This window comes from Apium graveolens, chromosome 8, assembly GCF_009905375.1.
Source record: "Apium graveolens cultivar Ventura chromosome 8, ASM990537v1, whole genome shotgun sequence".
In the NCBI taxonomy this organism is placed as follows: domain Eukaryota; kingdom Viridiplantae; phylum Streptophyta; class Magnoliopsida; order Apiales; family Apiaceae; genus Apium; species Apium graveolens.
In genome coordinates this window covers 144,691,605-144,763,693 of record NC_133654.1, presented here as the reverse complement: position 1 = coordinate 144,763,693, position 72,089 = coordinate 144,691,605, and positions in this window count along the sequence as shown.

The following is a 72,089-nucleotide window of genomic DNA, read 5'->3' as shown; positions in this document are numbered from 1 at the left end:
TAGTCATCCTTGAAGCAATCAATGATTCTTTGATCTGATTGATTTGAGAAGAAATTGCTTTTTGAGCTGTATGTAAGGATCTGACAACTAGAGTAGATGCTTTCAGATGAGTCAGCATATCAGGATTTTGAATTCTCTTTTCAGCTATTTTAGGATGTTCAATTGCATTTATTCTGGAAATAGGACATGTATCATCTTTTCATTTAGCATTCCAGAGATCATCAAAATAATCCTGCTTCTTTTTGACATATAACTCTTTTATCTTCGGTTGCCTTACATGTGTAGGCATATCTTCAGGAAAGAAAAGATCATCTTCAGGATCTATAAGAACATTAGAAATATTAGCTTCTTCACCATCATTAGATTCTCTCTTTGCAACTGGATTTAGTACTATCTGCTGAACTTCCTCACCAGCTTTAGCATTTAAGATAAAATCAGAGATTGGTGTAGTATGTGATCCAGCAGCTTCAAAAATTTCAATACCAGCAGCAATAAACTCCACATCTTCAAGTATAGTAAATAATGAACAGGAGCTTCTAAATTTACTTCCAGGATTTCAGTTCCTGTAGAGTGTTGTGGTGACCCTGAAATGGATGAAACTTTATGAATGGGATGTTGTGCTACTAACTGTGGCGCCCTCCAAACCCGGGTCAGAAGTTTGGGGTTGATAGGGAAGAAAATAAGGCTTGGGTATATAATTAATGTTGCATTAATATGGCCAACAGCTAGGCCCATTTGAGAAGGCCCAAAACCCTGAATATTAATTAATTTTGTAATTAATTAATAAGGGATAAGTTAGTTGATAAGATGAGTCCTAGTGGAGAAATAAATCCTTGTAGATTGGTCTCCAAGGAACCTGGTGGGATAAGGAATCAGCTTCCTACCTCTTAGGACTCCAAAGTCCATTCTAATTCTGAGACTTGCCCACCAAGTCTTCTAACCCAAGTCCAATTCAAGGATTCCCAACATCTATATAAGGGGCCTTACCCCACAGATCAGAACTACGTTTTTTGACTTGATCCTTGGCACATAGCAAGGTGCATAGGCATCTTATAAGGCAGATCGAGTCATAAAACACAAGAGCAGTCAAATTGAGCCTCGAAGCTCACGTTCCTTAGTGATAAATACAACAATTATTATACTTTAGTTTTTGATCCATTACATTTGGCGTCGTCTGTGGGAAAGCACAAAAATAACCATAGAGAGAACACGGAGAGGAAGCAGCGCCTTTGAAGGAGGAACACCTGCAGGGACAACCCAAACGATTTCGTCAACTGTGGAGGTGCCTCCGCATTCAACCTATGCCGCCACCCAATGAGGAGCCCAGGTAGGGGCAACTGAACATCAACCTCAAGGGACGATTTCCTCGGCTCCTCAAGGGATGAATCCCCAACTTCAACAGCTGCATATACATATGGATTCTCGACACGTTGGGTATGAGTATTCAACTATTGTTTTGACGGCTTCAACCCCAGGGTCAGCGGCGACGTCACCAAAATATAATCAACTACAATATAACCTACTAAATATACTTTATTATAACACACGACCCCAAACCAGGAGCCGATGCAGGTTCAAGTATTATTTAGGTTACAAAATAACACTAAATTATTCAAGATCCGACATCATAACTTATTACAGCAACTCATCAGACCTCAGGGTCTGATACAAACTACCTCAGAGGAGCTGGGACCGGAGGGGGATGACACTCTACGCTGACCTGGTCTTCTAGACATCTGCAATAAATAAGTACAAAACAAGCTGCAAGGGTGAGCAATCCATTGCTCAACAGTACCTCTATATGAATAACCAGTAAAACAGGATATATAAAAATAGTATAGGAAGAGATATCAAAACTAGTTTACGTACAACTGGTGAAATGGGTATAAATTGGATATCAAAACTAGCATACTCTAAAAAATAATATCATCTGTAGTGTGCTGTGTCAAAATACCAGAGTCCAATTTTAGCATGCTATTTCCTTTCCAAAATCACTGTCCATTTCTGGACCCATAAATCATTTGTCCCGTTATAGGGACCATAAACCATTTGTTCCGTTACGGGAACCATTAAACCAAAGTCAGATATAAAAGTGGATGAATTTTAGGGACAGTTGATCAGTCTATCCCACCATAATTTTTGTTCCGGAACTCAGACACTAGCTAGGTCTCTGTTATGTTGGACTAAGCGGCCTACCAATGCGTGCATCCGACTTAGCCTCTTACGCAACCACTTGCTGGGCCGTTACCAAATAACGGGCCTCTTACGCCACTGACCATCCAATATCTGATTCATTTTTATCCAGTTTTCAAAATCAATTACACCTATCTCTTTTCAAATGATTACAGCACACATTCTAAAAATCCTTTTTAATTTTAATCATAATCTAGAGATAGGCATTTTCAGAAATCACTTTTTCCCCAAAACATTCGTTAATAAAATATAATTAAATACGGGGAATACGTAACTTAAAACGTTCTGTTCCAGTACATAATTTAAATCAACACTATTCATATATATTGAACTGCAAAAGATTAGTTCAGGGGTACTTGCCTTGCGAAGCTTTGTACTAACACTGGCTTGACTCTACTTGACTTCAACTACGGGGTTCTTCGACTCGAACCTACGAAATCAAAACAACCTAGGTTAAACGACCGATTATGCTTGACTTTTCCTCACTAAACTAATTACCCAACGATACAATTCCTGACTCGTATGCAATCAAATAAAAACAATATACATGCAATAATAGTGCACATAGCAACCGGGGTTCAATTTGTATTAAACAAGATATATACACTCGATTCGTAATTCAAGGTAATTTTTAGAAAAATTTGGACAGCGAGTCCTCTGTTTATAGACCTACCCGTCGAAACATCAATCGACGTCAATTCCCAACAAATCAATTCAAACTGCCACATAAAAAAATTTATAGTCCCGAAAATAATTTACACAATTTGTTTATTTATTTAAAATATTTAGGACTCAGAACAGGGTCATCACCGTCCACCGTGCGCTCGTAAAAGAATTCATCGCGCACGGCGGCAAAACTTATTGGTGCCCAAAAATATACGGGTGTCCGAATAAATTTCACCGATTAAAATTTATCGCACGCTTAATTTATAATTTAATATCATGAATTTTAATCAAGAATTTCCTGTAGAAAAAAGGAAATTAAAATTAAAAATAATAACAGTCCAAACCAACTGCACACACGGGCCCAACAAAAGCCCAACACAAAAATCCAACAGCCAGGCCGAAATTACAGGCCCAACTGCAAACAGATCCAGCCCAAACCAACAACCGGAGAAAATAGGAGCAAAAACACAGCGCCACACGCGGTCGTCGCCGCAGCACACACACACACATCACAGCTCAGATACACACACACTACACACACATGCACACACAGGCACACACATATACACATACATATATACATATACATATATATATATACCGAACACAGCCACACCACCGCCACCACGCCGGAAACCGGCGGAAACCGACGGCTAAACAAGAAAGGAAAATGGCAGCCAGAACAGGGAAACAAGCAAAAGCAATTACCAGGGACATGAGGCGATAGGGCGAGAAGAAAATCAAGAGAAAGAAGAGAAATCGAGAGACTCGATTGAGAGGAAGAGAGAGCAGGAGAGAACCGAGAGAGAGAGAGAAGGCACATGGGTAATAACATAGAGAAAGGAAAAGAAACAAGGCACAGACACGTATTACAGTGAAAACAGGAGTTTAACACGTGTCACTGGCCTAATTTTTACCAACATTTGGTTCGTCCCTGCTTACAGTAACGTACCAACTACGCTCTTAAATGTATCGACAAAATTTACAACTTTATACCAAAATTCTTAATATATTCGGAATAAATAAAAAAAATAATTTTTTTGAGATTTTTAAACTATTTTTAAAATGCAACTAATATCTGTTTTTCACGTTTAAGCGAAACTAGGAGCTGGTAGAATTAATCCTGAAACTGACCAAAATAATTTTAAAATTCTCAGAATATTATGAACTTAATAAAATATGAGTTTTATGATTTTTGAAGATTTCTGGAATTAAATATGGATTTTACAATTAAATTAAATCAGAAAATCATTCAAGAATAAATAATTAACAGAATATTGATTTGTAAATTTTATAAAATCTCAAAAATAATCATTGAAATTATAAAATCATAAAAACAATTTTAGAGACAACCCAAATAATTTTTGAAAATAAGATTGTCATAAAATCACTTTTAAAAAGTGAAATAAAAATAAAATGGTGCAACAGTTAATTATAAAAAAACACAGCACGCAATCCAGCAATCATATGTAAACAATAATAAGTCAGACACAAGGACTATAATTAATACAAAATTCTTTATTTAATTATTTATGCAATAATTACATATTTAAATATTACAAAAATGTACGAGTCATTATAATTGTGACCACTAACCCCCCCTTATGGGATGCCCCTTTACCCCGAGGTTAGAGGAAGTGGTCATGCTGGACGAAGTGAAGCACGGGGGCGAACACCCCCCTACATACAAGGTTTGGCTCCTATCCCGGAGGATCAGGAATTTTTTGGTCCTTACACTGAGAGAGACTCCGAATCTTCAGATGATGAAGTGGCCCCAAGAAGGAGACGTGTTGGAAAAGAGCCGATGGCTGATGGTAACCAACATCCTAGGAGTACCCGAGGGGTGAATCCCCAATAAGTGAAGGAGAGAATCAAGGCCCACGAGGCTGAGATTCAAAGTCTGAAGTGCGACTTGGAGGCGCACCAGACTCTCAGACTCTCATTACCACCTAGGGGAGAAATCCTCCCCCAATCATAGACCTGGATGGTCCGTCACAAAGAAGGGCTGTGGTCCCAAGGGCTGATCCAAGCAATCTTCTTCCCCTTGGAGATCCTGATGATCCTACTCCACCATTCACTGAAGAAATAATGAATGCCCATATCTCAAGGAAGTTCAAGATGCCCACTATCAAAGCTTATGATGGCACGGGAGATCCCGTTAATCATGTCAGGACATTCTCTAATGCACTGTTATTGCAGCCCGTGAATGACGCTATTAAGTGTCAGGCCTTTCCTCAAACCCTATCGGGTATGGCTCAAAGATGGTATAGTCGTTTGCCCACGAACACTATTGGGTCCTTCAGATAATTAAGTCAGGCTTTTATTAAGCAGTTCATCAGCGAGAGAGTGCATGAGAAAAGTTCAGCATCCCTCATGAGCATTATGCAGGGAGCGAAGGAATCCTTGAGAGACTATCTGAATCGTTTCACAAAGGAAGCTTTAAAAGTCCCGAACCTTGATGATAAGGTAGCCATGATAGCACTGCAACTGGGAACTAGGGATGAGTTTTTCAAGATATCTTTGGCCAAGTGCCCCCCTAAAAGCATGTTGCAGCTCCAAGATAAGGTCGGGAAGTACATCAAAGTGGAGGAGAGCATGAGGAAGACAGTAGTAAATAACGAGCCCACTGGAGGCTAGAAGCGAAAAACTGATCTGGAATATATTGTTAAGGACAAGTATTCCAGAACTGAGCAAAATCCTGATTCAAACCCAAAGAAGGGAGGACCTGGACAAAAGTTCACTGAATACGCTAAGCTGAATGCTCCAAGAAGCCAAATCTTGATGGAAATCAAGAAAGATCAATATATTCGTTGGCCTAAACCCTTGAAGGTTGATCCTGTCAAGCTAGATAAGAGCAAATATTATAAAATCACAAAGATGTTGGTCATGACACCGATGACTGTAGGCAACTGAAAGATGAAATAGAATTCCTCATTCGGAAAAGAAGATTGAACAAGTACGCTGGGGAAGGAAGAGATAGGAATAACAATGGGAGAAAAAACTTTGAAGATCGTAGGAGGGACCAAGACGATCAGGGGTGGAATCCCCAGCTTAGGGGACCGGTTATAAATGCAGTCTTTGGAGGACTGCGACCCCGAGGGCCTGTGATAAACACAATTTTTGGAGGACCAACTGCAGTCGGGTTATCCGGGAACTCCAGAAAAGCATATACCAAATAGTTTATGCATATTGTTTGGGAAGCCCCGAATAGGGCCAAGATAGGAGTAATAATGGAATTTGATGATTCTGAGTTGGAGGGTGTGAAATTTCCTCATGATGACCAGCTGGTCATAACACCAATAATAGGGAACAGCCCGGTGAAGAGGGTCCTCATAGATAATGGTGCTTCAGTGGATATATTGCTCCATGATACCTTTTTAAGGATGGGTTATAATGATTCTCAATTAACCCCGACCGATATACGGATTTACGGGAGTGGGTGCCCCGTGGAAGGGCTAATTAAGTTACAAACAACCATAGGTCAGGAACCAAGGCAAGCAACACAGATGTTGGACTTTATGGTGGTGAAGGCTAGTTCAACTTACAACGCTATCATGGGAAGAACAGGGATACATGCCTTCAAGGCAGTCCCTTCTTCTTACCATTCAGTTATGAAGTTTCCCACCTGCAATGGGATTGGAGATGAGAGAGGAGATCAAAAAATGGCTAGAAGTTGTTATATAGCCTCTCTGAGGGCAGATGGAGTTGAGGGAAATTTCTTCCTATTGAAGATCTGGATATCCGAGAAAATGATGGGAAAAGAGAGAAGCTAGCACAAGACTTGGTTTCGATTCCTTTAGCTCCCGAGGATCCTGAGAAAGTGACTTTCGTTGGAGCCACACTAGAGGAGCCCCTTAGAGGGAAGTTGGTGAAATTTCTTCAAGAAAATATTGATGTGTTTGCATGGTTGGTAGCTGATATGCCAGGCATAGACCCGGAACTGATTACTCATAAGCTGAATGTGGATCCGAGTCGGAAGATGGTGAAGCAAAAGAAAAGAAGTTTTGCTCCAGAGAGGTAAGAAGCTATAAAACAGGAAGTAGAGAAGCTCTTAGAGGCTAGTTTCATTGAGGAGATACAATTTCCAGAATGGTTAGAAAACCCTGTAATGGTGAAGAAGGACAATGGAAAATGGAGTATGTGTGTGGACTTCACTGATCTGAACGACGCATGCCCTAAGGACTGTTTCTCGTTTCCAAGGATAGATACTTTAATAGATGCCACTGCTGGACATGAGATGTTGAGCTTCATGGATGGATTTAGTGGATACAATCAAATCAAGATGCACAAGGATGACATCCCAAAGGTATCATTCATCACTGACTTTGGTGTTTATTGTTATCTTGTTATGGCATTTGGTCTCAAGAATGCAGGAGCCACATATCAAAGGTTGGTAAATAAAATTTTTAAGGATCTTATTGGAAAGACCATGGAAGTTTATGTTGATGATATGTTAGTCAAGAGTCTAGTGAAGTCTGACCATATAACCCATTTGAGGGAAGCTTTTGAGGTCCTGTGATACCACAAGATGATGTTAAATCCTGCAAAGTGTGCTTTCGGAGTAGGATCTGGAAAATTTTTGGGATTGATGGTCTCCAAGAGAGGAATCGAGGCCAATCCCGAAAAAATAAACTCAATCCTAGACATGGAGCCAACAAAATATATCAAAGATGTTCAAAAGCTCACTAGAAGGGTTGCTGCATTAGGACGATTCATCTCCAAATCTGGGGACAAGTGCTTGTCGTTCTTCAAGTCCTTAAAGAAGGTTAAGGATTTTGTATGGAGTGAGGAAAGCCAGAAAGCATTCGAGGAAATTAAAAAAAATATATGGCCCAGGCCCAGTTATTGGCTAAGCCAGCTCTAAATGAAGTTTTATACTTATACTTGGCTATTTCAGAGAATGCCTTGAGCGTTGTATTGGTTCAGGAGGAACTTAAAATCCAGAAACCCGTATACTATGTTAGCAAGATTCTGCATGGAGCTGAGTTGAATTATTCAACTATTGAGAAGTTTGCTTTAGCCTTGGTAATGGCTTCAAGAAATTTGTGGCCCTACTTTCAGGCTCATAAGATTGAAGTACTAATAAATCAGCCCTTGAGAAATATTATTCATAGTCCCAAGGCTAGTGGGAGGCTGATCAAGTGGGCAATAGAGTTGGGAGAATTTGACATCAAGTATAAGCCACGAACGGAAATAAAACCCAAGGCATTGGCTGACTTCGTGGTGGAATGTACCATACCCAACCAAGAAGTCGGGGGCAGGAAGGTACCATACCTCAAGACAAGGAAGTTGATAAGGGGGACAAAGAAAAGGATGATAAGGAGAAGGAATATTGGGTTCTCTATTTTGATGGAGCATCAAAAACAAATTCAAGTGGAGCAGGGTTGGTTTTATAAAGCCCTGATGGGTTCTTGATTGAATATTCTATGAAGTTAGACTTCCTAACCACGAATAATGATGCGGAATATGAAGCTCTGATAGCTAGCCTCGGCTTAGCAGGGACACTTAGAGTCAAGAAATTAAAGTTGTGTGGAGACTCGAAGTTCGTCATATCCCAGGTAAAGGGAGAGTTTGAGGCAAGGGATGATATGATGGCTAAGTATGTCCGCCTAGTAAGGGCTGTGATGACCCAATTCAATGAATGCCATGTTGAGCACAATCCAAGGGAGGAAAATGCTAAGGCAGATGCATTATCAAAGTTTGCTTCATCTGAGATAGAGGAAAGTTTAGGAAGTGTATACTTTCATGTTCTGAAGACCAGGAGCATTGATGTTATGCTTGTAGATCCTATAGGTCTTGGGACGTCTTGGATATATCCCATTAAGACCCATATTCAAAACGGTTGGTTGCCAAATGATGCTACTGAAGCACAGAAGTTGGTTGTTCGAGCACTGAGATACTCCTTGATAGATAGGATTTTGTATAAAAGATCTTATATAGTTCCTTACTTAAGATATCTTTATATAGTTCCTTACTTAAGATGTCTCAGGCCCAATGAGGTACAATTAGCTCTTGAAGAAGTGCATGAAGGTATCTGTGGGCAACACTTGGGTGGCAGAGCACTAGCTCATAAGATAACCCGTTTAGGCTTCTATTGGCCAGAAATGATGGCCGATGCCAAAGAGTATGTGAAAAAGTGTGACCACTGTCAGAAGCATGCACCTGTCGTTAGACAACCCCCGAGATGTTGACCTCCATCAACTCACCCATCCCCTTTGCTATGTGGGGAATGGATATACTTGGACCTTTCCCTATGGCCACGGCACAAAGGAAGTTCCTGATTGTAGTCATTGATTATTTTACTAAGTGGATTGAAGCCAAGCCTTTGGCCAAAATCACAACTAAGCAGGTTGCATAATTCCTGTAGGAAAATATCATGTACCGATATGGAATTCCCCGCATCCTAGTCACTGACAATGGAACACAGTTTAATAATGAGGAATTCAAGAACTATTGTGAGGAGAATGAAATTGAATTATGATTCACCTTTGTGGCTCACCTGCAAGCCAATGGGCAAGCGGAAGTGGCGAATCGAATAATCCTGGATGGACTAAAGAAGAGGATCGAGAAGTCAAGGAGTAACTAGGTGGATGAAATACTCCCAATACTATGGGCCGATAGGACTACCCGTAGAGTCACGACTGGAGAAACTCCCTTCATGTTAGCATATGGGGAAGAAGCGGTTGTTCTTGTAGAAATATCGCATTCCTCTCCCAGGATTCAAGCTTTCAATGTGGAGGAAAATGATGAAGGGAAAAGGTTAGCCCTGGATCTGATTGATGAAGTACGGGATAAGGCACATGCAAAGATAATGGAATATCAGAAAAAAGGCTTTGTTCTAATACAATCTAAGGGTTAAGGAAAGGTTCTTCAAGCAAGGTGACTTAGTCCTGAGGAAGATGGAAGCTTCTGGTGTAAGGCAGAAAGGGAAACTTGCCCCAAATTGGGAAGGGCCATACAAGGTCAAAAGTGTTCAGGGTAGAGGAACCTATAAGCTTGAGACTATGGATGGTTTTGAAGTCCCGAGAACTTGGCATGCACAAAACCTGAAGATATACTATGTGTGAAGTGGTTGAGCACGGTTCTCACTTGTCAAGATGACAAGTAGGTTGAAAAGCACCTTGAAGCTTTGCTTGCTAAGAATTCACATGTTTTAGTTTTATTTTGAGGTTTATTAAGACTTGTGTAAGAGATGAATCCCAACAATTTGTGAAATTTAGAAAGTTTTCGAAATATGTTTAAATCTCTGTGGCATGGCAAGTAAACTAAGTGCATGAGATGAAAGCATAAAGTTCGATAAATAAAAATGGTTCAAATAAATAGTACAAAGTCTGATAAATTAAGTCTCAAAGACAAAATAAAATAAAAAATCCACGCAAGGCTAGAAAAGCTCTAAGGAGCAAAGGTGCCCTTAGCATCCATATCATCATCTTTGCCGCTCTCGCTGGAAGTCTCAGTAGTCCCAGAGGAGGAAGAGCTATCATCTGCAGCAGGCCTAGAAGATGACTCGGGAGGAGGAAGAAGCGGGTCCTGAGGAATATGATCCGAGACGACCACTCGGGTGCGGAACCTCTGTAACAAAGTCTCGTCGTCAGGACAGACATAGTCCGCTGGGTTAATATCAGGGCAAGCCTCGTTCACGGTCCCAAGGGCCGTGTCCCAACCAGTCCTAAAAAACCCAGGGAACACCGAGTCGTCCCTCACCCTCATCGACTGGGTAAACTCCTCTGAGTCCAAGTAGTTGTCAATCGCCTTGTCCTTCTCGGCCCTTAGCACAACCAGCTCAGCGTTGGACTCTCTGAGCTCCTCCTCCTTGTGCTTGAATCTTCTCTCTAAGGCAGCATACTTCCTCTACTGCTTCATGAGGAAGTTATCAGCCTTGTCTGAGGCCCTCTTCCATGACTCGGCTTGCCTCACAGCAGCTTGAAAATAAGCATTGGACTGAAATGAAACAATACATAAAATATTAGGAAAGAAACTGCTATAAGTAAAGAGAAAATGAAATTTTGAGAAAGGCACATACCGAGGCCAGGGACTGAGCACCCATGATCTTCACCCTTTCCAGATCTGGGATAACCACAACATTAGTAAAATCCTTGGGGATCACAACATGGTAGGACCAATCCCACGCATGTTTAGTGGATCCAACCATAGTGTCCCGCGACGGAATCCCCAAAGATGCTGGAAGGACCCAGTGGCAACAGATGCGGGAGCAGCATCAGCAATGAGGGTAGTTGGGGTTTCATTTCCCCCAGAAGAAGCCTCCACCATGAGCTCCTTATGCTTCCTTAAGAAGCTAGGTTCAGTAGCCTTTCCCCGGGTATCTAGTCCCGCAAACCGAGCTTTCTTCATCCTCGCAGTCTCCCCAACAAGAGGCACATTATCCTCGTTGATTTCCTTAGCAGCTGCAAAACAAGAGAAAAACAAAATAAGTGGTGTCAATAATGCATGAAAGAAAGTAAAAACAGGAAGGGAAGAAATATACCCTGAGGAGAAGCTGAGGAGAGCCCCACTTGTATAAGTGTAAACTCCTCTAGAAGAGTCCAGCTAGTAGTGGCATCGTCACCTCGAATGAGCTCATTATAAATATGAGTTTCCTCGGGAGTTAGGTGAATGGATTTGGGGCTACCATCACTAACCTTCCCAAAGGAAGATCTGAAAAGGGTGCCCCAGTCCCCATTCTCCCACCTTAACCCAACAAAACTATTCCTCCAGTGAGGATTATTATCAGGGATATATGCATTATTAAATATATGGCGACACTTGGGCCTTTATTTAACATAAACCCAAACAAAGATAGTAGAAGAACTATTATATAATTGGAACTATTATATAAATATGAATATTTTCAGAAAATAAGGAATAAATTCAGAAATTAAAGGAAATTCCTTAAATATTTTCTGGAAAATATGAATATTTTCAGAAAATAAGGAATAAATCCAAAAATTAGACGAAATTCTTTAAATATTTTCTGGAAAATATGAATATTTTCATAAAATAAGGAATAAATACAGAAATTAGAGGAAATTCCTTAAATATTTTCTGGAAAATATGAATATTTTCATAAAATAAGGAATAAATCCATAAATTAAAGGAAATTCCTTAAATATTTTCTGGAAAATATGAATATTTTCAGAAAATAAGGAATAAATCCATAAATTAAAGGAAATTCCTTAAATATTTTCTGAAAAATATGAATATTCTAATAAAATGAGGAATAAATCCAGAAATTAAAGGAGAAATCCCAAAAATTAAGGGAAAATTCTTGAAAATAAAGGAAAAATCCCAAAAATTCAGGGAAAATTCTTGGAAATTAAGATAATTCCTAAATAATAGGGATAAAAGAAAATCGTTGTAAATATGTAGGTCGCTCCACACTTTACGTAAAAACGATACCCTGTAAGGGAACGAATGAACTTAACTTCTGCGAAACTTAGTCACTGTTTCCCAAAAATTGGGGGGCAAATGATAGGGAAGAAAATAAGGCATGAGTATATAATTAATGTTGCATTAATTGGGCCAACAGCTAGGCCCATTTGAGAAGGCCCAAAATCCTGAATATTAATAAATTTCATAATTAATTAATAAGGGATAAGTCAGCTGATAAGATGAGTCCTAGTGGAGAAATAAATCCTTGTAGATTGGTCTCCAAGGAACCCGGTGGGATAAGGAATCAGCTTCCTACCTCTTAGGACTCCAAAGTCTATTCTAATTCTGAGACTTGCCCACCAAGTCTTCTAACCCAAGTCCAATTCAAGGATTCCCAACATCTATATAAGGGGCCTTACCCCACAGATCAGAATTACGTTTTTTGACTTGATCCTTGGCACATAGCAAGGTACGTAGGCATCTTTTAAGGCAGATCGAGTCATGAAACACAAGAGCAGTCAAATCAAGCCTCGAAGCTCACGTTCCTTAGTGATAAATACAATAGTTATTATACTTTTAGTTTTTGATCCATAACAGGGGTCCACACACATACCTTATTTATAACCTGCTTATAACAATAATAAAGATAATAATAATATTCAGTGACCCTGCTTACTAAGTACCATGAATCGCAACAGGTTAAAGTATGCACGCAAGCCACACACACACACTTATATTACAAATGCCCAATTCTCAATTATTCAAACTTACAACTGAATATTAAACATTATTACAAACTTTACAAGCTAAACTATCTCAAAAGTTGTCAGCTAGCTTAACTCGATCAACCTGGACCCTTAGCTCTCGCACTAGATTGGGGATACTCGCTACCAACAGGTTCCGTCTTAACTAGAAAAGAACATAAACAACATCGCACAGATGAGCTAACTAGCTCAGCAAGTCATATTGACAATACTGAGAATAAAATGATCAAGTGAAATGAGTTACGGTATCAGGGGAACAATGAATAATGATATAGAATTGGATATTATATTTTCATTTTAAAAAATCAAGGTTAGGCTGCTAATCATTCACACACTAACCCCGAGCAAGGCACACAGCTCTACTCTAATTACTGGATACAAGGCACACATTGGCCTAAGTTGACCACAAATCTGGTCTGACCACAAATCCGGTCCACAATTTTATAAAATAATCCAATTCTATCACAATAACAGAATAAACAATATAAAGCAATAAACAGAATCATAATCAATATGGGATATTTAAATCAAGATATGGGTTTCAATCTTCAAAAGGAAAAAAAATACCAATTCCAAAGAATGGCTATCAGCTGGTGAAAGAATCGGATAACAAAAGAATCAAAGTTTCAAAGATACAAGGATTTGGTTTTTTCAGAGCATAAGGTACAATGGTTTGAGTATGTAAGCAAATCTTGGTTCTGTGTTCGGTATTTAGTTTGTATGTATTTTGTGGAGTAGTATCATATATTTGTGGTTCGTATTCGGGTGTTCAAAAATCAATGGTTCAGAAAGAATAAGGTTTACGGTTCAAAGATCAATAACTGGAATCAAGGTTTAGGGTTCAGTGTTTCAAAGCACTTGTAATATAAAATAGAACTATCAACTATTCACAACATATCTCGAGAAAGTTCAGAACACTTGCTTGGTATTAGTTTGCTATACTTCACTAACTTTCAATCACAATCTCTTACTCCTCGACTACTTACTTTCCATTCCTATGCCTGGCCTCTTCTGTTCATATAACATAAGTATCTATCAATACTCAACTCATATGATTATATTCGGTATACACTTCTATCTACCCCACGTTTTACCCAAATTCGATTAACGGATTGAAAATTATGCTAAAAATAAATAAACACCGAACATATAGACCAATAGTCTAACAAACAAGTCACGTATAAAACATAGCACGTCAAATAACTAATGAAATTCCATTTCTAGAGAGGTATCGGGTCATAAACACTCTCTCAGGTATTTAATATGATTTTTAAAACATTTTTCAGAGTCAAAACGGGTCACTGGATCAATTTCGGGTAATAAATATAGTTTGATTACTCAAATCTGACTCTAAAATAATTTTATAATAATTATCGAGCCTTGAAAATAGTTTAAAATAACATTTCAGAGCTCGAAACTATTTTTCAGGATTTTTAAATGATTTTAAAATAGATAAATCAAATTAAATAATCAATTAAAGTCAATTAATAAATAATTAAACTTATTAATTAATTAATACTTAAACTAATTGATCAATTAATCAAATAATTATTAATTAAAATTAAATTAATTAAGTAATTTAGATTTATTTTTAAATTAAAAATGAATTTTGGAATTAAAATAAATAATTTTTGGAATTTTAAAATAATTAAAACTATTTTTGAAATCATTTTATAAAAAGAAATCCTATTTTTGAAAGTATTTAAAACATAAATCCTAATTTCGAAAGTTTTGTAATTGTAAATCTTGTTTTTATAAACATTTTGAAGAAATGGGGCTAAAATGTAAGTTCTTGAAAACTAGGGGAACTAGACAACAATTTTGCCCTCTTCCCCCTTCATCCTCACCGGCGGACGGCCTGGAAGCAATTAACGGCGACCCGCCACCGCGCAAGCTCGCCGGAAACAAGCCTCAAAGCTCAGAACGATTTGAAAACTCGGGGAAATGTGCGGGTGATTGCCAGGAACTCATTCATGTAAACAAATCAAGCAAACAAACTCCTATTTAGCCGGCTTTGTGCCCGGAAACGAAGAACACCGTCGAACTTTCAAATCAACAACATGGTATAAACCCTAATTATACAATTCGAGAATCAAACCATAATTTGAACATGTTATTGAACTCCAAATCAAGCATATAATATACCAAAATGATCAGGAAGAAAAGATCTACAACATGCAATCATCAAATCATACAAACAATTGCTCGAACTCAAAACCTTAATTATAATTCTTAAAAATTCGAATATAAATCAGTTTATAGGAAATTAACCTTTGATTATGGGTTGAAACTGATGGCTAAATCAGATAGGATATTTGTAATAACCCCAATTTTTGGGAAATTTTGAAACCCTTATGAATAGTGTTTTTGCTGAATGAGAAAACTTTTCATGCCACACTATGTAGGGGTTCTGATATGGATATTCTGAGATTTTATTAGTACTTTATATGGGATATAAGTGTATGTAAAGATCGTCAGAATCCAAATCCGAACACTTTGATTTTTCCCGGAAATCCAATAGATACGGAAAGAATTGAGTATAAGGTAACAGGATAAAAGGATTTAAATTAAAGGATTATAATAGAGGATCATAAAAAGGAATATAATGTATTGAGAAAGGTTAAGGGAACCTAAGTAATAAGATCCCGGGTATGATCCCTCAAACGATAAACGAAAACGGAAGTTAAGCGAACCGTATAACAGATCAGCGGTCATTAGGCAAACAATTAGAAAGTTAATCAAAGGGATTAGAGAGGATGATGTCACCCAACCAATGAGAAGAGGACAAGGAGGGGAGGATGACATCATGAGGATGACACAAGCATGACATGGGAAGGAAGGAGATGTGGTGGCTTTTTAACCACACAAAATCAAGGGCAACTAGGTAATTTACTAAAACAAACACAAAAATCAAACCAACCAAGCCAAGCAAATCATTTTTCATCAAAATCAAAAAGAAACCAAGGCATTGTTCTTCATGCTCTCGGCTTTTACTATTGCAAAAGGGCAAGAAATTCAAAACTCAAGATCCAAGCCTCCTAAATTGGTGAGTTAATTCCCTAATCATCTTTATGCTTAGTTAGGGCTATATCATGAGTTTAAGCCATCAATTCCTTCTCAATCTTCTTCATTTAATCAAAGAAGAAGACAATGAATAGTGTTTTCAAGTTTTTAACTTGAAATTTTTCTTGTTTTCCTTGAAGATCCAAGCATTCCTAAGACTTCTCAAAGCTTCTTAAGGCTTCCTAGCTCCTCCCACCACTTCAAGGAAGGTATATCATCTCCAAACCCTAGATTCCTATGTATTATAAGATGATTTTGATTAGTAGGGTGATATTGTAGCTTAATGTTTGTGATTTAGAGTTTGGGATTGAAATGGTATTGAAATGGAATGGTAAATCTTGTTATTTTGGTTAAAAGAATTTAGTATAGTTAAATTGATGCTTAGGCATAAGTATGAATGTTAAAATTGAATTGGTTGGGGTTGTTATGATGTGATAAGGATGGATGTTGGTTGTATGTTGGATTTGAGGTTGAATTGGGTTGGTTTTGAATGGTTTTAAATTAGGAAATCGCGTAAACATAGCCGTCGTAACGTCCGATTTTCTTTAGACTGTTTTTTTGCATAACATTAGGGCCCGAGAACCCCCTGCTAGATTATGACCATTGCCATGTCTAGATAGCTCGTGTTACGAGCTTCGTTTTGATATGTAGTTCGTTCGATTCCGATGCACGGTTTAGGAGAAACGACCGTTTCAAGTAACGGCGTTTCGCGAACGAAACTTTTCCCCTCGCCTTACTTTGAAACATAGGTTAAAGACCAAAAAGGGTTAATTAATGTATGAAACATTTATGGTAAGTGTGTTAGGCAGTTGGTAAGACACTCGCGAAGGAATCGCCTTAAAACTCGTAAAGGTTAAATTATTAAAAATGGTGGAGCCGAGGGTACTCGAGTGACTTAAGAGAATCAGTAAGCGCAAAACGAGCGTTAGAGTCTGAGTTGGCTAGAGTATAGATTTACAAGTGACTTTGGTTTAATTCCAACTTACTTGTTCCTTATAGGTTACCAGACTCGTCCCGAGCCATTCGTAACCCCCAGTCGCTCAGGAAAGTTTTCTACCCGTTATAACTGTTGTTGTGATGTATATATGTATATGCATTATCTTGCGATAGATGCATGTTGGTTAATTAGAAAATGTTGCAATATATTGAAGCATGCTGCTATGGTATATATATATGCATGCCTGTTTCGTATTCTTTCCATATATATCTGTTGATTCAGTTGATAATACCTATGCTAGAGGATAGCGGTAATTTGCATATACCCTTAGTATAGGGACCCAAAGGCGAAAACATATTTCTAAACCGGGAGTCGATGTTCCCGAGTATATATATATATATATATTTATTTATTTAAATATATATATATGGATATAGTTTTTTTAAAACTATTGATCGAATAAGGTTTATTCGATACCTTTATTTTATTATTTGAATATTATTTGAATATTCATTCGAAGGCTTATGACTCAGTTCATTTTATTATTTGAATATTATTTGAATATTCATTCGAGGGCTTATGACTCAGTTCATTTTATTATTTGAATATTATTTGAATATTCATTCGAGGGCTTATGACTCAGTTCATTTTATTATTTGAATATTGTTTGAATATTCATTCGAAGGCTTATGACTCAGTTTATATTATTATTGAATATTACTTGGATATTCATTTGAGGATGTATGACTCCTTTTTTTTATGAATATTATTTATAGTATTCATTCGAGGTATTATGACTCCGCTTATTACTTAATAATATTCTTTATTGTATTAAAGAATAAGGTGTTGATAATCAAACTTATTTTTGATTATTCAAATAAAGATATTACTTTCGTATAAGTATATCTTTGATTATTTGCTATTCATTCAAGTATAAGTTTTCCAACTTCTACCTCAATTATTCTTATGGGAATATTATTTAAATAATAATATTCAGATATTCCTTTCATATCGGGACTGATTTATTTTAATAAATCAGTATTACTCCAAACACTCTTTAAAGTGTTTTCGAGTCTTCAAAATGATTTTTAAAAGTTAGAGCGGATCCCAAAACTCATTTTTATAGTTAAGATCTTCCTTTTTAAGGGGATTTAAATACTCGCTCAAAACCTGAGGGATCAGGCTCTGTGGTGTATTTTATATTCGCAACAAGGTTGCAGTTTTGGTAAATGAATTGATTACTTACCCAACGTTCGGGAAGTAAGTCCATCTATTGAGTCGGCATAAGCAACATGGGCTCAGTGGGCGTCCATGATAGTGTAAGTGGCTCAGTGGGAGTCCATCAAATGCATAAGTGGCTGAGTGGCAGTCCAGCATAAGGTCCTATTACGACCAGGGTGATGACCAGTGGGGAATTCGTCCATCTACTAGTAGAAAAGGTTACTTATGGGTATCTTTGCCTGATCAGCAAGATATCTGGTTTATGCCAAAATTCTTTTCCTTTCCAAATTTATTGGATATTGCAATTCTGTTCATACTTTACATGGCAGAGGTTTTCAGGAAATGTATAAAGGAAGATGTATATGTGGATATATATATTTATATATATCAGAACTTAATGAAGTATGTCATAACTTCATTTCCTTTAATAATATTTTAAAGATTTAATCTATTCAAATCTTGTCTTGTAGTCTCATCTATGTGATGAACTGTTGAAAGCTCATTATACTTTGAACAATGGTAGTTCAAGTAGCTTTGTAAATGATATAAGTGTAGTGAAGTATTTGGTAACTTCATCTTTTAAACTTATATCTAGTTAATAATTGTCTTATGAATGACAAAGATTTTCAGAAAAACGTTAAGACAAGGTTAGATATATGAGATCACCTTGCAACGATATTTTTTTATACAGTTATACACTGGGACTTTGTGTATATTATGCATGGAAGAGGACTTCCAATATTTTGAAAAGTATATATGTATATATATATATACTGAATATTTTGTGACTTCATCGCATTAAGATATCAACTTGGTTCATTTCTTTTGACCAAGACTTTCATGAGTACTATGAGAAGGCTCATATATTGTTAATCATTATACATATTATTTTGGTGGGCTTGCTGCTCACCCTTGCTTTCTTTTTTCATCACACAACATCAGATAGACAAGATTAACAGGACCAAGCTCCCAATTCGCGAGCGGATAGGAAATGTTCCGCAGTTTCCTATAGGCGTTGATGTCGCTGTAGCTGAGGTAGGAACTACCAATAGGCTAGGCTTTCAACTTTTGATGTATCAGATTATGTATATTTATGAATTGTAATAATGGCAAAGAAATGTAAATTTATTCAGAAACCTGTTTAAGGTGTATTGGCATATAATTGTGGAATAAAACGACTTATGATTATTTTTGGATATTCATCTCTGAGACTATAACTTGTGGTGTGTGTGTTTATTGTGGGGTCATAGTACAGAGTAGTTGAGTAATTATTAAGATTGGGTGTTATTAAGGGAAATGGAACTCGTGACAACCCGGATCCCCGACCCCGGATTTAGGGGTGTTACAGAAGTGGTATCAGAGCTAAGCGTTATAAACCTCAGAGATGATGTGACGTTAAGATAATAAGTTCACTAAGATAATAAGAACTTTTACCAAGTTCATAGTCGGGCTACCTAACGTAGTACTAACAGTTAAAACCCTTATGGGAACCCTTATAAATATCGTGATAGAAGCGTAGTTCGTTATCGAAGATGGTAGCGGGACTCCGAACCCTGAGGTTGAGGAGCAATAGCACGATGATGTTTATTACTAATTGGAGATTGGATTGTGGATCCGATAGAGTGTCCTAATGCAGGACCGGATGATGTTGATATTGAGGATGTAGCGCTTGAGGATGTTGTCCTAGAAGGGATAGTTGCTGAGGAGGATCCTGACAAGAATGAATAAAGGACCACTGATGAATTGATGACCATGGTTAGGTCGACTACCAGAGGTAGGATTGGTCGGTCACTACCGGAGGTTCGTTCAAGTTTGTAAAGATAGTAGCCCCTTTAACACGGCTTACTCATAAGACTGAGAAGTTCGAATAGACAGAGAAATGTGAGAACAGCTTTTAAGAACTGAAGCAAAGGTTGGTGACGGCCCCTATATTGGCGTTGCCGGATGGAAAAAGGAGATTTTGTGATTTGTAAGTGACGCTTCGCATAAGGAATTAGGGTGCTTCTTATATAGCACAGCAAGATAATCGCGTCTGCATCAAGACAATTAAGGGAATTTAAAATTCGATATCCCCACCCATGAGCTTGGGCTCGTGGCAATAGTTTTGCCCTAAAGATTTGAGGCACTACTTGTATGGAGAGAAGTGTGAGATTCACAAACCATAGGAGCTCTAGTACATTTTTTTACGTAGAAAGAGCTCAACATACGCCCGAGGAGGCGGTTAGAGCTAATCAAGAATTATGATTGGGAGATTCTGTATCATTCGGGGAAAGCCAATGTGGTGGCTGATGCCTTAGTAAAAAGGAGAGACTCAAGATGATAATGTCTTTGGGAGAATTGATAAGAGATTTTGAGAAAATGGAAATAGTAGTGAAGGTAATCGGAGCCGGTACCGAAAAGTTGTTTGAGATTGCAATAGAGACCGAATTATTGGAAAAGAGCATATTATGCCAGAAAAAGGTGATGAATGAAGGCAGAGAGCCAACAAATAGATATGAGATTAATACCGAGAAAGATGATAAGGGAATAATGAGGTATTCCTATAGAATTTGGGTTACAAATGTGGGTTACAAATGTTGAAGAGCTTAAAGATGAGATCCTAGATGAAAGTCATAGTTCAAGGAATAAGATTTAGGGCAAACCCTGAATGTGATAGTCAGGGAGGACGCCATCAAGATAGAAGGAACCCATAACATAATGAAGTGGAAAATGAGGATTTTAACGTATAAGATAACCCCAAGTATGGGAGAAGGATGAAATATTTCATACTGAGAAAATAGAAGTCGAGCAAGGAAAGGAGACCCGAGACGGTACTCCTATACGGTAATTTATGAACCTGTCTAAACAGAACTTATATTTTATTCCCAACCACCACCTTGAGGAAACAATGTGGTGTGAAATTCTTTCAGGACCTCTAAGTCGCTAAGCTCTCAGAGTTCCAAGGAACAAGCTGACCCAGTCGAGGCAAGAGCCTGGCTAAAGGAAATATAGGAATCATTTGAGATTCTAAATGATTGACGAATCACAAAAGACTGTTTTTATCACTTACCCTCCTAAGAGAGAGACCACCCGCTGGTGAAAGACCAAGGAAGGCACGGAGCAAGAGATTATAATAAACTGATTTAAGTTCAGTCAATTGTTTTCGGGAAAGTAATTCCCAAAGATAAGGAGATAGTGTAAAAGCTTTAGAGCCAGAACAAAGGCAGACGAGTATGATGAATTATGAATCTAAGATGTAAAAGTTGTCAAGATTCGTTCTGAAGACACGAATCCAGAATGACGGGATGTTTGAAATCAATGCTTATGTTGTGTTGGTTCATGAAATAATGATAAGAGAAAGGAAAATAAAAAGAAATTGAAGTGGTAAGGAATATAACGGCAATAGAGTTTGAGGAATGATAAGGGAGTTGGGTATGAGGAAACCCTAAAGACTCGTAGAAATAGAAATAGAAGAGTATGTAATCATCAGGATGAGGGTGATTCACCATGAGTTAAAATTGATGGTTGAGGGCATAAGAGATACATATATTTTATCCCCTGTAAGTTGGGAAGATTCGAGGAAACCTTGAGATAATTCGAAGGATAAATAATGAGACGCGAATAGACTGAGGACCCAAGAAAGTAAGAAATTAAGAAAATTGGATGAAGGAAGTGACCTTCAAGAAGGTGAAGTGTAAGACCGGTGGCATGATACCCAGAAAGGGAGACTCCAGGTATGGGAGATATCCCAACATTGAGGTGACTGTTGAGATAAACAACAAAAGTAAATAAGGAATTATTAAGAAGAAGTTCACGTTGAACATGACCAATATCTTCCAGAACATCCATGTTATCATTACCAAATCAGGAAAGAAAAGCGGATGACCATTGTTATCTTTTGGAGGCCATATGGATTGACCTCAATTTGAATAAGGATGCTATTATGAAGTTAGGTATAGACTATCGAGGTGGGAATGATGAATAAGATAATCTATCAAGGATATATGACTTGATTTATCCATGGAAGGATGCAGGTACCTTTTAAAGGTGGAATTAAGGATAGAACATTGGTAACTTAAAATGAATCCTAGGGGACTGCATAAAGGTTGGCATGTCACCCTTAATAGGGACAGTATGAGTTTTGACAGTATGATTGGGAAAGGGTTAAGGTAACAACAACCTTTAAGAATCAGTGGAGAAATTTTTCAGAAGTATATAGACAATGGTTCTAGTATTAGTAAATGGTATTTTGATATGCCCTGTATCTAGGGAATACAGGAGGAACGATTTAAGGATAACCTTAGAGGTTTTACAAGGAGAAAGGTAATATTCAAAGTTCTCGAGAATAGAAATGTTGATAAAGGAAATATGGCGTAATTATAATAATGCCAGGTGGGCACGTGTTAAACCACGAGAAAGTATGGATCGAACCAGTAATGGTCGAAATTGTTCAGGGCAATTAGGACTTAAGATAAAAGATGTTCTAAGTATAATTGAGAGTCAGTCGTGACAATGATTAACCTCTAAAGACTGAGGCAATAACTTATGAAAAAAAATGGTGATTTTTTTTTACTCATCAGATTTTAAGGAAAACATCTTCACATAAGCTGTGATTGAAATGAGGTAGAAAATTTATTTGAAGGTGGTTAAAATGACATTGACTGTAAGGAAATTTTACTATCAGGAAAGGCCAAAGAGGTGGCCGACACTTTAAAGGTAAGAGGATAATTATAGGCGCTTGTGCCAAAGGAATACAGTGATGATGGTTGAAGCCGTAAAGGTTGTATTATGGTTTGGAAGATTGACATTCCTTCTGATGACTGTGCAATACCCAACCGTAATAGTAGTTGGTAAAGGTTTAATTTGTGTAATCGCCATGAGCGGGCTATCTATATCAGAAGATACTATCTTGAGATAAGCCAGGACCATGTTTCAAAAAGGACTAGACGAACCTTTGAGTTAAGTCTTCTATTTAAGGCATATGATTTAGAATGGTATTAACCTGCTATCGTTGCTTTGATTGAAACTCTTCTGCAATTTTATCTACTTCATGTCATGAAAGTACGTCAAGTTCATGAGTGTTCTTCATGAATCATGAACGGTGATCATGTTACCTCCTTAGGAGAATTTAATACGACATGTATGGACTCCGTATGGTTAGATATTAAGATTTCATGGAACGTGAATGACGACAGTAGGTCAGTGGTGGACCATAGTAATGCAGCAATGATTCTGCGAGTAATGAGCTGATTACAACCGTGAGAGTTGTATTGGAATGGATGTTGAGATTGAGTACCACTAATCAGGTCGTGGTAGTGTATAAGTTATCATTGATAGACTAATTAAGTAGAGTATCTACCTATTGAATATTTATTCTTTCTTATCAATAGAGAGTCGTATTATTATACGAGGAAGGTTACGGTGCAAGCATAGAATTCAAGTAATGATGATGTCTAGAATGAGATCCCAGGTTCGATTTTCGGTATCGAAGGAGTTTCAAAGGTGATTGTGTATAAGCTTGAGGAAGAGCATGGGTCCATAGAATGATGGACGGAATAGAAAAAATATTTAGGCATGTGAAATACGATGCTATAATACTTGATGTTGATATAAATACATATATGTTTTGTTCTCCTATGACAAACCTCTATAGTTCAGAGGTAGGTTCCAAGCCAGATATTTTGTGGCAGTATATTTTTATATATATACAATTCTCTTCAATTCGTTCTTTTCTCTCCTTTTCATTTCATGTAAGCTGAGAAGAACAACCCTTCCAGAAGGGGAGGTATTGCCGAATGACTATCTATCTGTATGATAGAAGCCTAGTAGGATACCATCTATTGTTTAATTGCTTGTCAAGTACTAAAGGCTGGCCACCTTCTGTACTAACTATGCGATATAACAAGTGTTCATGATCATAGTGATCTCTCAATAAATTCTTTTACTTCTATATGAAGGATGAAGCTTTTGATAATAGAAACAGCTGAAAAAGGAGTAGTAAAATTTTGGTGGTATTCGGAATGGAAACACATTCGTGATACTAAGGTTGACGTGGTTATTAAAAGGTTATAGAACGCTAATGAGCAAAAGTGTAACCAGTATAATATTAGGAACGGAAGGTAGTAGCGATTACGAACTGGAAAAGAATGGGTATTGAGAAGCAAAAGTTCTAATGCTAAAAGCTATAATGAGAGTCTGTGCAATAGACTTGAAAGAATTTGGAATGATCACCTAACACGGATTGAGTTTTCTTACGACAATAGATCATATGTCAGTATTGAGATATCGCCTTATGAGATCCTTGAGGGAAGACAATGTCGATCTCCCTTATGATTAGGATGAAGTTGTAGAGCGCAAGATGCTCGGACCCGCAGTAGTCCAAAGGACCAAGGATATAATAGATCTAATCAGAGGACGGCTGGTAGTAGCCCAAGATGGACATAAGAAGTATGTTGATTTGACACGAAAGGACAAAGAATAGGAAGTAGGGGACCTAGTGTTGTTAAAGGTATCCCCTTGGAAACCCTTGGAAAGGATTGATGAGATTCGGAAAGAAAGGAAAGTTAAGTCCACAATTTGTCGGACCCTTGGATATATTAAGAAGTGTTGGGAAGTTAGCATATGAGCTAGCCTTACCCCAGAACATGTAGCAAGTCATAACGTGTTTCACGTATCAATGTTAAGGAAGTGTAATTCGGATGCCAGATAAATAGGGGCATATGAGCGCATATACATGCAACCAGACGTAACCTATATGGAGCAACCAGGAAGGGTTATAGATTGAAAAAGGAACAAGTGCTTAGGAGAAGGGTTATCAAACTATTCAGAGTTTGATGGAAGAACCACAATGTGGGAAAATTTACTTGAGAGTTAGAAAGTGTAATGCTAAGAAAGTATCCCTATTCATTTTCTATCTGATTCCGGGACGGAATCCTTTTAAGGAGGGGAGACTGTAATAACCCCAATTTTTGGGAAAATTTGAAACCCTTATGAATAGTGTTTTTGCTGAATGAGAAAACTTTTCATGCCACACTATGTAGGGGTTCTGATATGGATATTCTGAGATTTAATTAGTATTTTATATGGGATATAAGTGTATGTAAAGATCGTCAGAATCCAAATCCGAACACTTTAATTTTTCCCGGAAATCCAATAGATACGGAAAGAATTGAGTATAAGGTAACAGGATAAAAGGATTTAAATTAAAGGATTATAATAGAGGATCATAAAAAGGAATATAATGTATTGAGAAAGGTTAAGGGAACCTAAGTAATAAGATCCCGGGTATGATCCCTCAAACGATAAACGAAAACGGAAGTTAAGCGAATCGTATAACAGATCAGCGGTCATTAGGCAAACAATTAGGAAGTTAATCAAAGGGATTAGAGAGGATGATGTCACCCAACCAATGAGAAGAGGACAAGGAGGGGAGGATGACATCATGAGGATGACACAAGCATGACATCGGAAGGAAGGAGATGTGGTGGCTTTTTAACCACACAAAATCAAGGGCAACTAGGTAATTTACTAAAACAAACACAAAAATCAAACCAACCAAGCCAAGCAAATCATTTTTCATCAAAATCAAAAAGAAACCAAGGCATTGTTCTTCATGCTCTCGGCTTTTACTATTGCAAAAGGGCAAGAAATTCAAAACTCAAGATCCAAGCCTCCTAAATTGGTGAGTTAATTCCCTAATCATCTTTATGCTTAGTTAGGGCTATATCATGAGTTTAAGCCATCAATTCCTTCTCAATCTTCTTCATTTAATCAAAGAAGAAGACAATGAATAGTGTTTTCAAGTTTTTAACTTGAAATTTTTCTTGTTTTCCTTGAAGATCCAAGCATTCCTAAGACTTCTCAAAGCTTCTTAAGGCTTCCTAGCTCCTCCCACCACTTCAAGGAAGGTATATCATCTCCAAACCCTAGATTCCTATGTATTATAAGATGATTTTGATTAGTAGGGTGATATTGTAGCTTAATGTTTGTGATTTAGAGTTTGGGATTGAAATGGTATTGAAATGGAATGTTAAATCTTGTTGTTTTGGTTAAAAGAATGTAGTATAGTTAAATTCAAGCTTAGGCATAAGTATGAATGTTAAAATTGAATTGGTTGGGGTTGTTATGATGTGATAAGGATGGATGTTGGTTGTATGTTGGATTTGAGGTTGAATTGGGTTGGTTTTGAATGGTTTTAAATTAGGAAATCGCGTAAACATAGCCGTCGTAACGTCCGATTTTCTTTAGACTGTTTTTGTGCATAACATTAGGACCCGAGAACCCCCTGCTAGATTATGACCATTTCCATTTCTAGATAGCTCGTGTTACGAGCTTCATTTTGATATGTAGTTCGTTCGATTCCGATGCACGGTTTAGGAGAAACGACCGTTTCAAGTAACGGCGTTTCGCGAACGAAACTTTTCCCCTCGCCTTACTTTGAAACATAGGTTAAAGACCAAAAAGGGTTAATTAATGTATGAAACATTTATGGTAAGTGTGTTAGGCAGTTGGTAAGACACTCGCGAAGGAATCGCCTTAAAACTCGTAAAGGTTAAATTATTAAAAATGGTGGAGCCGAGGGTACTCAAGTGACTTAAGAGAATCAGTAAGCGCAAAACGAGAGTTAGAGTCTGAGTTGGCTAGAGTATAGATTTACAAGTGACTTTGGTTTAATTCCAACTTACTTGTTGCTTATAGGTTACCAGACTCGTCCCGAGCCATTCGTAACCCCCAGTCGCTCAGGCAAGTTTTCTACCCGTTATAACTGTTGTTGTGATGTATATATGTATATGCATTATCTTGCGATAGATGCATGTTGGTTAATTAGCAAATGTTGCAATATATTGAAGCATGCTGCTATGGTATATATATATGCATGCCTGTTTCGTATTCTTTCCATATATATCTGTTGATTCAGTTGATAATACCTATGCTAGAGGATAGCGGTAATTTGCATATACCCTTAGTATAGGGACCCAAAGGTGAAAACATATTTCTAAACCGGGAGTCGATGTTCCCGAGTATATATATATATATATATATATATATATATATATATATATATTTATATATATATATATATGGATATAGTTTTTTTAAAAATATTGATCGAATAAGGTTTATTCGATACCTTTATTTTATTATTTGAATATTATTTGAATATTCATTCGAAGGCTTATGACTAAGTTCATTTTATTATTTGAATATTATTTGAATATTCATTCGAGGGCTTATGACTCAGTTCATTTTATTATTTGAATATTATTTGAATATTCATTCGAAGGCTTATGACTCAGTTTATATTATTATTGAATATTACTTGGATATTCATTTGAGGATGTATGACTCCTTTATTTTATGAATATTATTTATAGTATTCATTCGAGGTATTATGACTCCGCTTATTACTTAATAATATTCTTTATTGTATTAAAGAATAAGGTGTCGATAATCAAACTTATTTTTGATTATTCAAATAAAGATATTACTTTCGTATAAGTATATCTTTGATTATTTGCTATTCATTCAAGTATAAGTTTTCCAACTTCTACCTCAATTATTCTTATGGGAATATTATTTAAATAATAATATTCAGATATTCCTTTCATATCGGGACTGATTTATTTTAATAAATCAGTATTACTCCAAACACTCTTTAAAGTGTTTTCGAGTCTTCAAAATGATTTTTAAAAGTTAGAGCGGATCCCAAAACTCATTTTTATAGTTAAGATTTTCCTTTTTAAGGGGATTTAAATACTCGCTCAAAACCTGAGGGATCCGGCTCTGTGGTGTATTTTATATTCGCAACAAGGTTGCAGTTTTGGTAAATGAATTGATTACTTACCCAACGTTCGGGAAGTAAGTCCGTCTATTGAGTCGGCATAAGCAACATGGGCTCAGTGGGCGTCCATGATAGTGTAAGTGGCTCAGTGGGAGTCCATCAAATGCATAAGTGGCTGAGTGGCAGTCCAGCATAAGGTCCTATTACGACCAGGGTGATGACCAGTGGGGAATTCGTCCATCTACTAGTAGAAAAGGTTACTTATGGGTATCTTTGCCTGATCAAGAAGATATCTGGTTTATGCCAAAATTCTTTTCCTTTCCAAATTTATTGGATATTGCAATTCTGTTCATACTTTACATGGCAGAGGTTTTCAGGAAATGTATAAAGGAAGATGTATATGTGGATATATGTATATATCAGAACTTAATGAAGTATGTTATAACTTCATTTCCTTTAATAATATTTTAAAGATTTAATCTATTCAAATCTTGTCTTGTAGTCTCATCTATGTGATGAATTGTTGAAAGCTCATTATACTTTGAACAATGGTAGTTCAAGTAGCTTTATAAATGATATAAGTGTAGTGAAGTATTTGGTAACTTCATCTTTTAAACTTATATCTAGTTAATAATTGTCTTATGAATGACAAAGATTTTCAGAAAAACGTTGAGACAAGGTTAGATATATGAGATCACCTTGCAACGATATTTTTTTATACAGTTATACACTGGGACTTTGTGTATATTATGCATGGAAGAGGACTTCCAATATTTTAAAAAGTATATATGTGTATATATATATATACTGAATATTTTGCGACTTCATCGCATTAAGATATCAACTTGGTTCATTTCTTTTGACCAAGACTTTCATGAGTACTATGAGAAGGCTCATATATTATTAATCATTATACATATTATTTTGGTGGGCTTGCTGCTCACCCTTGCTTTCTTCTTTCATCACACAACATCAGATAGACAAGATGAACAGGACCAAGCTCCCAATTCACGAGCGGATAGGAAACGTTCCGCAGTTTTCTATAGGCGTTGATGTCGCTGTAGCTGAGGTATGAACTACCAATAGGCTAGGCTTTCAACTTTTGATGTATCAGATTATGTATATTTATGAATTGTAATAATGGCAAAGAAATGTAAATTTATTCAGAAACCTGTTTAAGGTGTATTGGCATATAATTGTGGAATAAAACGACTTCTGATTATTTTTGGATATTCATCTCTGAGACTATAACTTGTGGTGTGTGTGTTTATTGTGGGGTCACAGTACAGAGTAGTTGAGTAATTATTAAGATTGGGTGTTATTAAGGGAAATGGAACTCGTGACAACCCGGATCCCCGACCCCGAATTTGGGGGTGTTATAATATTTCTCAGGCTTCGATCGAGTATATGCACGCCTCAATCCGATATCGATAACGCCTCCGGATTTAGGTTTGATTACGAAGAACGGTTTATAAATATATTATTTTCTCTGTTTTATATAGATTCTACTGATTGCAAATGATTTTCTATACGAAATAAATTACAGTAAGGGCTATTTATATTTACGGAAAATTAATACCCCGTTGGATCATTCCAGATATAAAATGGTACGTTTATTTATTAAAACAGATCCAAACGGTACCGGTATTCGAGATAATTATCATAATCTGTATAATTTGTATTGCGGTCTTGGTCTCAGCACCTGGTTACACGTATTACGAGGTGATAATTATAATATTTTAAATAAAAAGATCCCGTTTATCAAAAATACGAGCTTTATTGATTTACCGAAACGAATTTTATATCAAAAATATTGTGCTGGGACCCGCACAGGACAAACCGTATGCCGGATCGAAAAAGTCAAAACATGGAAAATGCTCGGAATATTGCAATTAGGTTATGAAGGAGTTCTCGGAAGAGTTTTGGGTTATAAAATCGTAAAAATGGGTGAAGTCGGCTGGTTCCCGATTATATAAAATAGTTTATAAATACTCGGAAAAATAATTTATTAAATCCATAAATTTCCTATAAAACCATAAATTATCAGGAAAATTAAATAAGAAGATATGACAATTATCTATATTTTATTTTGGACATATAAAAATTAAAATACTCAATTTATATTATTTTTAAACATCCAAACACATATACCACTTAACAATTAATTCATAGAATAAATACTGAATATACATAATATTTATTTATTAGCAAAAATAATTACACGATATATCCCAGGTATTACATCCTTCCCCCCTTGAAAGGATTTTGTCCTCAGAATCTCCTAAGAAAACAAATGAGGGTACTTTTCTTTCATATCACTTTTTAACTCCCAGGTTGATTCTTCAACCTTTAGGTTTCTCCACAGTACTCTTACCAACTTTACCCTTTATTTCTTAACTCTTTCTCTCTTTCTTCTAGAATCTCTATCGGACTCTCTATCTACAACAAATCTACTTGAAGTTCTATTGGCTCGTATTCGATTACATGCCTGGAGTCTGGATTATATTTCTTAAGCATCGATACGTGAAAAAATTGTGAATGTGCTCCATGTGCGGGGGTAATGCCAACTCGTAAGCTACTTTGCCAACACGCTTTAGAATCTCAAAAGGTCCGACATATCTAGGGCTCAGTTTTCCTTTCTTCTCAAATCTTGTCAATCCCTTCCACGGTGACACTTTTAGCAATACTAGAGTTCCTTCTTCGAATTCCATATCTTTCCTTGATTGATCTGCATACTTCCTTTGACGGTCTTGTGCTGCTATTAATATCTTCTGGATAACTTCAACAATTTATTTCGTCTGTTGCACCAATTTATGTCAAAGTATTTTGCATTCTCCTACTTCATCCCAATATACGGGAGATCGACATTTGTATCCATAAAAAGCTTCATAGGGTGGCATCCCAATACTGGCATGATAACTGTTGTTGTAAGAAAACTCTACAAGGGTAAATGCTCATCCCAACTTCCTTTGAAATTAATAGCACAAACACGTAACATATCTTCGATTGTCTGGATTGTTCTTTCACTCTGGCCGTCCGTCTGTGGATGGTAAGACGTACTCATATTCAGTCTTGTTCCCAAACATTCTTGAAAACTCTTCCAAAATCTTGAATTAAATCTCGGATCTCGATCGGATACGATAGACACAGGAACTCCATGACGAACTATGATTTCTTTCAGGTACATATGGACTAACTTGTCTGGTGAAAATCTTTCATTTATAGGCAGGAAATGAGCTGACTTGGTAAGCCTGTTAACTACAACCCAAATGGCATCATGATTGGCTTTTGTCCTTGGTAATCCGACTATGAAATCCATGGCAATGTGCTCCCATTTCCATTTTGGAATCTCTAATGGCTGCAACAATCCACTTGGTCTATGATTCATTGCTTTAACTCTTTGACACGTATAACATCTGTTAACCCATTTGGTAATCTCCCTCTTCATATCTGGCCACCAATAATTTTCCTTTAAATCTCTGTACATCTTGGTATTCCTGGGAAGGATTGAATACCTTGAATTATGAGCTTCATGTAAAATTTCATTCTTCAACTCCGTTACTGGTGGAATCCAAATTCTAGAAAAAAACCTAAGAATACCTTGATCGTCCTTTAGCGTGCATAATTCCTCACCTACCAAATGATTAATGTCTTGATCCATTATCTCCTCTTGACACTTCCTTATCTTCTCTAACAACTCCGGCTGAAAAGTCATACTATACACCTTCGCTTCATCAGGCTTGCAAACTCTGATTTCCAATTCCAGTTTCTGAAATTCCTTGTATATTTCTTCGGGTACTGATAACACATTCAACTTTTCTTTCCGACTTAACGCGTCTCCCACAACATTTGCTTTACCGGGATGATAGTTAATCGTGCAGTCATAATCCTTAATCAACTCTAACCATCTTCTCTGTCTCATATTAAGCTCATTTTATGTGAATATATACTTCAAGCTTTTGTGATCCGTATAAATCTCGCATTTTTCTTCATATTGATAATGTCTCCAAATCTTCAAAGCGAATACTATGGCTGCTAGCTCCAAATCATGATTAGGATACTTTTGTTCATGTGGTTTCAATTACCTAGATGCATATGCAATAACCTTATCGTGCTGCATCAGAACACATCCTAGTCCTCTATGAGAAGCATCGCTATAGATTACAAAATTCCCTTGGTCATCTGGAAGTGACAAAACAGGTGATGTAATTAATCATCACTTCAATTCCTGAAAACTTTTTTCACATTTGTCGTTCCATATAAACTTTTCATTCTTCTGTGTAAGCTTTGTCAATGTTTTTGCAATCCTTGAGAAATTTTGAACAAATCGGCGAGAATTGTAACACCCTCCAAACCCGGGGTATAAGTCTGGGGGTTACGAGCTACTCACCAAATCTGTACAAGCTTATTAATAAATAATAATTAAATGAAATTAAATCCCTTAACAACTACCAGGACCTTTTTAGGTTGAAGTATGAAAACAAGAACCACTAACTACTTTTATTACAAACCAACATTTAAAATCTCACAAACTTTCTTTATTACAAACCATTGTCTAATTCATTTTAAACTAAGTTCAGCCTTTATTCAAACACACATACTATCTATCGACACTCCACCTACTCGGGCAACTCAAAGCTTTCTTCCTGGATTGGGATCAACACCTTGGGTATAAGAGGATCCTGATGCTTGACCCGCTTCTTTACCACTCGTGTCCTGATGGGTTTCATATTCCTTCTTAACTGAAACAATAAGGTGAATAATAACAAAAAGGGGTGAGCTAAAATTGCTCAACAAGTCTACAAAATATACACAATGTTAAAATAATATAACTGAATCTGTATCCCAGGTATATATGCAAAGATATAACCTCATAAGAATCAAAAGAAGGCCATTGTTGGCGAATACCAACGAACTACACTGGACTCAAGTTCGCAGCTATACCCTGCTGATCAGCCAGGATACAGTGCAGATCTATATCTCACTATATAGATCACGTCGGGCACCCAGGCACTACGGCCCATTTCAAGGTTCCGGTTATGTCCCGGTCCTTAGGATTAAGTAAACTTAATCCCCAAAAGTAATGTTATCCAGTCCCTGGAATAGCAACCGGCACAATCGGTATACTTTGATATATTCTAATCACCAGAATATATCAATAATTGTGAGTAAAAATTGGAATATGAATAATAAATTCAAATGAAAAGAATAATTCAAGAATCGAACTGAGATATGAATAAAGGAATTAAAGTAATGCAAATGTAATAAGAATCTGAAGAGAATATCACTATTCTGGAAAATAGAATAGAGGAGAAACTTACCTTCTGAGTGACTTACTGTAATTAAATCACTTCCGTCTATCCCCTACTTGACCTGCCTTGCTGGCTTAGTTTCTATTAGCAAAATAGACTGGTTAATTCATTTTGTACTTCGGTTGCACCTTAAATCGACTTCATTTTGGTCCTACTATCTACCCATACGTTTATAACCAACTCGAATATTACATATAAGCAAGTAAGACTCGATTAATCACATAATACACATAAGCACATAAGCGCATAATCGTTTTTAAAGTTAAAATAAATTTTAGAATCGAAATCAACTCGCTGATTGCTCCATTGATCACCTTCTGCTTCATTTCCCATTTTTCCGGAATTTTTCGAACTCGTCGCGGCACGCATTTCGACTAGTAATCAAGCGATCAATAAAGTCAACTAATTTCGAGAAAAAATTAGGTCTTTATATTATTTTTAGTGAAAAGAATTCATTTTTCTGAGTCAACGGGCTTTCATTTCGCTCAAATCGGACTAACGGTTGAATTATTATCAATTAAACACTGATAATTCAATTTATTACTCAATATAAATATTTATTGCCAATTTTTAAATCCCAAAATAATTTTTAAATAATTATTTAAGAAAAGTCAAAGTCAAAAATAATTTTTTTATAATTTTTGGAGTTAAAATGAAGAAGTTATTATTTATCAAAAATTATGTGATTAATTATCGAAATAATTAATCACTTTTTAAATATTTAATAAATAAATAACTAATAAATAATTAATAGATAATTATTTACTAATTTAAAATAATTAATCCCTAATTATTAGGACTAATCACAATTTATTATAAATATTTACAACTTATCGTTATTTATTTGATTAGATCGATTATTTACAAATAATGAATCGATTTAATTAACTGATACGCTATTTATCGAATAACTACGAATTACTCGAATTATAAACCAACTCAACGATTAATCACTCGTATAAATACGAGCTACGCACTATTCTCGAATACTACCGAACTAATATATTATTGTTGGAATTTAAACAATTCGTTAATCAATTAATTATCGGTATTTAATTATACGATATGAACAATTAATGCAATATTATTCGAATAACTAACGCTCGAATAATAATTCTCATTATCGAATCACTATTCGTAATATTAACTAATTATCGAATTATTAATCGTATGATTTACTCCTTATTAATTAAATAATTACCTAATTACTAATTAATAACCTAATTATTAATTAATTAGATAACTAATAAATAATTAGATAAATAATTAAGTGATTAAATAAATAATTAAATTCGAATTTCTAAATTAATAAAATAACTCAGAAATTAATAATACTATTTTTCAGAGTTTAAAACTAATTTTTATATAATTATTAGAATTATTAAAAACTGATTTTAATATACTAAAATATAAATAATTAATTAATTAATCAGAAACACAAAAATAAAATCAGGGTTTGGGTTTTTAGGATTGAACCCGGGTCGAAACCAGGTTAGAAACCGGGTCGTCCCCAACCCAATCGAGTCGGGAAGAACAGTCGGTCGTTGCCCAGATTCCGGCCCGGCGGAAATTCCAGCGAATCCAAAAGTCGATCAAAACGTGTGATTTAACTCTCGTTTGTTCCATGCCTTTGTTCAACAGCAACACAACGACGCTCCTCTGGATTCCTTCTTCGTTTTCGTCAAACACGACGCCGGAACCGCGAAGAACAACGGCGGCGTCGTTTTTCCGGCGATGCTAAAACCAACACCAAACACAGCAAACCCGGTACCAATCGACTCCAAAATCGACGATCTAAACGTCTATACTAACAGAATCATCAAACAATTACCAGAACTTCAAACCCGAATTCAAGAAATTAAACCTGAAAAACGAAATTAAAATCCAGAAATCAAACACTAAAATTAATTGCATAATCAGAAACAACGATTCTTGGGCTTCAAAACGAATACTTACATGAACGATTTGGGTTCCAGAATCACCTTCAAATTGGACTTTGATTCTCTGCCTATTCTTCACCCAAACAAACCCTAATTCCTCTTTCTTTTTATTTTCTGTTTATTTTCTGATTTTTTTATAATTATTTAATAGTTAATTACTGAAAAATCAGCTATTTATACCATGTAAAATAATACCCCTAAATAAAATTAAGGGTCTAATTACACTCCTAATAAAAATATTTGGCCCTAATTTTCATAATTTTTTGGTATTAAAATTTAATTTATAGATATTTTATATATACTATATATATGCCAAAAATTCCCAAAAATTGTGAATAATTCAAAAATACAAAGAAATGGTATGAATAAAAGTCCTATATTTTTATAAAAATAAAAATGTGATTTTTGTGGGGTTTTTAACACCTATGGAGCCCGGAAAAGTCATTTTTCATAAAACGAGAAAATTTATAAAATATCTAGATGTTCAGAATATTGCGATTGTAAAAGCCGTTTGATGAAAAATAAGGCCCATTATTTTATTTGAAATACTGGATTTAAAATCATTGTTTGGGTCGTAAAATATTTGAAATGAAACCTATGAATACGATATAAAACATCTGAAAAATACCTTAAAAATACAGAAATGATACGGAATACACATAGCACATAACAATTAGGGTTTAACAGATAATCACACATAAATAACATATTAATACATATATTTTATTATAAGTATGATATAATACAACGTAAATTTCCCGGTCGTTACATTCTCCCCCCTTAATAGGATTCTGTCCTCAGAATCTTCTATGAAAACAATTGAGGGTATTTCTCTAACATTTCACTTTCAAGTTCCCAAGTTGATTCTTCAACCGCTGGGTTTCTCCACAACACTCGCACTAAATATACAGACTTATTTCTCAACACTTTCTCTCGCCGATCTAAAATTCTTATCGGCTGCTCTACAAAACACAAATCTGGTTGGATATCTATCGGTTCATACTCTATTACATGCCTAAAATCAGGATTATATCGCTTAAGCATTGACACGTGAAACATATTGTGAATATATTGCATATGAGGTGGTAAAGCTAATTCGTATGCAAGCTTTCCTACTCTTTTCAAAATTTCAAATGGTCCAATGTATCGTGGTTTCAATTTACCCTTATTGCTAAATCTGGTCAATCCTTTCCATGGCGATATCTTGAGTAATACATTTTCTCCTTCCTGATAGTCCATATCCTTCCTAGCTTGATCTACATAGTTGTATTGCCTGTTTTGCGCTGTATCGAGTCGTTTCCGAATAAGTTCAATCTTTTCTTTCTTCTGCTGAATTAATTCTGGACCTAAAATTTTTTGTTCTCCAACTTCATCCCAGTGTACTGGTGATCTGCATTTTCTCCCATATAGTGCTTCATACGGTGGCATTCCAATGCTGGCGTGATAACTGTTATTATAAGAAAATTCCACTAGGGGTAGATGCTCATCCCAACTGCCTTTAAAATCGACCGCACAAACTCGTAGCATGTCTTCAATCATTTGGATAGTTCTTTCACTTTGCCCGTCGGTTTGCAGATGATAAGAGGTACTCATGTTTAATTTTGTTCCAAGGCATTCTTAAAATTGTCTCCAAAATCTTGAGTTGAAATGAGAATCTCGATCAGACACGATAGATATTGGAACTCCATGTCGCATCACAATTTCCTTGAGATACATATGCACTAATTTGTCAAGCGAAAATCTTTCATTAATTGGTAGAAAATGTGCCGACTTCATAAGTCTGTCAATGATTACCCATATCGCATCATGATTTGCCTTAGTCCTTGGTAGTCCTACCACAAAATCCATCGCTAGATGTTCCCATTTCCATTCTGGAATGTCTAACGGTTGCAATAACCCGCTCGGATGTTGATGTTCCGCTTTAACTCGCTGGCATGTGTAGCATTTACTCACCCATTCTTCTATTTCCTTCTTCATATTCGGCCACCAAAAGTTTTCTTTTAGATCGCGATACATTTTTGTGCTTTCTGGATGAATGGAATACTTCGAATTGTGCGCATCCCGCATATTTCTTCTTTTAATTCTGCCACGTTAGGGATCCAGATTCTCGATGCAAAGCATAAAATTCCTTAATAATCTTTTTGAGTTGTGATCTCTTCTCCCGTCAGGTCGTCATCTTGACTCATCACTTCATCTTGACAGCGGCGAATCTTCTCTAACAACTCCGGTTGGAAAGTCATAGTGTAGATAGATTCTGCAGATTTATTGGGAATGCGAATCTCAATTTCTAATTTGTCGAATTCCTTGGCCAATTCTTCGCATGAAGTTAACCGATTCAATCTTTCTTTTCTGCTTAGCGCATCCGCTATAACATTTGCTTTTCCTGGATGATAACTAATTATGACATCGTAATCTTTAATCAATTCCAGTCATCGACGTTGTCGCATGTTCAGTTCCTTTTGCGTAAAGATATACTTCAGACTTTTATGATCCGTGTAGATTTCACATTTTTCACCGTAGAGATAATGTCTCCAAAGCTTCAATGCAAATACGATTGCTGCCAATTCCAGATCATGCGTAGGATATTTCTGCTCATGAGGTTTAAGTTGTCTCGAAGCATATGCAATGACGTTACCGTGTTGCATCAATACACATCCTAACCCGCGATACGAAGCATCACTGTAAATGATGAAATTTCCTTGCTCGTCTGGCAATACAAGTACTGGTGCGGTCACCAACCGGTTCTTTAACTCTTGAAAACTTTCTTCACACTTATCATTCCATTCAAACTTTTCACTTTTTCGAGTTAACTTAGTCAGCGGCGTTGCTATTTTCGCAAAATCTTTGACAAATCTTCGATAATATCTTGCCAATCTCAAGAAACTTCGAACTTCTGTCGGCGTCTTTGGTCTTTCCCAATTCAAGACAGCTTCAATCTTTGCTGGATCGACTTGCATGCCTTCTCTACTGATGATATGCCCTAGAAATTGTACTTCCCTTAACCAGAATTCACATTTTGAGAATTTTGCGTATAATTGCTCTTTCCTCATAATTTCTAAAGTTATTCTTAAGTGTTCCGCATGCTCTTCTTCCGTCTTGGAATAAATCAAATTGTCATCAATGAATACAATCACGAATTTGTCCAAATATTTTTTGAATATCCTGTTCATTAAATCCATGAATGCTGCTGGCGCGTTTGTCAAATTGAATGCAATTACCAAAAACTCGTAATGTCCATATCTCGTACGAAACACAGTCTTTGGAATATCTTCAGCTTTAATCTTCAATTGATGATAGCCTGATCGTAAATCTATCTTCGACAACCATGCAGCTCCTTTTAGCTGATCGAACAAATCATCGATTCTCGGTAAATGATACTTGTTCTTGATAGTGAGCTTATTCAATTCCCTATAGTCGATGCACAATCGCATGCTGTCATCCTTCTTCTTCACAAATAACACTGGTGCACCCTATGGGGATACACTAGGTCGTATAATGCCTCGGTCTAGAAGATCTTGCAGTTGCGTTGATAATTCTTTCATCTCGACTGGAGCCATTCGTTACGGAGCTTTTGAAACTGGTTATGTGCCTGGTGCTAGATCAATTGTGAACTCGATTTCTCGATCTGGCGGTAATCCTGGAAGCTCATCTGGAAAGACGTCCGGAAATTCACATACAACTGGAATGTCTTCTATTCTACGACTTCCTTTTTCAGTATCTAACACGTAAGCTATGTACGCCTCACATCCTTATCGAAGCAATCGTTTAGTCTGCACTACAGTGATAAATTTATTCTGCTGCTTTTCGCCCTTGAATATTACTGTTGCATTTTCCGCAGTTCGCAATTCAACTTTCTTATTCGCGCAATCTATCTGAGCCTTATGACATGCTAACCAATCCATTCCCAAAATGATATCGAATCTCCTAGCTTAAAAGGAATTAAGTCTACAGAGAAATGATGTCCAGCTATTTCTACATCACACGCAGGACATACTCGATCTACTGGAACTTGGTCATCATTCGCTAATTTTATAATTAACGTCTCGCCCAACCATTCGATTTCGTAATGTAACTTATCAAGAAATTCTTCTGAAATAAATGAACGGGTAGCTCCAGAATCAATTAATACTTTTGAATCTACGTAGTTCACCAAAAGCGTACCTGTAATTACACTTGGATTCTGCATTGCCTCTTTCATTGTCATGTTAAAAGTCCTTACTCTGGGTTGATTTGGCGGTGGTGGCGGAGGTAATGCCAATACTTTCGGAATACTGGCTGCCATTGCTGGTCCTTTACAATTCCTAGCGATATGCCCTTTCTTTCCGCATTGATAGCAAGTGATTTCTGCTGTTTTTCCTGTCGGACATTCGTTAGAGTAGTGGCCTTTCTGCTTGCATTTGAAGCATGTCACATCTGCTTTAATACATACTCCGGTATGTTTATGTCCACAAGTTTTGCAATACGGCACTGGAACCTTAACAATTCCCTGCTGGTTGGAGACTTGGAAACGATTACCTGCTTTTTGTGTACCCTGTCCTATCCTTTTGAAATTCAGATTTTCTCGGGCTTGAAATCCCGGCTTCCTGTTGGAACGGTCTTGGAAACTTCCTTGTCCTCTATCTCGCTGAGATCTTTCACTTTCCCCTTCGATGATCAAAGCTTTCTGAACTACAACGGTATATGTTATTAATTCAAAAACTGCAACTTGTCCGCGTATCCATGGTCGTAATCCCTCTTGAAATCTCTGCACTCGTTTCTCTTCAGTGTGCACCTATTCCGGAACAAACCTAGCCAATTCATTGAATTTGGCTTCATATTCTGTTACAGACATACTTCCCTGCTTCAGCTCTAAAAACTTTATCTGTATCTGATTCCTTACGTAGCGAGGAAAATGCTTTTCTAAAAATAACTCTTTAAACTTATCCCAAGCAATAACATCTTCACCCTCTAAAGCCTTTTTAGATTCCCACCAATAATTTGCCTCTTCTTTCAACAAGTAACTAGCAAAATCAGTCTTCTGGTCCTCACCTACCTTCACTAGTACAAAAGTTTTCTTTATTTCTTTTAACCAGGTGGTAGCTTTGATAGGATCAGTAGACCCATCAAATTCTGGAGGTTTAACTTACTGAAACTGCTTAAAAGTAACAACAGGTTGAGGCTCAGGACGAGGTGGCTGTTGTAGCATTTGTTGTTGTATCTATTGTTGCTGATGCTGCATCTGCTGCTGCATCATTACCATATGTTGTTGCATCAGATGGAACATTTGGTTCATGGTCTCATTAGTCTGACCTTCGGAATTGTTGTTAGAGGTCTCAGCCCTAGTCTTTCTTTTTGGTGCCATCTTCTTCTGATAATAAAACAGGTGATATTTATTTAACAGTTTAATAAACAATTGACAGTATCTAAGAAAACAATTGAACCGGTATTAATAACATGATTTATATAAAGAAAACAGTTGCTGAATATAAAAACTAGAAATGTAAGCAGTTAAATAATCATGGTTGTCCTTTTTTGTTTTTGTTTGTTTTTTTCCAACAGGAATTATAGTATAAAAGACTGTAAAGCAATAAAGTGAAAGTAAATGTTGTAAAACTGTAAAGACTGAAATTTAAATAAAAGAAATTTGAAAAGTTAAGTTTATATATATATGACACCAGCCTCAGGTGTAAATGTTTGATACAAAAAGTCTCGCTCCGCTGGAAGACATCGGGGCTACAAGTCATATTACTACTACAGGTCAAAACCTACTACAGGTTAAACTACTAGTACACACATACACACTACTCAATAGGTTATACTATGATGCCTCTATATACATCTATACTCTGAAATCACTGTCTCAACTGTCCCTGTCTCAGAACCCAGGCCGAATATGCCTAAGCTCCTCTCTAACTGCCTGGACCAAAGTCTGTGCCAAGCGAAAAACCCTGTAAAACTCTGCAAAAGAAGGAGGTCCATCATGAGTCAAATCATCCAGCTCCCAAGTAGCGCTCATCAATATTGACTGCAATCGCTGTCTCATATAATAATTCGGCTATAGGGCCGCTAACGGTCCTCTGTCCCTCTGATCAAACAGATGCATAATCTCACGACACTGTGCCCGCCAATACTCTATATCATCCCTCATAACTCTATACTTATGGTATGGTACCATGTGCGGCTGAGCAACCTGACCTACTGACTCTTGGGAAGGAACCCTCGGAATACCTGCACCCGGCTGTGGTAAGCCTAGCTGTAGATCCAAATCATGCTCTCCCATTCCCTCGACTGGAATCATCTGAACTATGTCTGGCTCTGGGGCATGCACTGGTAAAGGAGGTAACAATGGTGGTGGTGGTAACTCCTGCTCAATACCCGGTATAAACTGATGCTCAATAGGTAACGGAACTATCGGCTCGAAGAACTCAAAAAGATCAAACATCTCTATGGGGTCATGAACTATCCCCTGAACTAGGGGTACCGGCTCCTATGGCAATGGTGGTGGAGGTGGTAGAGGAGGAAACATATACTCAAATACTGGAGGTATGACTGGTACTGATGGTCCAGTGACTGTCCTCTCGGAAGATGCAGAATAACCAGAAGATGCCATCTGATAATATACCAAAGAAAATAAAAGGTCACTAAACAATCCTAAGATTTTATACTTTACTATTCTAATCTGACCTAAATCCTAACACTATCTTTCCTAATCTGACTATCCCAAACCTGTACAAGTCTGGGGGTTACGAGCTACTCACCAAACCTGTACAAGTTTATTAATAAATAATAAAGAAATGAAATTAAACCCCTTAACAACTACCAGGACCTTTTTAGGTTGAAGAATGAAAACAAGAACCACTAACTACTTTTATTACAAACCAACATTCAAAATCTCACAAACTTTCTTTATTACAAACCATTGTCTAATTCATTTTAAACTAAGTTCAGCTTTTATTCAAACACACATACTATCTATCAACACTCCACCTGCTCGGGCAACTCAAAGCTTTCTTCCTGGATTGGGATCAACACCTTGGGTATAAGAGGATCCCGAGGCTTGACCCGCTTCTTTACCACTCGTGTCCTGACGGGTTTCATATTCCTTCTTAACTGAAACAATAAGGTGAATAACAACAAAAAAGGGGTGAGCCAAAATTGCTCAACAAGTCTATAAAATATACACAATGTTAAAGTAATATAACTGAATCTGTATCCCAGGTATATCTGCAAAGATATAACCTCATAAGAATCAAAAGAAGGCCATTGTTGGCGAATACCAAGGAACTACACTGGACTCAAGTTTGCAGCTATACCCTGCTGATCAGCCAGGATACAGTGCAGATCTATATCTCACTATATAGATCCCGTCGGGCACCCAGGCACTACGGCCCATTTCAAGGTTCCGGTTATGTCCCGGTCCTTAGGATTAAGTAAACTTAATCCCCAAAAGTAATGTTATCCAGTCCCTGGAATAGCAACCGGAACAATCGGTATACTTTGATATATACTAATCACCAGAATATATCAATAATTGTGAGTAATAATTGGAATATGAATAATAAATTCAAATGAAAAGAATAATTCAAGAATCGAACTGAGATATGAATAAAGGAATTAAAGTAATGCAAATGTAATAAGAATTTGAAGAGAATATCACTATTCTGGAAAATAGAATAGAGGAGAAACTTGCCTTCTGAGCGACTTACTGCAATTAAATCACTTCCGTCTATCCCCTACTTGACCTGCCTTGCTGGCTTAGTTTCTGTTAGCAAAATAGACTGGTTAATTCATTTTGTACTTCGGTTGCACCTTAAATCGACTTCATTTTGTTCCTACTATCTACCCATACGTTTTTGACCAACTCGAATATTATATATAAGCAAGTAAGACTCGATTAACCACATAATACACATAAGCACATAAGCCCTTAATCGTTTGTATAGTTAAAATAATTTTTAGAATCGAAATCGACTCGCTGATTGCTCCATTGATCACCTTCTGCTTCATTTCCCATTTTTCCGGAATTTTTCGAACTCGTCTCGGAACGCATTTCGACTGATAATCAAGCGATCAATAAAGTCAACTAATTTTGAGAAGAAATTAGGTCTTTATATTATTTTTAGTAAAAAGAATTCATTTTTCTGAGTCAACAGGCTTTTATTTCGCTCAAATCGGACTAACGGTTGAATTATTATCAATTAAACACTGATAATTCAATTTATTACTCAATTTAAATAATTATTGCCAATTTTTAAATCCCAAAATAATTTTTAAATAATTAATTAAAAAAATCAAAGTCAAAAATAATTTTTTTTTATAATTTTTGGTGTTAAAATGAAGAAGTTATGATTTATCGAAAATTATTTGATTAATTATCGAAATAATTAATCACTTTTTAAATATTTATTAAATAAATAACTAATAAATAATTAATAGATAATTATTTACTAATTTAAAATAATTAATCCCTAATTATTAGGATTAATCACAATTTATTATAAATATTTACAACTTATCGTTATTTATTTGATTAGATCGATTATTTAGAAATAATCAATTGATTTAATTAACTGATATGCTATTTATCGAATAACTACGAATTACTCGAATTATAAACCAACTCAACGATTAATCACTCGTATAAATACGAGCTACGCACTATTCTCGAATACTACCGAACTAATATATTATTATTGGAATTTAAACGATTCGTTAATCAATTAATTATCGGTATTTAATTATACGATACGAATAATTAATGCAATATTATTCGAATAACTAACGCTCGAATAATAATTCTCATTATCGAATCACTATTCGTAATATTAACTAATTATCGAATTATTAATCGTATGATTTACTCCTTATTTATTAAATAATTACCTAATTACTAATTAATTACCTTATTATTAATTAATTAGATAACTAATAAATAATTAGATAAATAATTAAGTAATTAAATAAATAATTAAATTCGAATTTCTAAATAATAAAATAACTCAGAAATTAATAATACTATTTTTCAGAGTTTAAAACTAATTTTTATATAATTATTAGAATTATTAAAAACTGATTTTAATATACTAAAATATAAATAATTAATTAATTAATCAGAAACACAAAAACAAAATCAGGGTTTGGGTTTTTAGGATTGAACCCGGGTCGAAACCGGGTTAGAAACCGGGTCGTCCCCAACCCAATCGGGTCGGGAAGAACAGCCGGCCGTTGCCCAGATTCCTGCCCGACGGAAACTTCCGGCGAATCCAAAAGTCGATCAAAACGTGTGATTTAACTCTCCTTTGTTCCATGCCTTTGTTCAACAGCAACACAACGACGCTCCTCTGGATTCCTTCTTCATTTTCGTCAAACACGACGCCGGAACCGCGAAGAACAGCGGCGGCGGCGGCGTCGTTTTTCTGGCGATGCTAAAACCAACACCAAACTCAGCAAACCCGGTACCAATCGACTCCAAAATCGACGATCTAAACGTCTATACTAACAGAATCATCAAACAATTACCAGAACTTCAAACCCGAATTCAAGAAATTAAACCCGAAAAACGAAATTAAAATCCAGAAATCAAACAGTAAATTAATTGCATAATCAGAAACTACGATTCTTGGTCTTCAAAACGAATACTTACATGAACGATTTGGGTTCCGGAATCACCTTCAAATTCTACATTGATTCTCTGCCTGTTCTTCACCCAAACAAACCCTAATTCCTCTTTCTTTTTATTTTCTGTTTATTTTCTGATTTTTTTATAATTAATTAATAGTTAATTACTGAAAAATCAACTATTTATACTATGTAAAATAATACTCCTAAATAAAATTAAGGGACTAATTACACTCCTAATAAAAATATTTGGCCCTAATTTTCATAATATTTGGGTATTAAAATTTAATTTATAAATATTTTATATATACAATATATATGCCAAAAATTCCCAAAAATTGTGAATAATTCAAAAATACAAAGAAATGGTATGAATAAAAATCCTATAATTTTATAAAAATAAAAATGTGATTTTTGTGGGGTTTTTAACACCCAATGGGGCCCGGAAAAGTCATTTTTCGTAAAACGAGAAATTTTATAAAATATCTAGATGTTCAGAATATTACGATTGTAAAAGCCGTTTGATGAAAAATAAGGCCCATTATTTTATTTGAAATACTGGCTTTAAAATCATTGTTTGGGTCGTAAAACGTTTGAAATGAAACCTATGAATACGATATAAAACATCTGAAAAATACCTTAAAAATACAGAAATGATACAGAATACACATAGCACATAATAATTAGGGTTTAACAGATAATCACACATAAATGAAATATTAATACATATATTTTATTATAAGTATGATATAATACAACGTAAATTTCCCGGTCGTTACAATAATATCCCGCTAATCCCAAGAACCTTCTTACCTATTTCGGTGTTCTCGGCCTTTCCCAATTTATAATGGCTTCAATCTTCGCTGGGTCCACTTTGATCCCTTCATTACTGACTATGTATCCTAAGAACTGAACTTCCTGTAGCCAAAACTCACACTTCGAGAATTTAGCATATAACTTTTTCTTCCTCAAAATCTCCAAAGTTGTCCTCAAATGTTCTACATGATCCTCTTCTGTCTTTGAATAAATCAAAATATCATCTATAAACACAATAATAAACTTGTCCAAGTATTCCTTGAAAATTCTGTTCATCAGGTCCATGAATGTTGCCGGGGCATTGGTTAATCCAAAAGACATCACTAAAAATTCATAATGTTCGTACCTTGTTCTGAAAGCTGTTTTTGGAATATCCTCTGGCTTAATCTTTAGTTGGTGATATCCCGATCTCAAATCAATCTTGGAGAAGTACTTGGCTCCTTTAAACTGGTCAAACAAATCATCAATTCAAGGTAACAGATACGTGTTCTTGATTGTAAGCTTGTTGAGCTCCCGATAATCGATGCACAGTCTCATGCTCCCATCCTTCTTCTTGACAAATAGCACCGGTGCACCCCGCGGGGATACACTGGGTCTGATTACTCCTTTCTCTAACAATTCTTGCAATTGTTTTGCTAGTTCCTTCATCTCGACGGGCGCCATTCTATAGGGGGCCTTGGATACCGGTTCCGTTCTAGGTGCTAAGTCGATCGCAAACTCAATTTCTCTATCTGGAGGAAGTCCTGGTAACTCATCAGGAAACACGTCTGGAAATTCATTGACTATCGGAATATCTTCAAGTTTTGCTGGCTCCTGACTTCTATCAATTACATATGCAATGAAATATCATTGCTCGCGTCCTTGTCGTAGCAACCTTTTGGCTTGAATCATCGTTAAGAACTTCTTTGCTTGCTTCTGGCCCTTAAACGTTACTATCCTTTCGTCTGGCGTCTTCACCATTACCTTCTTATTTCGACAATCTATCTGGGAATCGGGCTTAGATAACCAATCCATTCCTAAGATAACGTCAAACTCTCCTAGCTTTAATGGTATCAAATCCACAGAGAACTTATTACCAGAAATCTCAATTTAACAATTCCTATAAACTTGATTAACAGATATACGTTCTTGATTTGCAAATTCCACAGTCATTATTTCATTTAAATACTCAACTTGACAATTTAACTTACTAACAAAATCTTGAGAAATAAACGATCGAGTTGCTCCTGAATTTATTAACACTTTGGCACATAAGAATTCATATTAAGTACCCCTTCCACAACATCAGTATCCTGGATAGCGTCCTTCACAGACATATCAAAAACTCTAGCCCCTGGAGTCTCATTCACTGCTAGAGTAGATCCCATAATTCTCAATGCATTACTGACTGGGGCTGGTATCTTGTAATCTCTGGCTATGTGTCCTGGCTTTCCACATTTAAAGCATGTAAATCCAATAGCTGGAACTAGACCTGGCAACGTTCCGTGTCGTGTATAAACAATCCTTGTACTTTCGTGTTTTCGTGTACTAAATCTTAAACCCGAACCCGACCCGGATTTGCATTCGTGTACCAATTTGGTGACACTAACCCGAAACTGATATATTCGTGTTTTCCCGCTTTAGTACAATAAAGTACACGGATTATATACGAAAAATATTAATTGTTAAAAAATGCAATAGATAATTAAATGGTGAAGTGCTTACTCAAGTAGTTAAGAAACAATAAAATATATTTTAGTTTCTAATATTTTTAATTATATATATGTTATTTAGAATAGGTAAAATTCATATTTGGTATTTAGTATATATATGTGTTATATATATTTTTAAAAATTTAATTATTTATTTATTCCGTGTATTTACGTACCGTATCGTGTACCTATATTGGAAACCCAAACCCGACACTAATTATATTCGTATTTTTTCGTGTTTGTGTACTTTCGTGTTCGTGTACCAAATTTTTGAACCCAAACACTAATTATTTGTATCGTTTCGTACCGTGTTCATGTGTCGTATACCAGTATTTCCAGGTCTAGCTGGAACCTTAATTGTTGGATTCCGGGTAGGCTGATCCTTGCTCACTTGCTCTCTTGCTGGCTGGTTACGGCACTCTCTCGAATAGTGCCCTTTCTGATTACACTTAAAACAAACCACGTTCAACTTATTACAAATTCTTCCGTGCTTTTTCCCACATACCTGATAATCTGGAAAAGTTAGCCTCAACTGATTCGGCTGGTTCACATTGACTGGACGGTTGCCTTGACCTCCGTCGCCTGCATTCTGTTTCTTGAAATTAAAATTTCTCCCTGGATGAAACTTCCCCCTCTTGAAATTTGGAAACTTCCCTGGTTGTGACTGTCCTTCATTCCCTTCAAACTTCCTCTTCTTACTTTCCTTTTCTTTATGTGACATCTCGCTCTCAGTTTATGCAATCATGGCCTTTTGTACAACTCCTGCATAGGTATCCAATTCAAATATGGCTACCTTCCCTCTGATCCATGGCTTCAGACCTTGCTAGAATCTCTTGGCCTTCTTCCTGTCAGTGTCCACATATGATGGCACAAATCTTGATAATTCCTCAGACTTACTCTCATAATCAGCTACCGACATACTTCCTTGCTTTATCTCCAAAAACTTCAACTCCATCTAGTCCTGAACAAACTAAGGAAAATATTTTTCTAGAAATAATTCTTTGAACCTTTCCAAGGAATAACATCTGTACCTTCCAATATCTTCCCAGTTTCCCACCAATAGGTGGCCTCATTCTTCAAATAATAACTTGCAAACTCAACCTTATGTCCTTCCTTTACCTTAACTAAAGCAAATGACTTCTCTATTTCTTTTAACCAAAAATTTACTTCAATTGGATCTAAAGAACCCTTGAATTCTGGTGGGTTTACCGCCTGAAAAGTTTTGAAAGTTACTTGGGGATTGGTCTGTCTTTGTTGTTATTGAGTTAGGTGAACTATTTTTTGAGCCAAGATCTGAAGAATCTGGGCTACTACTGGGTCTATGGGTCCTGGGTTTGCATTCTGGTTGGTGTTATCTTGGTTGTTGTTGTTGGTTTCTTCATTCTGGGTGTTGGTGCGTGTATTTCTTCGGGGAGGCATTTTTTGTAAAGAATCAAACAACTCATTTAGCTTTTAAAACAAATTATTTGCATAAAAGAAAAGTTTTGTAAAACTGGAATATCTCTTTTTGAAAACAGTTGCAACAGTTGAACTAAGTAAATTGCATGCTTCTTTACAGAATGTAAACAGTTAAAGGGGTAGGGTACATGGTATCACAAGAGGTATAACTGGTGTAATAAGTAAAGTAAAATAAAACAGGTGCAGTAATTTAAATAACAATGCTGGAAAGAAAAAGGTACTAATATATATATATCAAAAGTTTTAGGTGGTACAAGCGTTAAGATGCTTCAAAAGTAAAAGCAAAAGGGTACAACAAACCTACTCACTAGTCAGGAGATCTAGTCTATAAATACAACTCAAAAGTCTACTAATACATACTACACACTACTGTACATACTAAACAATCACAACAGCACTGCTCAGCATCTCCATCTCTGTGCCTCTGTCTCTAACTCCAATGAAACTCTGGTCTGCCCAGCCTCTCGAGGTCTCCCATCACCTCCCTAGCCCATCCCATAAATGCATCAGGGTCGGCCTAAGTAGCTCCATGTAGTCTGGCCTCAAGAATCCTGCATGTCACATGAATCTCCTTTCAAAGCTCCCTCACACTACGATCAACATCTGTAGTCCTGATGATATGTTGTAGCTCTCGGATCTGTGCCAACAAGGAATCACGCTCCAGTAGAAGAGCCTCATACCGGTAATAAGGAACAGGATGCAATGTAGACTGGAATGGGGCACACGTAACTGAATGCCCAGTGGAATCTGAATCAGCAGGTGGGGGTCCTCTAATAGGCGGCCTCATGCCTGAGGGTGGAATGGCCTGCAATGGTACAGGCTGCAACACAGGTGGAGGTAAAATAGACAACACTGGTGGGACGACAGGACATGGATCTGAAGATGGTCCTCCAACTGAGGGCTCTGAGTGATCAGCTGATACGGGAATGAAAGAGTCGGCCATCACTGCTATCTGAAATCATATCGCAAAATAAAAATCTCGAACCACAACGCGAATTATACTAATACCTATTATACTGTCGCACTCAACCTCTCGGCGTTCTATCTTTCTATTTCTTACTTCCAATCCTAACCCTCTACCCATTCCCGTCAATCTAGGCTTGTGTCATTGACTTATAACCTGTAGCTCTGATACCAAACCTGTGGCGCCCTCCAAACCCGGGTAAGAAGTTTGGGGTCCACACATATACCTTATTTATAACCTGCTTATAACAATAATAAAGATAATAATAATATGCAATGACCCTGCTTACCAACTACCACGGATCACAAAAGGTTAAAGTATGCACACAAGCCACACACACACACACTTATATTACAAACGCCCAAATCCCAACTATTCAAACTTACAACTGAATATTAAACATTATTACAAACTTTACAAACTAAACTATCTTCAAAGTTGTCAGCTAGCTTAACTCGATCAACCTGGACCCGTAGTTCTCGCACTGGATTGGGGATTCTCGCTACCAACAGGTTCCTTCTTAACTGGAAAAGAACATAAACAACATCGCACAGATGAGCTAACTAGCTCAGCAAGTTACATTGACAATATTGAGAATAAAATGATCAAGTGAAATGAGTTACGGTATCAAGGGAACAATGAATAAGGATGTAGAATTGGATATTATATTTTCATTTTAAAAAATCAAGGTTAGGTTGCTGATCAGTCACGCACTAACCCCAGTGATAGGGATAAATAAATCCTGATTACATAATTAAATATTACAGTTTGGGCTGCAAGGCCCAATAAGAAGATGTATGACATTCAGACCAGAAAGGTTAACATGTTGATCAGGCCTGATGGACCAGATCAGGCCTGATGGAACAAAGAAGGCCCAAAAACCCTGATTATTTATTAATTTCATAATTAATAAATAAGGGAGAAAACAGCTATTAAGATAAGTCCTAGTGGGGATATAAATCCTTGTAGATTGGCCTCCAAGGAACCTCGTGGGATAAGGAATCAGCTTCCTACTCCCTAGGAATCCGAAGTCTATCCTAATTCAGAGACTTGACCACTAAGTCTCCTATACCAAGTCCAATTCAAGGACTCCCACATCTATATAAGGGGTCTCACCCCACAAATCAGAACTATATTTTTTGGCTTGATTCTCTAATTCACAGAGATACGTAGGCATCTCGTAAAGGCAGAGTTAAGCTACGAAAAATGAGAGCAGCCATTAAAGGCCTTGAGCTCCCGTACCTTAGTAATAAATACAACAATTATATATATTAGTTTTTTATCCATAACATTTGGCGCCGTCTGTGGGAAAGCACAACAACAACCATGGTGAGAACACGGAGAACAATTAGAGCTCTGGAAGAAGGAATACCATCGGGGACAACCCAGGTGATTTCATCAACCGTGGAGATACCTCCCCACTCAACTTATGCATCTAATCAAGCGGAAGCCCAGATAGGGGCAACTCAACCTCAGCCACAAGGGACGACTCCCCCGACTATTCAAGGTACGAATCCTCAAGTTCAACAAGTACATATACCTGTGAATTCTCGACCCGTCGGGTATGAATATTCAAACTAACCCCCCTTATGGGATGCCACTTTACCCCGAGGTTGGAGGAAGTGGATATGCTGGGTGAAGTGAAGCACGAGGGAAATCACCCCCCTATATACGAGGGTTGGCTCCTATCCCCGAGGATCGGGAATTTTCTGGTCCTTACACCGAGAGAGACTCCGAATCTTCGGATGATGAAGTGGCCCCAAGAAGGAGGCATCCTGGCAAAGAGCCGATGGCCGATGGAAGGCAACGCCCTCAAAGCACCCAAGGGGGAATCCCTAAGAAGTGCAGGAAAGGATCAGGGCTCATGAGGCCGAGATCCAAAGGCTGAGGCGTGACTTGGAGGCTCACCAGGCTACCAGACCCCAGATACCTCCTTGGGAGAGAAATCCTCCTCCTGTCATAGACCTGGATGGTCCGGTACGGAGAAGGGCTGTTGTCCCAAGAACTGATCCAAGCAATCTCCTTCCCCTTGGAGATCCTGATGATCCAACTCTGCCCTTCACTGAAGAGATAATGAATGCCCATATCTCAAGTAAATTCAAGATGCCCACTATCAAAGCCTATGATGGCACGGGAGACCCCGCTAATCATGTTAGGACATTCTCTAATGCACTGCTGCTGCAACCCGTGAATGATGCTATAAAGTGTCGGGCCTTCCCTCAAATCATGTCGGGTATGGCTCAAAGATGGTACAGTCGCTTGCCCCCAAACTCTATTGGATCGTTCAGAGAGTTAAGTCAGGCTTTTATTAAGCAGTTCATCAGTGGGAGAGTCCATGAGAAAAGTTCAGCATCTCTTATGAGTATTGTGCAGGGAGCTAAGGAATCCTTGAGAGATTACCTGAATCGTTTCACAAAGGAGGCTTTAAAAGTCCCGGACCTTGATGATAAGGTAGCCATAATAGCACTGCAACAAGGAACTAGGGATGAGTTTTTCAAGATGTCCTTGGCCAAACGTCCTCCTGAAAGCATGTTGCAGCTCCAAGAGAGGGCATGGAAGTATATCAAGGTTGAAGAAAGTATGAGGAAGACCGTAGTAAGTAATGAGCCCACTGGAAACAAGAAGCGGAAAACTGATTTAGAATATATTGCTAAGGAAAAGTATCCTAGAACCGAACAAAATTCTGATTCAACCCCCAAGAAGGGAGGACCTGGGCAAAAGTTCACTGAATATGCTAAGCTGAATGCTCCTAGAAGCCAGATTTTGATGGAGATTGAGAAAGATAGAGATATTCGCTGGCTTAAGCCCTTGAAGGCTGATCCCACAAAACTAGATAAGAGCAAGTACAAAGATGTTGGCCATGACACCGATGAGTGTAGGCAATTGAAAGACGAAATTGAGTTTTTGATTCGAAAAGGATGATTGAACAAGTATACTGAAGAAGGAAGGAACATGAATAATAATGGAAGGAAGAACTTTGAAGATCGTAGGAGGGACCAAGACGATCAGGGGCGGAATCCCCAACCTAGAGGGCTGGTTATAAATGCAATTTTTGGAGGGTTGCGACCTCGAGGGCCTGTGATAAACACGATCTTTGGGGGTCCAACTGCTGCTAGATTGTCCAAAAATTCCAGAAAGGCATATACCAGAGAGGTTATGCATATTGTTGGAGAAGCTCCGAAGAGGGCCAGGCCAGAAGTAACATTGGCTTTTGATGATTCTGACCTAGAGGGTGTAAAGTTTCCTCATGACGACCCCTGGTCATAACACCGATCATAGGAAATAGCCCGGTTAAGAGGGTCCTTATAGATAATGGTGCTTCTGTGGATATCTTGCTCCACGACACCTTTCTAAGGATGGGGTATAACGACTCCCAGTTGACACCAACCGATATGCCGATATATGGATTTGCTGGAGTAGAATGTCCTGTAGAAGGGATAATCAAGTTGCCAACCACCATAGGTACGGAACCAAGGCAAGCAACGCAGATGTTGGATTTTGTGGTAGTAAAGGCTAGTTCAACCTATAATGCTATCATGGGAAGAACATGGATACATGCCTTCAAGGCAGTCCCTTCTTCCTACCATTCATTCATGAAGTTTCCCACCCGGAACGGGATTGGAGAAGAGAGAGGAGATCAAAAAATGGCTAGAAGCTGTTATGTGGCCTCTTTGAGGGCAGATGGAGTCGGGGGGCAGGTTCTTCCTATTGAAGATATGGATGTCCGAGAAAATGATGAGAAGAGAGGAAAGCCAGCAGAAGACTTGGTTTCGGTTCCTTTAGACCCCGAGAATCCTGAGAGGATGACTTTCATTGGAGCCACTTTAGAGGAGCCCCTTAGAGGGAAGTTGGTGAAATTTTTGCAAGAAAATAGTGATGTGTTTGTGTGGTCAGCAGCTGATATACCAGGCATAGACCCGGAGCTGATTACTCACAAGTTAAATGTGGATCCAAGCCGGAAGATAGTGAAACAAAAGAAACGAAATTTTGCCCCGGAAAGATAAGAGGCTATAAAACAGGAAGTAGAAAAGCTCTTAGAGGCTGGTTTCATTGAGGAGATTCAATTTCCGGAGTGGTTAGCAAACCTTGTAATGGTGAAGAAGGCTAATGAAAAGTGGAGGATGTGTATAGACTTCACTGATCTGAATGATGCATGCCCTAAAGATTATTTTCTGTTGCCAAGGATTGAAACTTTGATTGATGCCACTGCTGGGCATGAGATGCTGAGTTTCATGGATGGATTTAGCGGATACAACCAGATCAAAATGCATAAGGATGACATTCCAAAGGTATCATTCATCACTGACTTTGGTGTTTATTGTTATCTTGTTATGGCATTTGGTCTTAAGAATGCAGGAGCCACCTATCAAAGGTTGGTAAATAAAATTTTAAGGACCTTATTGGTAAGACTATGGAAGTCTATGTTGATGACATGTTAGTAAAGAGTCTAGCAAAGACGGATCATATAACCCATTTGAGGGAAGCTTTTGAGGTTCTGAGGTACCATAAGATGATGTTAAACCCTATAAAATGTGCTTTCGGAGTAGGATCTGGAAAATTTTTGGGATTGATGGTCTCCAAGAGGGGGATAGAGGCTAACCCCGACAAAATAAAGGCAATCCTAGACATGGAACCACGAAAAACCATCAAGGATGTTCAGAAGCTCACAGGAAAGGTTGCTGCGCTAGGACGATTCATCTCCAAGTCAGGAGACAAGTGCCTGTCATTCTTCAAGTCACTAAAGAACATCAAGGACTTTGTATGGAATGAGGAAAACCAGAAGGCATTCGAAGAGTTAAAGAAATATATGGCTCAGGCCCCGTTGATGGCCAAACCATCTTTGAATGAAGTTTTATTCTTGTACTTAGCTGTTTCAGAGAGCGCCTTGAGCGCGGTGTTGGTTAAGGAGGAGCTGAAAGTCCAGAAACCCGTATATTATGTCAACAACATTCTGCATGGTGCTGAATTGAATTATTCAACTATTGAGAAATTTGCTCTAGCCTTGGTAATGGCTTCGAGAAAACTGCGTCCTTACTTTCAGGCTCATCAGATTGAGGTGCTAACAAATCATCCACTGAGAAATATCATTCACAGTCCCAAGTCAAGTGGGAGATTGATTAAGTGGGCAATAGAGCTGGGAGAGTTCGATCTCAAGTATAAGCCGCGAACGGCAATAAAAGCCCAGGCGCTAGCTGACTTTGTGGTGGAATGTACCATACCCAACCAAGAAGTCGAGGGGCAGGAAGATACCATACCGCAAGATAAGGGAGTCGATAATGTGGACAGAGAGAAGGATGATAAGGAGAAAGAGTATTGGGTTCTCTATTTTGATGGAGCATCAAAAACAAACTCCAGTAGAGCAGGATTGGTATTGCAAAGCCCTGATGGGTTCTTAATTGAGTATGCTATAAAGCTAGACTTCCCAACCACACACAATGGGGCAGAATATGAAGCCCTGATAGCTGGCCTTGGCCTAGCTGGGACACTTAGAGTCAAAAACTTAAAGGTCCGTGGAGACTCGAAACTGATCATATCCCAGGTAAAGGGAGAATTTGAGGCAACGAATAATACGATGTCTAAGTATGTCCGCCTAGTAAGGGCTATGATGACCCAATTCAATGAATGCCATGTTGAACACATTCCAAGGGAAGAAAATGCTAAGGCAGATGCGTTATCAAAGTTTGCTTCATCTGAGATAGAAGAAAGTTCAGGAAGTGTGTACTTCCGTGTTTTGAAGACACGAAGCATAGATGTTAAGCTTGTGTCTCCTATAGGCTTGGGGACGTCATGGATTGATCCTATCAAGGCTCACATTCAAACCGGTTGGCTGCCAAGCGATGCAACTGAAGCACGGAAGTTAACTGTTCGAGCACTAAGGTACTCTTTGATAGATGGGAATCTGTATAAAAGCTCTTTCGTGGTTCCTTACTTGAGGTGTCTCAGGCCCGATGAGGCACGCTTGGCTCTTGAGGAAGTGCATGAAGGTATTTGTGGGCAACACTTGGGGGGCAGGGCCTTGGCTCATAAGATAACCCATTTAGGCTTCTATTGGCCAAAAATGATGGCTGATGCCAAAGAATATGTGAAGAAGTGTGATCGCTGTCAGAAGCATGCACCAGTTGTTAGAGCACCCCCCGAGATACTGACCTCTATCAACTCGCCTATTCCCTTTGCTATGTGGGGGATGGATATTCTAGGGCCTATCCCCATGGCCACGGCATAAAGAAAGTTCCTGATTGTAGCCATTGATTATTTCACCAAATGGATTGAAGCCAAACCTTTGGCCAAGATCACAACTAATCAGGTTGCACAATTCCTGTGGGAAAATATTATGTGCCGATATGGAATTCCCCGTATCCTAGTCACCGATAATGGAACGCAGTTTAACAACGAGGAATTTAAGAAGTATTGTGAAGAAAATGAAATTGAGTTACGGTTCACCTCTGTGGCTCACCCGCAAGCCAATGGGCAAGCGGAGGTAGCAAATCGAATAATCTTGGATGGACTAAAGAAGAGGATCGAGAAATTAAGAAATAATTGGGTGGATGAGATACTTCCAATATTATGGGCCTATAGGACTACATGTAGAGTCACTACTGGAGCAACCCCCTTCATGTTGGCATATGGGGTAGAAGCAGTTGTTCCCGTGGAGATATCACATTCTTCTCCAAGGATTCAGGCTTTCAATATTGAGGAAAATGAGGAAGGACAAAGGTTGGCTCTGGACTTAATCGATGAAGTGCGAGATGGGGCACATGCAAAGATAGTAGAGTATCAGAAGAAGGCTTCATTCTACTATAACCTAAGGGTTAAAGAAAGGTTCTTTAAACAAGGTGACCTAGTCTTGAGGAAGATAGAAGCTTCTGGGGTAAGACAGAAAGGGAAGTTTGCCCCGAATTGGGAAGGGCCGTACAAAGTCAAGAACGTTCAAGGTAGAGGAACCTACAAGCTGGAGACAATGGATGGTTTTGAAGTCCCAAGAACTTGGCATGCACAAAACCTGAAGGTTTACTATGTGTAGGGCAATTGAATACGATTCTCACTTGTCTGGATGACAAGTAGTTTGAAAAGCACCTTGAATCTTTGCTTGCATAGGATTTTATATTCCAGTAGAATTTACATTGTCAAGTTATTATTGTTAAGGGTCGAACCCATATTATGTAAGGTTTTGAAAAACCAGACTTCAAATTGAAGAGTTCGAAATTATTTCAACCTATGGATGTTTGAGTTGTGATAGTACTTGTGTGGCCAATTAGTTCAAGTTTGAATGCATATTAAAGTATCGGAAAGATAAAGGAGAAAGATGCGAATAAGGAAAGTAGCATATAAAATAACCCCGGAGGGTAATAAGTTTTGATACAAACAAAAGTCCAGACATAAGTTTAGGATAAAATTACAAAATGAAAAAACTACTCCTCCATGCGGGAGCCTTCATTCTCTTGCTCCTTATCAGCACCTTCAGCATCCTTCGCAGGAGAAGCGGGAGGAGAAGCAGTGTTAGGATCCAAGATGCGATCATCTTGCTGAGGGGAGTTGAAGAGGGCATCTATGATGTCCTCCGTCTCAGCCTGCTCAGGACTTATAAAGTCCTTAGGGTCGACTAAGCCCGGATGCCTCTCAGAAACCGCCTTTACGGCCGCATCCCATCCCTGAGTAAACTGTAGGGAATAAAGACCCTCATCATGAATCTCCATGAGATTCTTAAACTTGTCAGAATCCATGTAGTCATCAATGAGCTTATCCTTATCGCTCCTAAGTTTCACCAGCTCAGAATGAGTCTTAGCCAGCTCCTCATTCTTCGTGTCCAGCTTCTTCTCCAGGACCTTGGCTCTCTCCTACCATTTCTTCATCTCCTTCTCAAACCCATCAGAGTTACCCTTCCAGGACCTAGCCTGATGGAGGGCCGCCTGGAAGTAGGTGTTACTCTGCAAAGAAATATGAGTTAACACAAGTTCGTTGAAATACGAGAAAGTTGAAATTCAAAGAAAAAAGAAAAAAGAAAGTTACCGCAGCTTGGGCTTGAGAACCCAGTAGCTCAATAGTCTCGATATCACTCCCCGTAACAATGTCAGTAAAATCGTGGGGAGTGATGGAATGGTACGACCAATCCTTAGCATGTTTGGTGGATCCAACCACCGTATCGCTCCTCCTGAAGCCCCAGTTAGGCCTGAAGGAATGTGCCTTAAGTGGAGGATCCACATCGTCCCCCAGCTCGACCACCGGGACGTGGGGCTTAAGGAAAGTAGGACCGTCAGGCTTGCTCCTGGGGTCCCTGTTTAGCTTGGCCCTCTTCTGGCGGCCAGACTCCCCTTCCTTGGGCCTGTTGACGTTATTGATGGCTTCGCAAGCTGAAAAAAAAAGATAGAAGGAATATTAAATTGCAGGAGATAAAATGTTACAGTTAAAGGGAAGGAAAAATAGCTATCCAGTTATAAATTTACCCTTATCACTGGCCTGAGAGAGACCAACTTTCTTCAAGGAAAACTCCTCTTAGAGGGTCCAGGTGTCTGTTTTTCCATCATCTGAAATTAAGGCTTGATAGGCCACCTCCGCCTCATCAGATAACCTGATGCTACCTGGTGTAACGACCGAGAATTTTGCGTCGTAATTAAGAAAATAAAGTATGTGTTATGTGATGAGATTATAATTATGTGATTTAGTGGTGATTATTTGTCTTATCTGTATACTAGAGTTAAGGATCGTGGATAAAAATGTTCCAATTTAAAGAGTCAGCTTAGAAGTCGAGCTGTGGTTTCGGGCCGTCAGGTAGAACGGAACCCGTCCTAATATGGAATTAAATAATATAAAATGTGAATTATATGTGAAGTAAATGAATAAAGTATTTCGTCTTAAGAGACATGTTGATTGGCAAAGATAATGAGAAGCATAATCGAAACGCTGAGCGTCGGGCCGTCAGGCTGAACGTGACCCGGTACGCGTTAAAGGAGATAAAGTTAAAGAGGGATAGATTCTATGATCAGACCTGAGTCGTTATGTGACTATATGTGTGTGATTGTTTGACTGTGTGCATGACTATGTGTTCTGTGTCAATTTTGTGAATTTTAAGGGAATTATGTGACTTAAGTAAAGGTTTAATTAACCCTCGCGCATTTTTATAAAATCATCTGAGAAGGATAAAAACATGGGATTTGTTCTGTTATCTTCGTAAAGACCCTAGAGACCTTTTAAAAATAAAAAGTGAATTTGATTGTTGATCTTTGCATTTTTAAATTGATTTTATGTGGGAAATGGATTTATTAAAGCAAGTTTGCGAAATTCATATAAAATCAACCGTTCGCTCAATTTCTTATTATGAGTAATGGATAAAAAGCTAATTTTGAGACCTACGTGTTAAAATTGTCATTTTCAATAATCCTCAACTTTTCGAGAGAGAAATATTTTTAGTTTGAATTTCATTGCATTTGAGTAAAAAGGGAAAGAAAATGCAAATTAAAAGGGAGTTATTAGATTACTATTTTGCCCTTAATCTTGGTGGAGTATAAAATACTCCTTCCTTCCCTCATTTTCTTCTTCTTGCCGTGCACTCACTCCTTTCTCTCCTCTTTTTCTTTCACTCTCTCTCTCTCTCACTCGAACAACTCTCTCTCTCGGCTCTCTCTTCAATCTCTCTCGGTATACTTCCTTTTTCATTGATCAAACTTATCAACCCTCCCTAATTCTTCTTGCTAAACACTTATGTATGGGTAGAAGTGTGTGCATGTGTGTGATTAGGCTTGCATGCCGGTGTGTGTGTGTTGTGTGTGTTCGGTGTGCGTGTACACCGGAGAACCCTATGGTTCTTCTTGTTGTTGATTGATGTCATCTTGTTAAGCTTGATTCCTTGCAAATGAATGATAGAAAGATGTGCATGTTAGTTTATCTTGCGTAATTGATGAAATCGGGGGTTTCGTGGTTGGACACCCTCGAATGAGGGCACCACCGTGAAGCCACCGCCACCGGTGATGAACTCCGGTGAACCGGTGGTGAGTTGTGATGTGAAAACTGAACTCTAAACTAAGTACACTTTAATTTTAGTGGTTGCATGAGGTCATTATCTATATAACCGAATGGGTTTTGTTTTTTTTAAAGTGATCAAGTTGGTTTTCGGCAATGAAATCAATGGTGGATAGTTGTTAATAGAAAGTTTGTGATTTATAAACTTGAAATGATGCATGCATGTTAAGATTTCTTGGAAAATTTAGAAAAGGGCTTTGCTTCATTGATGAAACTCAAGTGGGTGTTTGATTAAATGATTCCATTGATTGTGTGCATATGATTGTTGCTTAGAAAATCAAAAAAATTGAGGTTGCATGTGGATTTTTGCTTCGGGTTTTGTTAAATAAAGAATAGGAATTCGGTTTTTTTGTGAATTAATCTTGTTGAACACTAAATCTATGTGGCCTAAAAGTGATTGCATGATAGTTTTAAAGAAGATTAATTAATGCATGTTAATGATTAGTCTTTGAGTTGAAAACTATGTTTTTGCCGAATGAAAACAAGATAAAAGGGGGTTAATTATTGATTGAGAAAATGCATGTTGGTTGAATGAGTTAGGTGTTACATGATTTGGTGTTTAAGTGAATGGAATGATCTTGTTAAAAACTAAAATAGGTAAAGAATGTGATGTATTGCCTTGTATGTTAAAATCCATTCTTGTATGTTGATTTATGGAAAAACTCGAATGGATTCTTAGGAATAAAAAGGTGAAATTAAGTGGATTGAATTGCTAAGTGAGATTTTGATTTGCATGACAAAGATTAAGTAATGTTGAGTTCGAACTTTAATAATTAAACAAAAGTGTTGATTTCGATCCTTAATGAAAGTAGGATTCGGATTTTTTTTTTGGTTAAAAAGGGATGAAGTTTAAGTGCTAAATGATCCTTGTGAATTGCATTAGTTGTGCTTGCTTATATGAGGTTGAAAATGAATATATGTGGATGTGTTTTGTATGTATGGTTCGAATTAAGGAGCAAAAGAAAAGGAAATTAAGTTGATTGATATAAGTGATAGTATATACGTAAATGATTGGATGTAAATAGGTCTTGTACTCGTAAAAGAGTCGTGATAGTGTGATTTGAGAAATAGCCAAGGTCAAGCGAGTGCGCTTTGATGGTTAAGTATATAAGGATATAAAAGCTACGAGAAAAAGGGATATGCTATGTGCTATGTGCTATGTGCTTATATGTATAAGCTATATTCGTATGCCCGAGTCAAAGATATAATCGAGTTATGGTATAGAGTGATCGTTTCGGGAACGAGAGTTGAGAATCTGATTAAGATTTTGGTTTTATTGTAGATTCGGAGCGTGAGGGCATTCAGGCTAGGAAAGGAAAGGATTTACTATGTGGCAGTAGTTCAACCCTCAGGAAAGCAATTTCAGGCAAGTAACTCTGATTACTTGTGTAAATGATTATAAAGGAAATGTTGTTCATACCATGTAGAGTATTGAACTGTTTAAGAATGAAACCCTTGTTTTATGAGACCCTTGTTTAATAAAACCCTGTTATTGATTTGGAGAATCCCTGTTCTTGATATCCTGTTATTGATAGGCCTATTGATTTCACTCATTGATAACCAGACCTTTCTGTTCAAGTTACCTATAATTCCATGAATCATATTGAACCTATTGATTATCTTGGTTAACTCTGTTTAATGATACCCTGTTTCTCTTGATGACCCTATTGATCCCTAAGTTAATGTTGATCCTTTCAATTTAGTGCCTTGATGTCCTTGATACAGAATTCTTGAGAATTGTTCCTTCCGTATCTTTGGTTCACTCCCTGAACTTTGTTTCTTTAAAATCTGATTTAAGAATGAGTTTCGACTTAAAAGAGTCTGAATGATTTCAAATGCTCGGTAATGATAGAATGGATTTTAGAAAACCTATTTGTTTTTTTTCCAACTCAAGGTTTTCCAAATGAATTCCTGATGGATTGGATTGAGACGTAAGAGGCTAGTGGGACTAGTCCAGTCATGGTAAGAGGCTAGTGGGACTAGTCCAATTTAAGGCTGAAATTATGCCGATTGGTACCTTAAAGACCGGAATGGAGGTCGATACGGGCTGATCACCCGTATATAATGAAATGGAAAGATAAGTGATCCAATCAAGGTTTCTAATTGATTATTTAAAAGGGAACTGAAATTTTTATTCAGTAAATTGATTTTGGAAATGAAAATGGTTTATATTGCCTTGAAAATAGTTGATATTGTTATTGTGGAGCTTAAAGCTCGAGAACCCTGATTCTTGAAATTGTTGATCATATGATTGATTCTATCTTGAAATACTGTTGCTTTCCTCTATCGAAAGATCTATTTTGATCCTATAATGATTTGTGATGAATGTCGGCTTTCGTCCTGTTTCGAGCCTTGTTTCTTGAAAGCCCCTACTATTCTTCAGATACCTTTCCTTATCCAAACAAAAAAAAATAATAAAAATGGAAATCTGCCACCTAGACTAATGCCCTAGTTTGATAAAGCGTATTGTGATTTAATATTGTAGAACTGCTATATAGTTACTTGCTGAGTTTTATACTCATTTGTTTTGTCTTAATCTAACCATGGCAGTTAAGCAAGAAGATGGCCAGGCTTAGGCGCACTGCTCGTAAGAGCGTACCTGGTGGTCCCTACCGTGTTGAGGGCTTCCGGTTGCCAGAGCAGGTAGTGGTGTCTATGAGTGAGCTCGCGCCTAGAAAGAGGTGTATAAAGATACAATGGGTTATCTTTCGGTTCCCAGCCGGAATCGATATTGTTTATTTAATAATATTTTGGGTTTGTAAGTTATATTTTATGATTGGTAGTTGTAATCTTGTCTCATACTTTATCCTGTTGATCCTGTTAGTAGTTAATCGGGGTTTATACATAATTAATTATTAGATTAGAGGTGTGTGAGTCCTCATTTCCTAACCCCGAGATTGAGGGCGTCACACCTGGACTCTCATCTGACACTTTGCAAAAGGGCCTACGGAAGAGTGTGGCCCAATCACCCCCGGCCCAGGTCAGCCTAACGAACTCATCCCTCCATTTGGGGTTGTTCTCAACTATGGAATTACTATCAAAGATATGGGGGATTTTGGGTCGTTGACGAATTAAAACCCAACCCGGTTGACTCATGGAGCTATTATAGAATTGGAAAACTTTCCTAAAGACAGCTACGGAAAGAGGAAAATTGTTTCTAAGACAAAGGACCATAAAACAGATAATGTTCCTCCAAGTGTTAGGAGGGAGTTGACAAGGGTTGATTTGTACATCAGCGAGTAAGCGAGGAATAAATTCATGGAATGGGAACCTAAGACCCGCGGTCAGGGCTCCTCGATAAATAAACAAGGTATCCCCCTCCCAGTTACATGTCCTATCCCCAGAGGCGGCTGAAGTAATCCTAAGGTGGGGTGGAAGTCTGTACAGGGTGTTCATGGACTCGATTCTACCATCTAACTCATGAAAGGTGTTACCATGGTTATACGAATCTAACTCAGATAGAGAGGGATATTCATCACCTCTAGAGTTAATCATATCAATTAGGGAAGTATACGGAGATTGAATCTGAATGTTTGTACCTCTCTTAGAAACATTCATCTTCTGCAAACGAGCCAAGTCACGATCCGCCATTGATATGCTTTAGTTGAATGCTCGAAACCCAGAAAAACTTGAGAAAGGTGGAGCTGCGGTGGCTGAGGTCGCCGGAAATCGCCTTCTCAAAGGGAGAACTCTAGAGAGAATTGTGAGAGAAAGTATGAGAAATGTGAAGTGAAGTGAGGATTCTCACTTCACACTACACTTATATAAGTGAAAAGCTCGGAATACGAGGCGTTTTTAGGCCCATGTAGCCAGGCCCAACCTAAAAAAGCCCATCTACAAGAAGTATCAGGAATAATCTAGAAGCTCCCATGGACAATGAAGGGTCGAAAATTGACCAGAATTTTAAGATGGTTCGATCAGAGTCCTGATCGACAAAGAAGAAAATCCTGATCGATATTTCATTCGAACAAAAGGGAAGAAATCCATTGATTCGATCAGAGTCATGATCGACACAAAACCGAATCCAGATCGATACTTCATTCGATCAAAACGGTAGAAAGCCACCTAGTTCGATTAGGATCCTGATCGAAATCGATCAGGAATCCTGGATGATTCTGCCCAGATCCTGGTCGAAGGTTCAACCGACTAGAATGTCACTTTGAAGGCTAGTTCGATCAGAATCCTGATCGAAATCGATCAGGAGTTCTGATCGATTCTGTATAGATTGTGGTAGAAGATCTAATCGACTAGAGTGTTACTTTCTGAGCTAGTTCGATCAGGATCCTGATCGAAATTGATCAGAAATCCTGTTCGATTTTATATACATCCTGATCGATTTTAAGCCAGAAAATTGAGGAAAATTCCAGAAAAATAAGGAAATTCCTTAAAATATTTTCTGAAAAATGTTGGTATTTTCAGAAATTAGGGAAAAATCCAGAAAATTAAGGATAAATCCTGGAAAATTAGGGGAAAATCCAAAAAATTAAGGATAAATCCTAGAAAATTAGGGAAAAATCCAGAAAATTAGGGAAAAATCCTGGAATTAAGGGAAAAATTCCTAGAAATTAAGATAATTCCTGAATAAAAGGAAAAATCGTTGTAAACGTGTAGGCCACTCCACACTTTACACAAAAAACGAAATCCTGTAAGGGAATAAATGAACTTAACTTTCGCGAAATCTTATACGGTTTCCCAAAAGTTGGGGGGCAAATGATAGGGATAAATAAATCCTGATTAAATAATTAAATATTACGGTTTGGGCTGTAAGGCCCAATAAGAAGATGTATGACATTCAGACCAGAAAGGTTAACATGTTGATCAGGCCTGATGGACCAGATCAGGCCTGATGGAACAAAGAAGGCCCAAAAACCCTGATTATTTATTAATTTCGTAATTAATAAATAAGGGGGAAAAACAGCTATTAAGATAAGTCCTAGTGGGGATATAAATCCTTGTAGATTGGCCTCCAAGGAACCTCATGGGATAAGGAATCAGCTTCCTACTCCCTAGGACTCCTAAGTCTATCCTAATTCAGAGACTTGACCACCAAGTCTCCTATACCAAGTCCAATTCAAGGACTCCCACATCTATATAAGGGGTATCACCCCACAAATCAGAACTACATTTTTTGGCTTGATTCTCTAATTCACAGAGATACGTAGGAATCTCGTAAAGGCAGAGTTAAGCTACGAAACACGAGAGCAGCCATTAAAGGCCTTGAGCTCCCGTACCTTAGTAATAAATACAGCAATTATATATATTAGTTTTTTATCCATAACACCAAGCAAGGCACATAGCTCTGCTCTAATTACTGGTTACAAGGCACACATTGGCCTAAGTTGACCACAAATCTGGTCTAACCACGAATCTGATCCACAATTTTATAAAATAATCCAATTCTATCATAATAACAGAATAAACAATATAAAGCAATAAACAGAATCATAATCAACATGGGACATTTCAATCAAAAGATGGGTTTCAATCTTCACAAAGAAAAAAATACCAATTCCAAAGAATGGCTATCAGCTGGTGAAAGAATTGGATAACGAAAGAATCAAAGTTTCAAAGATACAAGGATTTAGTTTTTCAATGCATATGGTACAATGGTTTGAGTATGTAAGCAAATCTTGGTTATGTGTTCGGTATTTAGTTTGAATGTATTTTGTGGAGTAGTATCATATATTTATGGTTCATATTCATGTGTTCAAAAATCAATGGTTCAGAAAGAATAAGGTTTACGGTTCAAAGATCAATAACTATAATCAAGGTTTAGGGTTCAGTGCTTTAAAGCACTTGCAATATAAAATAGAACTATCAACTATTCACAATATATCTCGAGAAAGTTTAGAACACTTGTCGGGTATTAGTCTGCTATACTTCACTAACTTTCAATCACAATCTCTTACTCCTCGACTACTTGCTTTCCTTTCCTATGCCTGGCCTCTTCTGTTCATATAACATAAGTATCTATCAATACTCAACTCATATGATTCTATTCGGTATACACTTCTATCTACCCCTCATTTTACCCAAATCCGAATAACGGATTGAAAGTTGTGCTAAAAACAAATAAACACTGAACATATAGACCAATAGTCTAACAAACAAGTCACGTATAACACATAGCACGTCAAACAACTAATAAAATTCCATTTATAGAGAGGTCTCGGGTCATAAACACTCTTTCAGGTATTTAATATGATTTTAAAACATTTTTCGGAGTCAAAACGGGTCGTTGCATCAATTTTGGGTAATAAACAGAGTCTGATTACTCAAATATGACTCTAAAATAATTTCATAATAATTATCGAGCCTTGAAAATAATTTAAAATAACATTTTAAAGCTCAAAACTAATTTTTAGGATTTTTAAATCATTTTAAAAAAATTAAATCAAATTAAATAATCAATTAAATTCAATTAATAAATAATTAAACTAATTAATCAATTAATATTTAAATTAATTGATCAATTAATCAAATATTTATTAATTAAAATTAATTAATTAAGTAATTTAGATTTTTTTTGAATTAAAAATGAATTTTGGAATTAAAATAAATGATTTTTGGAATTTTAAAATAATTAAAACTATTTTTGAAATCATTTTATAAAAAGCAATCCTATTTTTGAAAGTATTTAAAACAGAAACCCCAATTTCGAAAGTTTTGTAATTGGAAATCTTATTTTTAAAAACTTTTTAAAGAACAGGGGCTAAAATGTAAGTTCTTGAAAACTAGGGGAACTAGACAGCAATTTGGCCGTCTTCCCCCTTCATCCTCACGGCAGACGGCCGGGAAGCCATTAACGGCGACCCACCACCGCACAAGCTCGCCAGAAACATGTCTCAAAGCTCAGAATGATTCGAACTCGGGGAAATGTGCGGGTGATTGCCAGGAACTCATTCATGTAAACAAATCAAGCAAACAAACTCCTATTTAGCCGGATTTGTGCCCGGAAACGAAGAACACCGGAGAACTTTCAAATCAACAACACGGTCACTACGAGCAACGTCTATTAGCAAGCTATATATAAATTGATTGAAAATTTCATAAGGAACACAACCCACCCCTCTAGAACGTCTATAAATCCCTAAATAAGAAACCCCCAAATTTAGTCAAGAACATTCAAGCGAGTATAAACCCCAATTATACAATTCGAGAATCAAACCCTAATTTGAACATGTTATTGAACTCCAAATCAAGCATATAATATACTAAAATGATCAGGAAGAAAAGATCCACAACATGCAATCATCAAATCATACAAACAGTTGCTCGAACTCAAAACCCTAATTGTAATTCTTAAAAATTCAAATATAAATTAGTTTATAGGAAATTTGAAACTGGTGGCTGAATCAGATAGGATATTTCTCAGGCTTCGATTCGAGTATATGCACGCCTCAATCCGATATCGATAACTCTGGATTTAGATTTGATTACGAAGAATGGTTTATAAATGTAGTATTTTCTCTGTTTTATATAGATTTTACTGATTGCAAATGATTTTCTGTACAAAATAAATTATGGTAAGGGCTATTTATATTTACAGAAAATTAATACCCTGTTGCATCATTCCGGATATAAAATAGTACGTTTATTTATAAAAACAGATCAAAACGGTACCAGTTTTTGAGATAATTATCCGAATCTGTACAATTTGTACTGCGGTCTTGGTCTCAGCGCCTGGTTACACGTATTACGAGGTGATAATTATAATAGTTTAATAAAAAGATCCTGTTTATAGAAAATACCAGTTTTATTGATTTACCGAAATGAATTATGTATCGAAAATATTGCGCCGGGACCCACATAGGACAAACCGTACGCCGAATCAAAAAAGTCAAAACATGGAAAATGCTCGGAATATTGCAATTAGGTTAGGTAGGAGTTCTCGGAAGAGTTTCGGGTTATAAAAACGTAAAAACGGGTGAAGTTGGCTGGTTCCCGATTATATAAAATAGTTTATAAATACTCGGAAAAAGAATTTATTAAATTCATAAATTTCCTATAAAACCATAAATTATCATAAAAATAAATAGGAAGATATGACAATTATCTATATATTATTTTGGACATATAAAAATTAAAATACTCAATTTATTTTATTTTTAAACATCCAAACACATATACCACTTAACAATTAATTCACAGAATAAATACTGAATATGCATAATATTTATTTATTAGCAAAAATAATTACACGATATATCCCAGACATTACACTACCTCTTTAGTAACATCAGGGATTACATCAGGTAGTGAAATTGTAGAGTGAATGGACTGTTTTTCCAGCAAAAATAGGGATTGTTTCATGTGGTGGAATAGGAGATTGAATTGACTGCAAGAAAGTATCAGTACTTAGGCTTGCAGGGAGATTAGCAGCACTTGCTACTTCAGAGTTTATCAAAGTGTCAATAGACTGTTGATCAGCAGCTGTTTCATGTGTACTCTGTGCACCTGCAAAATATAGGAAGTATCACTTAATCTTTATATTCTTTTAAAGTAGTCTCACTACTCCTCACACCACACAACTCATGACTTTCAATAGTCAGACTTTCCTCACAAGGATTACTAGATCCTATCTCTCATCTACCTCTCCTTTTTCCAGGAAGGATCCTGCCTCTCTTTAATTTTGTTTTTCCCTAAATATTTTGACACAACTCACAGAAAAGCTCAGAAAGATTGTCCTATAGAAATAAGAGGTGGCTAAAGAAGGGTAGTATGTGGTCATACAACTAGAGGTATTCTTTGAATAAGGTCTAGAAATAATCATACCAATAGGATTTAAAACATGCATAATAAATGCTAAAAATACCTAATCAGTATTTAGAATAAATGTTGATAAAGTAATAACACTATTTATACCTTGTGAATTTGAAGTCACAGTTAAACTCAAAGTTAACATTGTGGTTATGATAGTTGTTGTACACCAAATTATGGGAACCTCCATTTGAATTGGAGAGGATTTGATCAGGTTATTGTCATGTACCATGATCTCAAACCTTGTTCTTCTTGCAAAAAACTGTCACTTAATTTTGCAAACATTTGAGAAATGGATTCAAGTGTTTCATAAGTAAGAAGAAATTTGAGATTTGAGATTTATAATTTTGAGATTGAGTGTGGAAAACTTTTTTGGAGGGAAAAGAAAGTTTCAAAGAATTTTGATAGACCATAACACTCAAAGATTATAATTCTCATGAGATCAGAATTAAATCTTTCATGAATTTCTTCTTTGAAATCAGTTTCTTCCTGTAATGTGCGCAATTTGTACTGTAGTGAACATAAGAACTCAAACAGAGATTAGTTTCTCACATGCACTATCAAAAAAAAATCTGAAATTAAGCATGCAGTACTAATTGGAATATCAACAGTCATAATCATTCAAGCATAAACAAGACAGTAAACATTCATTCAATTAAGGAATTAAAGAAGGCAAATGATATTTTCATTAATATTTAAGAAGCAGAGTACAAATTTAGATTTTTAAACATAAAACCCTATCATAATCTAACTACTCGGACTTCTTCTTCTTCTCATCTTCTAGCTTCTTCATCGCCCTATGATGGAAGATGAGAGACATAGTTACTGCAAGAGATATTATATTCTCTTGCAGCGCCAAGTATTCTCGGCGATGTTGTTCTTCTTCGAGGTGACGCTGTTCAGCCTCCTCAGCTCTTCTCATCTCCTCGAAGTGGACATCCATTCCGAAAATATGAAGTGAGAGAGTGTCGTCCCAGAAAAGTCGATCAAAAATCGATTGTGGGAGTCCAGATGGAGGATAATCATGGCCACTAAAGATTACCCTCGGACGAAAGGGATCAAAGTACATCCTTCCATATTCAGGATTAGCAACTGGTCGATAAACTCCATGGGTAAGAGAATAGATGGTAGCCATAGATTTTGAAATTGTTGGATGAAAAAATTTGAGTGTGTTTCAAGTTGTGAATGAAAAGGTAGTGAGAAGTTTTGAAAGTGGAGGGTATGTATATATAGGAATAGTAGAATAGTCTAACCCATAATCTAGTAACTGATTCTTCATCCATAGAATCTGACCACAACAGCTTCCTGCAACAATATATTTAGCTTCTGGTAGTTGATGTGGAAATTGACTTTTGTTTCTTGCTATACCAAGAAACCAATCTGCAACCAAGAAACTGGCAGCTTCCAGAAGTGCTTTTCCTATCTATTTTGCATCCTGCAAAATCAGCATCTGAATATCCAATTAGCTTAAAGTTTGAATCTCTAGGATACCATAATCCCAGATTCATAGTTCCTTTGAGATATTAATAATTCTTTTCACGACTAATAGATGATGTTCCCTTGGATCGGCTTGGAATCTTGCACAGAGACAGGTAGCATACATGATATCAGGTCTACTAGAAGTCAAATATAGGAGTGACCCAATCATACCTCTATAGTTAGTTATATCTACTGAAGAACCAGTATTTAAATCTAACTTGGTTGCAGTGGAAAAGGGAGTTGATGCAGTTGATATGTCTTGCATTCCAAATCTTTTGAGCAAATTCCTGGTGTATTTGGATTGATTAATGAAGATCCCTTCATCAGTCTGTTTAGCTTGTAACCCTAAAAAATAACCAATTCTCCCATCATACTCATTTGATATCTATATTGCATTAACTTTACAAATCTCTCACAAAGTTTATCATTAGTAGATCAAAATGAGATCATCAACATATAACTGTACTAATAACAAGTCCTTACCATGGTATTTATAAAAGATATTTTTGTCAATTGTACCTCTTGTGAAATCACTTTCTGGACAGAAATAGAGCAAGTATTTCATACCAGGCCCTTGGAGCTTGTTTTTGTCCATAGAGTGCTTTATCCAGTAAGTAGACATAATCTGGATACTTTGGATCAATAAACCCTGGAGGCTGTTCAACATAAAATTCATCTTTAAGTTCTCCATTTAGAAATGCACTCTTTACATCCATTTGGAACACTTTAAACTTCTTGTGAGCAACATAGGCTAGAAAAATTCTTATTACCTCAAGCCTTGCAACTGAAGAAAAAGTCTCATCATAATCAATGCCTTCTTGCTGTGAGTAACCCTTTGCAACCAGTCTTGCTTTGTTTCTTGTAATAATGCCGTCACTAACAGTTTTATTTCTGAACACCCACTTTGTACCAACTACATATCTGCTCTTTGGTCTTGACACAAGAGTCTAGACTTTGTTCCTTTTAAATTCATTGAGCTCCTCTTGCATTTCTATAACCCAGTCAACTCTTGAAGAGCTTCTTCCACCTTCTTAGGTTCAGTTTGAGATAGAAAAGAATGGTAGAGATATTCATTTTGAGTGGATTTTTTGGTTCTGACACCACTATCAAGATTTCTAATGATCAAGTCAGTGTGTGTGACTTAGACCATTTTCTTACAGATGGAAGTTGACTCCTTGAAGAAGACCCTCCCCCTTGATCCATGAACTCTCTGTTATTTTTGACTAGTACCACTATCATTTCTTGATGCACCCCCTGAATCAGTGTTCCTATTGTTATTAGTATTAGACTCATCAGAATTTGAGGGATGAGAGTCTGATGATCTATCTACCGTTGTCTCTTGAGTTGAATCACTTATAGAAGTCTCTGGATGTGAATTGTGTCGCCCTCCAAACCCGGGTTAGAAGTTTGGGGTCCACAACACATACACAACATATAAACCTGTATATGAGATACTATTTGCAATAACCCTGCTTTACACAACCACGGATCGCAACATGTTAAAGTATGAAAACAAGCCACAACCTTAACTTTTATTACAACGTACCAAATCCCAACTAGTTTAAATTACAACTGAATATAAAATTATTCTTACAATCTTACTATCTCTCTACCGTATGAAGCTCCTGCTAGCTCGATCCAACTCAACTGGAACCCTAACCAGCACTTTGGACTGAGGAACTTCACTATCATCCATATCCTTTTCAACTGTAAAATATATAAAAAGAATCGCAAGGGTGAGCTAACTAGCTCAGTAAGTCATAATAGTGATAACTGAGGTTAAACAATGTTCAAATGGAATGATTCAGAAGAATCTAGTTTATTGTTAAACAATCATTAGAATTGGATATTGGTTTTAAGTTTTAAAACCAAGGTTAGGATGCTGATCAGTCACGCACTAACCCCGAGCAGGTTCAGTATGATAAACAATATACTTTAATAAAACAAGATCATAATCAATGATGATTAAACACTTGAATAAAAATGTAAGGAAACTCATGGATATCACAAGGGTATATCAGGGTATGTATAAGAAACGGTTTTCAGTCCGTAAAAGGATCAGGTATTTAGACAAATAATGATTTT